The following is a 72,089-nucleotide window of genomic DNA, read 5'->3' as shown; positions in this document are numbered from 1 at the left end:
GGGTGGCTCAGTTGGTTAAGCATCCGACCTTTGATTTCTGCGCAGGTCATGATCTCATGGTTTGTGAGATGTAGCCCCAAATTGGGCTTTGTGCTGACAACACGGAGCCTGCCTGGGATTCTCTCTCTCCCTCTCTCTTAGCCCTCCCTCACTTATGTGCACACTCTTTCACTCTCTCTCTCTCTCTCAAAATAAACTTTAAAAAATGTGATATTTACTATGTTGACACAAAAGCATTTTTTTCCAATTTTCACTATTAAAGGTTGTGCTCTCTGGTAAACATGTACAGCTATTTTTCAAAGCAAATACACATGCACACACACATATACAGATGTTCAAAAATGATATTGGCTATGGACATGAATGAATAACGAGAATCTTTTCATTTTTTTTTTCTTTCTCTCTTGATCAAGGAGTAAGACTTTAAGCCATCTCTTCCAAGCTCTCCTGGGCTCTTATGTCTCTTCTTTGTCACACTGAGGGACTTTGAGTCCTTCCTGTTTTCCATTCCCAGCACTGGCTCTGTCCCAATTTGAGGTGGTAAAAGGTGTGTGCTCAGGGATGACAGAATAGGATGGTAGGTAAAGGAGATTGCAGATTATTAAGAAGTTGTTGGTTAGGATTTGGAAAGCTGTATTAAGGATTTCGCCTGATCTGAGAACTTAATGGCTGTTCAGGAACTTTGCCAAGTTTGATTTTCCCAGGCAATTCTTCCAGAGGTACTTAGAAGTTTTAGAGCGAACCCTATAGATTTGCAATAATCTTTTTCTGCCAAAGGAAAAAGCAAGAGTCAACTATAAATGTTGAAGAGAAATAAAATAAGATGAACACTGAGTGTCGATTGGGTTTGGCAGCATAGAAGCCTTTGATAACTTTTTGGGAGGAGTTTGGGTGTTTGGGCAGAACCTCTAGTAGAGTGGACTAAAGACTGAGCAGGAGGTTAAGAAATATACAGAACTCTGGATCTGAAAGGTAGGAAAGTGACAGAGTCATAGTTAAAGTATTCTTGGGCTTAGTGTTTTTTTTTCTTTCTTTTTTTTAATGGAAGAGATTTGAGCATGTTTAAATACTAATAGAAAATAGACAATAGTGAAGGAGTATTTGAAAATGGAAGGTAAATTTAAAGTCAAATTCCTGAGAAAGCAGAAAGTGGGGGGGGTCCTGTCAGTGGACAAGGATTACCATTAATGACAAGAAGTTCTCTCCTTTTACTCTAAAAGGAGGTGGAAAGTTGCAGATGTAACTGGGGTTGTAGATCTATGAAAAAAAGGTGGGTGATTACTAGTCCAATTGTTTCCTTTTACTCTATGCAGTAAGAAGAGAGAGATTGGTCTGTGGAAAGTGACACAGAAGGGAAGAGGTAAAAGGTTGGAAGCAAAGGGGCAAGTTTTAAAATAAATGTAGAAAGGTGAAGAATAAATATAATAGAGACTTGCTTAATATAGTTAAGGGAAGTGGGTGATGGGCATTGAGGATGGCACCTGTTGGGATGAGCATTGGGTGTTGTAGGGAAACCAATTTGACAGTAAATTTCATTAAAAAAAGAAAGCTAAGGTTCCAATACATTTATTCCTCTATTAATTTGCTTTGCAATCAATAGTTCACGCTTATACTTATGAAATGTCACAAAAGCTGACATCTAGACATTGAAAAAAAAAACGTTTAAAGCTCAATTTTCTGATTATATGAGTCAAAATAAGTTAAGATACCAGTATATTTCTAGAACATTTTTACTGCGTTCCTTGTTCTGTTAAAAAGTATTCATTATCTTGGGGCACCCGGGTGGCTCAGTCGGTTTAGTGTCCAAACTCTTGATTTCTGCTCAGGTCATGATCTCATGGTTTGTGAGATAAAGCCTGGCATTGCTTCTTGCTATTAGCACAGAGCCTAATTAGGATGCTTTCTCTCCCTTTCTCTCTCTGCCCCTGCCCTGGCACTCTCTCTCTCTCCCTCTCTCTCTCAAAATAAATAAATATTTAAAAGTATTCATTATCTTAAAATGCATTTTTAAAAATTACTTATTTGCCTCTAAGAAAAAAAAAAAGGGACATGAAACATACTTATTTCATCTCCTGAAAGTATCTCCTTATGTATCTCCTGAAAGGACTAATCAGGGTACTTTCCACATAATCAGTTTTTCTTTCTTTCACACCTTGACCTACTCTTTCTGATAGTAATTTTATATCAGTCATAGGCCTGCAGTTCCTTTTCTCTGTCTTTCTTACCGAACAGCTTTTCTGTATCACCTTTTGCTTGACACAAGACCTTATGGTGGGATGGAAATGAGACATTACATGCACTTCTCAAAGATACTGTGGGTTTGGTCCAGACCACCACAATAAAGCAAATATTGCAATAAAGTGAGTCATATGGACTTCTTGGTTTTCCAGTGTATGTAAAATTATGTCTAAACTATACTATAGTTTATTAAGTGTGCAGCAGCATTATATCTGAAAAAGCAATTTGTGTACCTTAATTTAAAAAATAAACACTTTAGGGGCACCTGGGTGGCTTGGTCACTTAAGAGTCTGACTTCAGCTCAGGTAATGATCTCACGGTTTGTGAGTTTGAGCCCCACGCCGGGCTCTGTGCTGACAGCTCACAGCCTGGAGCCTGCTTCGGATTCTGTGTCTCCCTCTTTCTCTACCTCTTGCCCACTCGTACTCTGTCTCTCAATCTCTCTCTCAAAACTAAACATTTAAAAAATTTTTAAAAATTAAACAATTAAAAATACTTTATTGTTAAAAAAGCTAAGTATCACCTGAGCTTTCAGCAAATTGTTATTTTTTTTTGCAGGTAGAGGGTCTTGCCTCAGTGTTGATGGCTGCTGACTAATCAGGGTGGTGGCTGCCGAAGGGTTGGGTGATGGCGGCAATTTCTTAAAATAAGACAAGAATGAAGTTTGCCACATCAACTGATTCTTCCTTTCACAATTTCTCTGTCACGTGCGATGCTGTGTGATAGCATTTGACACACAGAACTCCTTCAAAATTGGAGTCAGTCCTCTCAAACCCTGCTGCTTATCTATCCACTAAGTTTATGGAATATTCTAAATTCTTTGTCAGCTCAACAATCTTCATAGCATCTTAACCAAGAATAGGTTCCAAGAAACCATACTTTCTTTGCTCAACTATAAGAACCAACACCTCATCCATGAAAGTTTTCAGTCACATCTCCAGTCTCTACTTCTAATTCTACTTCTCTTGCTATTTCTGTCACATATGTAGTTACTTCCTCTACTAAATTCTTGAACCCCTCGAAGTCACCCACGAGGGTTGGAATCAACTTCTTCCAAACTCCTGCTCTTGTTGATATTTTGGCTTCTTCCCTGAATCACAAACATTTGTAATTGCATCTAAACTGGTGAGTCTTTTCCAGAATATTTTCAATTTACTTTGCCCAAAACCATCAGAGGAATCACTATCTATGGCAGCTACAGCCTTACGAAATGTATTTCTTAAATAATAACACATGGAAGTCAAAATTACTCCTCAATCCACGGACTGCAGAATGGATGTTGTGTTGGCAGGCATAAGAACAGCATTAATCTTGTACCTCCATCCCCATCAGAGCTCTTGGGTGACAAGGTTCATCATCAATGAGCAGTCATATTTTCAAAGGGATATGTTTTCTGAGCAGTAGTTCTCAACAGTGGACTTCAGTGTTCAGTAAATCATGTTGTAAACAGATGGGCTGTCATCCAGACTTTGTTGTTCCATTGATGCAGCAGAGGCAGAGTAGATTTAGCATAATTCTTAAGGGCCCTAGGATTTTCAGGTCAGTGTGCACTGTCTTCAACATAAAATTACCAGCTGCATTATTCCTTGATGAGAGTCAGCCTGACTTTCAAAGCTTTGAAGCCTGGCATTGACTTTTCCTCTCTAGCTACTTAAGTCTTAGATGACATCTCCTTCTACAGAAGGCTGTTTGGGATACATTGCAGATCTGTTTTTTAGCATAGCCACCTTTATTAACTGTCTTAGTTAGATCTTCTGGATAACTTGTAACTTCTACACCAGCACTTATTGCTTCACCTTGCACTTCAATGTTATGGAAATGGCTTGATTCCTTAAACCTCATGAACCAATGTGGGCTAGCTTCCGACTTTCCTTTTGCATCTTCCTCACTTCACTTGGCTCTCATAAAATTGAAGAGAGTTACAGTCTTATTCTGGATTAGGGTCAGGCTTAAGGAAATGTTGGGCTGGTTTTATCTTGTATCTAGACTACTGAAAATTTTGCTATATCAGTAATAGGGCCATTTTGCTATTTTATCATTTGTATCATTTGTGTGGTCACTGAAGTAGCAGTTGTAATTTCCTTCAATAACTTTTCTTGACACTTAAACCTTTGTTAATTGTTTACACGAAAGGGCTAGCTTTCAACCTATCTTGGTTTTTACATGCCTTCCTCACCAAGCTTAATCATTTCTAGCTTTCGATTTAAAGTGAGAGACATGTGACTCTTCCTTTCACCGGAACACTTAAGGGCCATTGTAAGTTACTCATTGCCCTAATTTCAAAATGAATGTGTCTCAGGGAAAAAAGAGGCTAGAGGAGAATGAGAAAGGTGAAGGAAAGCCCAGTTGATGGAACAGTCAGAAAACACACAACATTTGTCAGTTAAGGTCACCATCTTATATGGGTGTGGTGCCCCAAAACAATTACAATCAAAGAAACTGATCACAGACCACCATAACAAATATAATAATAATGAAAAGTTTAAAATATTGTGAGAATTATCAAAATGTGATACAGAAACAATGAGCATATGCTGTTGGAAAAATGATGCCAACAGACTTGCTTGATAGAGGGTTGCCTGAAATGTTCAATTTGTAAAAACTACAGTATCTGCAAAATGCAATGTCTACAAAGCATGATAACATGAAGCACAAACACGGTATGTCTGTATTTGCCAGGATTTGTTGAACTTGTTTCTTTTCCTTTTGAAAAATACTTAAAATTATTATGAAGTTTGGTCATGTTACCTCTTTCTGCTGAGGGAAGCCTTTTGTGTAATCTTATTTCTTCCTTTTTTTTCTATATTGTTTCTGGAGAAAATACTAGGAGACATGCTGCTAGGCAATTACTGCTCACATTATTATTGTATGAGCTTTGCTTACCCCCAAATCTTCTGGTCATTTAGCTTTAAATGTAATTACGTTAGAAAAACAAAGATTTATTAAATTGCATTGGACAACTTGTTAAAATTTAAAGTTATAATAATGTATAAATTTTGTCCACAGATTTATGTAAGAAATAGAAAAATTTTAAATGTCTTGTTACTCAAATTGAGTTAAACTTCATTTCTAACTGATATTCTATGGGCTGTGATAAAACATGTACACACACACACACACACACACACGTGCACACACTGAGAGACACAAAACCACCAAGGAACTAAGAAACAATTCACTGAGTCTTTCCTAGGGTTGCTCCATCCACGCTGTATTGTAATTTGGGTTTTTACCCAAGATCAAAGTTATGGGGCGATGTTAGAAGGTATGTGAGAGTTGGAGGTCAATCAGTTCTCTACAAATGTGTTTCTATAAGAAAGAGTTCCTCCATACGTGGCTCTACCAGTCTAGAAACTGGAGTACAGGAATCTTACAGGTTAACTTCTGGCTCCCCATAGGATAGTCTGTCAGCATATATGTCATGCTTTTTTCCTTTAAGCTCTAGTTGCTGCACTCAATGACAAGAAGTAAGAAAAGGCACTATTCACCGATAGGAAAGACGGCAGGAAGCCAATGGAAAGGCGAAAATACAAAAATAAGAAAAAAAAAAAAATAGAGATCTTAAAATATTATCCTGGCCCTACCATCCATCTAAAATTAGTATTGTTATGGGGTGCCTGGGTGGCGCAGTCGGTTAAGCGTCCGACTTCAGCCAGGTCACGATCTCGCGGTCCGTGAGTTCGAGCCCCACGTCGGGCTCTGGGCTGATGGCTCAGAGCCTGGAGCCTGTTTCCGATTCTGTGTCTCCCTCTCTCTCTGCCCCTCCCCCGTTCATGCTCTGTCTCTCTCTGTCCCAAAAATAAATAAACGTTGAAAAAAAAAATTTAAAATTAGTATTGTTCTGTTTTTATCATACAAAGAGCTAATAAAATCATAGTATACTTTACTTTTTATACATGTTGATTTCTGTTTCACATCTACCTCAGAAATAGATGAGGCTTATCCATTATTTCAGTCCATTTATAGAGTGACAGTCACAGATGAGGACTTCAAATGGCGATAGACTGATAGTAGGTGATGATCATTGTGTGAGATGCAAAATCGCTCTGGCATACAGGGCTATGCTTCAATTTTCAAGAGTAGTTAATATATTTAATTTCATAATTAAAGAGAGTATAATTAAGTTGAGAACCACTATAATGCCAGATTTATGTTAATGTTGGAAATAGCATTTTTAAAAGACATTTTCTTGAGGTGTACAAGAAAATTATATGACTTCTAGGGGAAGTGGACAGCTGAGAGGAAGATGTCAATGCTGATCTGAAACTGGGACTTTGCCTTCTTGATTCCATTCAGATCTGTTTCACTTTTCTAGCTATTTCAATGACACATGTGAATTTAATTATATTTTTTGATGTTTCAGTATTCTAATTACTAGATATCTAACTGTAAGAGGATTGCTTTTCTCATAATTGATTCATGGTTGTAAAGTCTTTAGAGATTTGGCAAAATAAAAAAGAACCTATAAAGTTCTTTAGGAGTATTTAGTGGTACATTGGACTAAGCCAACATGCTTGCTCTGCAGCTGTTCTTTTCAAACATGTATTGAAAGAGTTTACTAGTTCTAATTTAGTAACTCACGATATGGAGTAATGGAGCACTAAATGGGGGTGAAGTAACAGAGCTATCACGTGACTTGGGTCAATTTATGGCTTTAACACAAACTAGGGGCGTAATCATGGGGAAGCTATTTAATCCCTCTTGCCCTTGATTTACACAGTTAACCTTCAGTGATATATAGGGCATTGTCAAAGTATTCAAAATTCCTACTTAAAAAATTTGTTGCACACAACCCAATATAAAATACAAAATTGTTAAGAAATATGAGACCTTTCCCTTAGATGGTAAGTCTTTCTAGTAGATTAAAAAAATAACCTATGATCCAGTTGAGAATAGTTATTACCAGTTTGTCATTTGCAAGAAAAGGATAGAGATCCAGAAACTGATTGTTTTAAAATTCAGTGTTTTGAGAAATAGTTCTATTGTCAGAAGACAGATCCTTATTAGATTTTTAAAAATACACAGATATAACTGCACTTTTCTTTGCTAAGATTCAACCTCATTTCAAACTAAATTTTTTTTTCAGATGCTTTTGAGAATAGATTTTTCTATTTTCATCTCTTCTCAGAGGTGGTGGCACATAAATAAAAAGTAGAATCAAGGATCTACTTGATTAAAAACTGCATATTCAACTGTATTAATATTTCAAATTGGCTTCTATCATAATTTTTGTTTTGTTTCTTAAAATGTAAATCTAGTGACAATGAGTTAATTCTGTACATTGTTTCAGAGTTGTATTAATTTGAAGAATCAGAATTAAGTTTTTTTTTTTATTCTTTGAAAACAATCTGTGGAATAATGTGTAGCTCTGTAAAAATAGAGAAAATCTTTTGGTTGTGTTGATAGCCTAAACAAGTCTTATTTTTCCTGGATTCTGCATCTGTATATGCTGGTGGTTTTTAATACAAGCTAGATTGTAAAGAAACTGAAATTAATCAGTGTGAAAATAGGGAGCTTTCTATATATTCATTCTATTATTATATCTTAAAAAGCTTCCAAATACCTTTTCAATTCATTTTGGTATGGGCAATGTATATTTTATTTTTCTAGTACCCCATTAAGATACAGTTATCCAAACCAAAGAAAGAAGAAAATTCTTTTGGAGTGAGTTCAATAAGTGACATTGTTAGCTTGAGAGGCAAAGATCCCTTGGACTTTGATGCTGGATATCATGTAATTAATATATTTATTTATTATGCTACACAGAGTGATATAAGTTTTCAAAATTTAGAACACTTCCTGAAAAAAATTAAACACATTATCATTTTTAAAAAAGAGTAGTATTTTGTGTGATTCATTTATGAGAATTTGTGCAGTCAACCAAAAGTCTAGATTCAGTATTTGTGGTAACTCAAAGCAAAGAGATCACATCTTAACTTTTTAGCTTTATCCAAAGAAGCGTAAGGGGGGAAAAAGACTTTAAATTGTTTGCTAATTAGGGAAAATTAATCAGTAAATCATTAAAATTTAAATCTTTCTGAACATCAAAGAAATGGAAGCAACTTAAAATAATCAAATTTTCATATTGAAACTCTTTCAGTGTTCATACCCTACCCCACTCAGAAAGGCAAAACACATAGATAACCAAGGTAAGATTGGGTATATACCTTATAAGTGAATTTGAAACTAATATGGTAGGACAGAAGAATCATTTCTGATATTTCCATGAGAAAGATAATTTAAGGAAACCATTGTCGGGAAGATTTTTCTGAGTGGAAAATGAAGGATCATAAGTAGGAACAGCTGACTGGAAAGAAAACAGCTGGAGGCCTATTGAGATTATCTGTCTACATTGAAATAAGGGGTGAGATTTGAGAAATAAAGGGATAATTATTATTATTATTATTATTATTATTATTATTAAAGCATTTCCATTTTCAGAAATCCTCCACATCGATTATTTCAATAAGGTAATTAAGAAAATAGCCGGGGGGGGGAATAGTCAAGCAGGAAAATGCATGAATTTATTAAAAAATAGAGAATTTGCTGCTTATAGATATACAGTAGAAAAAGCATTAATAATTAAAGATGATATCAACTTTCTAACCTAAAAGAACATAAATGTTGGAAGGAAGCCAATGACTTCTATTTAAGTTTGGAATTGTCGAATGTTACATGATGATGGCAAAGCTAATGATACAGATGTTTTAAGCAATTTGAATATTAGGATCACAAGATAAAGTTAAAATTAGGTGGGAAAAAACAGAGACTATGTGTATGAGCTATATATTTTGCAGTTCAGCTCCATAAGTTTGACTCTCCCCATCTCACTTTTCCAGACTGCCTCGGCTCACACATTCAACCAAACCTCTCCTAGTCATTTAAGACCTAGTTCATCTTTCCACTACATCATTAGCCAATTTATTTTTATTATATTTGATATATTAGTGCCCATCCAACAGCTTTAAGTACAATCACTGTCAACCCCTCACTTGCCATGGGCTCTTGTACATTGTTGCAAAGGCTTATTGAATATTGGCTGAAGAAAGGGTTTTAATGGATATTTTATGGCCTCAGGGTATTTTCTTTTTTCTTTTCAAAAGGACACTTGCTGATATGTGTGAATAAATTATAGCTAAAGAGTAAAATGTGTGACAGGATGATGAGGAAAATATTTGAGATATAATGACAATTCTTAACTTTTCAGAAATTACCTCCAGTTCTTGATCACAAAGAATAACTCATGGCCTTGTTTGTATAAGTTAGCATCAAACAGTCTGCATTGTGAATAGTTTTGGTGCATTGTACTTTGAGTTTATGATTGAATCTGGAATTCATCCACTATCTTTTTTGTAGTTTTTCAATTTAATCTACATATAGTTATACAGTCAAGCTACACAGACTGCTGAGTGAAATTTAATGCTATATAAAATGAAGATATTTTGAAATATACAACTAATCTAGTTAACTAAGAAGGCACTTTTATGTCTTTTAATTGTCTTTAAAAAAATTAAGGCTATATCTAATTTGAGAAAACAAAGAAAAACAGGATATGTATCATAAAGATATATATGTATTACCAATTAGTATACTGTAAAGTTTTTTTATATATGAAATTTATTGTCCAATTAGTTTCCATACAACACCCAGTGCTCACCCCAAATGTATATATATTATATAAAGTTTTTAAAACTTTATATATACCCCAAATGTAGTTTCCATACATGGAATATACATATATACATGTATATATATTATATAAAGTTTTTAAAACTTTATATACACCCCAAATGTAGTTTCCATACAACACCCAGTGCTCACCCCAAATGTACATATATTATATAAAGTTAATAAAAACATTTTCAGCTTTTCTAGCTTGCACTGAGAAGCAAGAGATAAAACAGGTTTGTTCTGTCAAGGGACAATAACTGTCGCAGTTAGAAACACAGATGATGAGAAGCCTCAATTTGAGTAAGTATATTTATTTTAAGGTGTAAAAAAAGGAGAACGTAACTAAACTTTTCACATATATTATGAAAAATAATAACAAAGATTATGTAGCTACATCAAAAATATTTTATGGTGTTATATTAAAATCTATGATTAGATATCCATAACTGATATATATATATATATATATATATATATATATATGCTAATATAAAGTAAATATATTTTAGAAAATAGTAGAAGACAGATGCAGAAGTGACCGACACTGAATATGATGAAAGGATTTTTATGTATTTTTCCCTTTTGTTTTCTTTCCCAAAGGCTTTGTAAAGCTGTTGCATTACTTTTTAATAAATATATAAATTTTAAATAATAGGAAAAGTAGACCCTACAACATAGTTTAAAATATTTCATTTAACCTATTTCCCTTCCATACTCTGAAGTACAAATGTAGCAACTGCAGATTATGAATGTCTGTTAGATGTTTTTTCATGCTTCAAAGAGCAGTAATCAAATATATCACTAAAATGTAAGATGAATGAAATACTTTTTAGATGAGTGAAGAGAAAAATAGGTATTCAAATTACTTCTATCACTAAGTTCTATCTGTACACATGACTAAGGAGAGTAATTCATTGTTTGAGTCCCCAAATTCACTTTAACTTATATTAACTGAACAACAGAAGTAAATGTGTAGCTTAGCTTATCTCATTTCTGGTAGACAGTTACCCGTCTGCCTACATTTGCAGTAGAGGTACCACCAATTTTTTGGAACAAGTTTCTGCTGCTTTCATGCCTTCAATAGGCATGAATTTACTGATTTTTACTGATTTAGTAGAATTTAATGCTAGATATAAGCAATACAAAATTACTGTAGTATTGCCAAAAAATATTGCTTTCATGTATGTTAAATTAAAATTAATGAAACATAAAAGGAAATGATTTAAAGGGGTCCAGAATGCAAATATTGTGAGTTACATTATATTATGGTATAAAGGAGACACCACACAGTAAAGGAGAAACTACACTGGACTGTGGTGATCAGGAGGTTTGCTCAGAGGAACGTGACACCAACTCACTTCCCATTTCCTTTTACTTTACATTCCTTTGAGAGCTTCTTTGAATCTCTCGCCTAACCCAAAAGTTAGTCTTCCATTCCCTTTAAATCTATGGCAAAGTTACGATGTCTATCACCTAGCATTACAGTTACCTATATCTGTGCTCTCCACTAGTAGTGACCTAAAGACCAGGAACAGGTTTATTTATATGTGTACAGACTAGAATGACACATTGTAGATTATTGATAAGTGTCTAATACTTGACTGAAAGGCTGAATAAGAAAGAAAGTTTCAGAAATGTTCTGGAAGTTCATCTGAGACTTGAAATATGATTTAAAGATATAAGCAATAAATTTACAAGCCATATTCTGATAGTTTGCTTTAACAAGCAATGATCTTGGACAGCATTTCATCACACCACATAATAAGAAGAAAATGAATATATTAAGTCCCTTATGTTCAATTGCCAACTATTTCATATATTTGATATTTGGAATAATAGAAGTGCCCTATTTCGGTCTGCTTTTCAGTTTTTCTCTCTTTGATGTCATATCTTTGATGTCTGGCATGATGCCAGAGACTAAAGGATTAAAATTACTGCTTGTGCAAAAAATTACGTAACCTTATGCCAAAAATGGCGGTCTCAACATTTGGATACTATTGGAACTTTTAAATTCTTGACAAGATGAGGGTGGAATCATCATAAATCCAAAATACTTTTTGCAGGTTATCATTCGTCAGCAGACATGCCTAAATATTTGCATTTTCAACATTTTTTATCATCACATTTTTTTTCTATAGGCCATTTCCTATAAATTCTATTAATGTGACTGGGAAAAAAAAAACATTGGAGAAAATACAGCAAGAGTAAAAAAGCAACAGGTCAAGATGAAGATAGCACCATCACTTACTCCTTTAAAACTCAGCAGGAAATGTTTGGTTTACACCCTTGTAAGTTTAAAACGTACTTATAACAAATTTGGTTGATCATTCGCTATCTTTTCCCTGCATTTCCTTTAAAACTTGGGTGAGTAAAACTACTACTTCAAAACTAAATTAAATATGGAAAAGGAAACAGTAAAAATATGTGGGATTTGACACTTGGCTATTTTCCTATTTGTTAAAATGACATTCTTGTGAAATAATGAATTTCATTAGATCTTATTTTCACAACTGGCCATCATTTTTCATAGGCAATCAATACAAATGTTTCTGTGGAGTCCTTGTAGACTATAGGACGCAGAAGTCATATCTGTATCTTTAATTTCATGTATGGAAATTGGGACTTTTCCTTTATAATAATATTTTGGATATTTGGTTAAGGATAGGTTTCTGCCTGTGTGGACAGGATTACTACTCTGAAATATTATTTCCTTTTGGCCTGTCACAGTACTTTATTTAGTTGGTCAAGCATTCAACCTGGGGCGGGGGGATATTAGGAGTATAACCATGAGAGCTGGCTAAACAGTCTCTGTAAGGCTACTGTCTGTGTGTCTAATGCTGGAGCATGAAGCCCACCAAGGCCAGAAGTCAGAAAGGAGACTCTTCCAATAAAGAGGGGAGTTTAAGGGTAGACTTGAACACACATGTAGGTGTTGGACTCCATGAAGATGGACAAAACCACTGTCCATTCTTTTTGCCTTTGATCTTGGTACTGTGGGCATCCTGAAAAGTTTGGGTCTTTGATCACAAGGCTTAGTAAATGTATCTATTCTAGGAGTCAGAGAAGCTGACAGAAGATCCAAGGTTGGTAGAGCAGTTGCAGACTCAGCTGCTACCCCATGCCCATGGTGAGAATGTGGGCTGTCAAAAAAACTCTAAGAAAATAAATTGTTGCTGTTATCCCCCTGCCCTCCTCAGGGGAGAATCTTTCATGGTGGTACAAAGGATGAATAATCATCCCCACTGTCATGATTTTTCCTAAGTTTGACCCTTGAACTCATTTCCATCTTTCTATACAATAGGATTGAATTAAATTGGATGGCAGAAGGGCATCTGAATGGCTCAGTCAGTTGAGTGGCCAGCTCTTGATTCTGACTCAGGGCATGATCTCCTGGTCCTGGGAATGAGCCCCAGATCAGGCTCCACACTTAGTATGAAGCCTGCTTGGGATTCTCTCTCTCCGTCTTTCCTTCCCTCTGCCCTTCTCTTTCTCTCTCTCTCAAAATAAATAAACTTTAAATAAATAAACAAATAAACAGATAAATAAATAGGATGGAAGAAACAATATATGATTAGGATTTTAATATGGGTTGGCTGTTTTTTTTTTTTTCAGGCTCAAATATACTAATAATTCTTTATTACTATAATTAAAATAAAATACAGTGGTTTGTTTCTGTTATTTTAAAAGTGGAGATGCTCTGTGCTTGCTAAATCTATAAATGGAAAATTAGAGACTTGGAGGAAAATACGATGAAACCTTTTTAAATAATTATTTTTTTAAAATAAGCATAAAATGGGCAATTTTAAAGAAATATTTTCAGTGATGTAGAATTGTTAAACATCAAATTTTCTCATTCATTAAAAACATATATCATTAAGTGAAGTTAAATACATCAATATGAATAAATTAGTATATGCTCAATTATTTGAGTTTGGTAATTTTTCTTCACTTTTTTCTTGTTATTAGACCCAGTCCTAATCACTCTTCTTTAGCCTTTGAATCTTGACAACCCAAATAACCTTAAAACCTACTCTTTGGAAACTGAAGTCAGAGATAATGGAAATAATATGAGAACTTACATATTTACAGTTTTTGTGAAGAATGTAGATGATCTAGTTTCTGTGACTCAAGTTTTTCAACAGAAACAGGCATATTATAAGTCAATTTTATTTATAACACTCATGAAACAAAAGTAGAATAAAACATATTGAAGTAAAATTTGAAATTATAAGGTTTCTTCTAGTTTTATAAAAGTATACAGAATAACTGAATAAAGTGAGAGATATACTCCTAAAAAGAAAAAAAAAAAATCAATGAGTAATTTAAATTAACACTCAAAAAATTATTTCTTTGTGTGGCAGATTGGGTATAGGAGTAATTACAAAATTATTTTAAGTTCATCTGTAACATATGAATTAACAGATAACCACAGAAATTGTTAAATACATGAAAATAAAAAAAATATACATAATTTTCCCCTATGAAATTGGCCAAGATTTAAAATAATATGGGGAGGGGCATGTGTCTGACTCTTGGTTTCTGCTTAGGTCATGATCTTGTGGTTCATAAGTTCCAGCCTCGTGTCAGGCTCTGAGCTGTCAGCACAGAGCCCGCTTGGGATTTGGGATCTTTCTCTCCCTTTCTCTCTGCCTTTCTCTCTCTCTCCCTTTATCTTTCTCTCTCTCTCTCTCTCAAAATAAACTTAAAAAAATTGACTAATGGGAAAAAATAAGTGTTGACTAAAGTAGACATAAATTAATTTTCATAACATGAGATTTTGAATAAGCACCCCCCAAAATACTTGTAAACATTTATAAAGAGTATTAAAATGATTATAATCTGTTTTTTCAGTATTTCTGCTTTTTTGAGTTCATCTTTACAGAATTATCAGAGATATGGTCAAGATTTATGTGCTAAATTTGTAGAAGTGTATTTGAAATAATCAAAAGGGCTAACAACAGGAAATTGCTTACAGGATGGTGTACACCTTTGACTAAATGCTATGTACCCATTAAAAATTATCTTTACAAAAAATAAAAACATGAAGAGATACAATCTGTAAACACAGCTTCCTTAATTTTGTTGTATATAATGAAAAGTGATCTTAAATATAATTATAAACACACACTATTATATACATAAAAGCATTGTTATCTCTTTTTTTATGGTTATAAGGAATCATACTTTGTTTCTCACCATTTTTAGTAAACATTTTCTACTGCTGTTTTTTAATGTTTCTCAAATTAAAACTCTAGTTTTTGTTACAAAAATTCAACTTATTGAATTATGTGCTTATTTCATCTGATATTCTTGCTTCCAAAACAATACTTGCTTATAATAGGTTTCCAATTATATAAATCATAATAGAATGTAGGAAGTAATAATGTGGATGTAGCCTTCAGTGTGAGTAAAATAGATATTCCTGAAAAGTTAGGCATAAAATAAAATTTGGTCAATTGTATTTAATTTTTAAAATTCTAGTAAAAAAACAGTCATAATAAATTCATTGGAATCAGTATACTCATGCATATAAGATAATAAAGTATGTTCTTCTTATAAGTGCCATTCAAATCACAACCAAGTATACTCTTCCTGGACTTCACTTGTTATTTGTTGTATTTTTCATGAGGACGTCCTGAAAATAAAACTTAAAAAAATTTTTTTAATGTTTATTTGTTTTTGAGAGAGAGAGAGAGAGACAGAGAGAGAGAGACAGAGAGAGAACACATGAGCAGGGGAGGGAGAGAGAGAGGGAGACAAAGAACCAAAGCAGACTCCAGGCTCTGAGCTGTCAGCACAGAGCCCAATGTGAGGTTCGAACCCATGAACAGTGAGATCATGACCTGAACCAAAGTCAGACATTCAACCGACTGAGCCATGAGGTGCCCCATGAAAACAAAACTTGTAAAAATTTGATTGGACTTGAAATTCTACATGTAGTAGGATTTCAGAAAATAAAACTTGGCTTGATGTGGATTTTGTTGTGCCAACTGGAGGTCATCAATTTATATGTTCTGCTAGTTAGTCTCTCCATTCTTCTCCCTCCATTTATTTCTGACCTTACTTACTTACTTATCTTTCATATTAAAACCCCTTATAGGGTGCCTGGTTGGCTTAGTCCATTAAGCATCTGACTTCAGCTCAGGTCATGAACTCACCATTCCTGAGTTCGAGTCCTGAGTGGGGCTCTATGTTAACAGCTCAGAGTCTGGAGCCTGCTTGGGATATTCTGTGTCCCTCTCTCTCTCTGCCCCTCCCCTGCTCGTGCTCTGTCTGTCTCTCTCTATCAAAAATAAACAAACATGAAAAAAATTAAAAAAACACATAAATTATTGAGAATTATTAATCATTATAGACAAAATTACCCAGTCCTCAAAAATAAACATAAAAAAATTTTTAAACCCCCTTCTACTCTTTCTGTCTTTTTTGTTTTTTAACTTTTTTTTTCTTTCACTATTTCTATTAGGAAAAATTACTCAGGGGCGACTGGGTGTCTCAGTCAGTTAAGTATCCGACTGTAAATTTCTGCTCAGGTCATTATCTCATGGTTTATGAGTTTGAGCCCCATGTTGGGTTCTGGGCTGACAGTGCAGAGCCTGCTTGGGATTCTCTGTCTCCACCCCCCCACCCCCCGTCCCTCTTTTTTCCCCCCTCCCTATCATTCTCTTTCTCTCTCTCTTTCAAAGTAAATAAATACCTTTAAAAAAAAGGAAAAACTACTCAGCTAACTGGGAGAGGAAAGAAAAACAAAACGGAGGGCAAATGGAATAAAGGTAAATTTCATTAAGCTTTTTTTCCCTTTTTTTTTCTGCATTCCTGTTCATTACAGCTTTCTATCCATTTCTCACCACTAGCATTATCTCTTCTCCATTTTTAAGAAACATTACTCTTTTGGGAACTCAAATTTCTAAAACACATACACACATGCTCACACACACACGCATACACACACACACACTGATTTCTTACCTTAAAGTCTCTTACCTTCTTACCTTCTGGTATAAGAAATAAAAACATTCTATAAAATAAGATTTGTGTTGGAGGGACCTACTCACAGAGTCCAAACTTAAGAAAGAACAGTCTCCTAGGAAGGTCTTGGCAGTGTGCCAGCGTATAGGTCTGGTGTTTATGAAAACATTATCTTTTGGATCACTGTGAGACGATTTAACTGATAGTCTTTGTAATTTCCTTTTGGTCTCCCCCAAATTATAGCCAGTTTTAAAAAGATACACGTGGGTCCTAAGGAGGTCATTCTGACCTGATTTCTACCACAGAGTTGGCTCAACCAGCATAAACTGCTTAGACAGCATCAAGATCAACATGCCCTTTTCTTCCATTATGTGATTTTATGATCCTTGCAACACAGGAATAGCAGAAAAGAGAATAGGGAATTCTGTGAGTCTCTGTGAGGTTGCCCAAAACAGAGTATTGACACAATTTTCAGGAGGCTGATGTGACACATACATATTCAACAGTTACTGTGTTAAATTATCTAGTTACCTTAATCAACTACAGCAAACCACTAAATTAGGGAATATGTTTACACAAGTTCATTTTGAAGCAAAGGTTCAAAATAAGCAAGATTCAGTCACACAAAAAGTGTTTCATTACATTCTTAGAAATAGTCAAACTATACGGTGCTTTTGTAGGACTACCTACTCTAGATTATAGTCTCTAGACTTGATATCCAATATTCAAGTATACAGAAAGCAGGAAGCAGGAATACTCTTTTTTTTTTTGTAAAGAATATTTGTAAAATCACCTCAAAGGTGAAGTAACTACCTGTGGTTTAAATATATTCCCATTTGGGGTGTGTGGGTGGCTCAGTCGGTTAAGTACCTGACTTTGGCTGAGGTCATGATCTTGCAGTTTGTGAGTTCAAGCCCCACATCGGGCTCTGTGCTGACAGCTCAGAGCCTGGATCCCGCTTTGGATTCTGTCTGTCCCTCTCCCACCTGCGCTCTGTCTGTCTGTCTCTCTCTCAAAAATACATAAGCATTAAAAAAAAAAAAAAAGTTAAATAAATAAATAATATATTCCCATTTATGTTGTTCAGTTTTGAGATGAAATAGAATCACAACTGGGAACACTAGAAGGAAAATAAGGAACAGTGGTTGAAGAAAGGAAAGTAACATTTAGTGAGCGCTTGGGAAATATGTTATGTTTAATATGTTATTAAATACTCAGAACTACTCTAAGGTTGAAGATGTACTTTGTCACCATTGTCTAAATAAGAATACTGATGGAACAGAAATTCAAATGGATTTCTTCCTGACTTCACAGCCTGTGCTCTATTTTTTGCACATTATTGTGAAAAGAGATAAAAAGCTTAAATCATCTAACATAAATTAATCAGAGTTGAAACATCTTAATGACCATTGACTCCGCCCTAAATACTTGGCAATTATATTCCATTCTACACACTAGCCCAAAATTTGAATGTAAATATATGAAACTGATTTGTAACGTTGGCTCTCATAAAATGGATATCAATAAGAATAATTGTGTTTTTTTTTTCTCTTTCTGAAATAAGTATCATTAAGAAAACTGCTAAAGAGAGAATGTGACAACTTATGGCACCATTAAGAAGCAAGAGGTAGTGAAAGAGTGGTTGAATTTAAATTATTCTTCATGGTATATATAATTGTGCTGGTGTTTTAGTGTCTGTTCTTGAAAACGTTCCTCCATCTACTTTAACATATATGATTCTTGCAAGAGATCCAGACCAAGAAGCTGAAGTGTCTTATTATCAACTATTTGTTTATTTTTCAAACTTTAACTAACAAACAAAAAACACTCAAATTTTCAACAAGTAAAAAATTATTTAATTAGGCTATGAATTAAAGTGTTCTTTATATCTTACCAGAGTCACTAGTGGAAGAAGGAATTTAAAGCTTTGGATACAGTAACACTGGCTAAAAATGATATGACTTGAAAATTAAAGCAACAGACACATTAGTCTGAAAGAACTTCGAAAAACTAGAGCTTACATTTATTTCCATTTATCTGATGACACTTACATAGCTGAGAGAATGACTTTTCATGTTTCCTTGCCTTTTATTCAGCTCAGATCAGGCATATTTTCTTTATTATACATATAATTTGAATAAAGAGTTATATCTTCATATTATTTCTGGTTTTATCAATAATTAATAAAGTGAATGAATACATATTAAATGACAAAATAGTTACAGATTAAGCGGTGGTAAATAAGAAAAAATACAAGATAATTTATCACTCTAGATTTTTTTAGAGGGTGTTATGGTATCCATATAATCTCTATTCTAATCGGTAAGACAAATTTTGGTTTCCTGATTAAACATTATATTATAAATCATTAAGTCACTAGAATATTCTGCCCTATATGTTGTAATTCTTCCTTTAATTCTCACTAGAGCAGACTAAGGTTTTTTCCATTTATTCATACTTACTCTAACAACTGGCTCATAGACATCCCTTAGAGAGGAGAATATGGTTGAAACAAAAGTTTAAGGGGAAGCTTGCTGGAATAGCTAATCTGTATATATTTTTTCTGGGGACCTGATTTGAAAAAGGAATTGATAAGCTCTCCCAGTTTCAGGTTTTTTGCTCATGTGAATCTTAGACTGAAGAAAAATATAAGTTCCAGTTTACCAAGTTCAGAAGCTCCATGTATGTGAGAGTGTGAATGTGTGCGGGGAGATAGCGTTAGGGAATGTGTATATGTGTGTTTAGGGTGTATGGGTATACGTGTGGGTTTAGGCCAGGGTATATGCATGCAAGTGGAGGATTGGTGTCTATGTAAATAACTGTAATTATATGCTTACATGTATATTTTCCATAACTAAAACATAATACCTGAATTTTATTGCAAAACTCATTGGGAAAGAAAAAAAAACTTGGAAAATGATATTTTTTAACAAATCCAAAACTATAATAAAAAGAGGAGAAACAAAGAAAAGGAGGTTTTCTTCATGAGAACATTTAATGGATTTTAGTCAAACATAATCCAACTTTGGTTGTTCACTTATAGACAAGTAAAAAATCAGTTAATACGCCCATCAAAATAACTGTGATGTCTTTTGGAAGTGTCATTGGATACCACATATCCTAGGTTTTATTGTTTTCCTTTGGGCCAGAAACTGGATGTAAATGTTTAAAAATATAATGTCTTTACTGAATCCTTTTCAAAATCTTTAATATTTGTCTTGAAACTGAGCCCATTTATAAGCATGGGTGATAACACTGGAGAGGAACATGATGATGACCATAATTTTTTTAAAATAAAGCAGTATTTTATTGTGCCATACAGAAAATCATTACAAAGATGATATCAAATGGCTACTTCCAAATAATTCAGTACATGTGCCTCCTTTAGATACATTCTGAATATACAAGAAGGAATTACTTTTTTATATATTAGAAAAATCTATAAATGCAACACTAGACAGTAAGCTAATTATAAAATCAAAAATAGCTACTTACCAAAAAAAGCTTTAATACTTAAGTATAAAAATCTTTGGAGGGCGCCTGGGTGGCTCAGTCAGTTAGGCCTCCAACTGCGGCTCAGGTCATGATCTTCTGGTTCATGTCGGGCTTGGGCTGACAGCTCAGAGCCTGGAGCCTGCCTAGGATTCTGTGTCTCCCTCTCTCTTTCTGCCCCTCTCCTGCTCACACTCTCTCTCTGTCTCTGTCTCTGTGTGTCTCAAAAATAAATAAACATTAAAAAAAAAATAAAAAATAAATCTTTGGAAAGGGGTGCCTGGGTGCTCGGTTGGGCAACCAACTCTTGATTTCAGCTCAGGTCATGATCTCATGATTTGTAAGACTGAGTCTTGCAATGGGCTCTGTGCTGACAGGTGTGGAACCTGCTTGGGATTCTTTCTCCCTCTTTCTGCCTGTCTCTCTCTTGTGTTTGCATACACTCTCTCACCCCACACCCCTTGAAAATAAATAAATAAAACTTTAAAAAATGCTTGCGAAAAACAAATAAAAATGTGAAAGTATTTTCAGATTGCTTTTGAAGTCTGCAACTGAAAGAAAGCTTAGCTTTCATTTTATGGGCACTATATTTACAGAATTAATTTTGATTTAGTTAGGACTTGGCAAATAATGACATCAAAACCATCAGTTCAGAATGCATGCATTTTCAATAATGTATTAACCATTTTTGTGTATGTTTTAAAAAAATACTAAATTCTTCAGTTAGTTCCACTGCCTACTTTGCTTTGGATTTGCATAATGGTATTATTTTTAAAACCACAGAACTAATTTTAGACTCTGAAACAAATCATAATGTGAGAAGTAAGATAAACTCTAACATTAAAATAATGAAGATCTTTAATTACCCTTTAATAATAATTTTCAGTATTTTTAATAAGAATGAATTTTAAAAACTTACATAAATTGAAATTTTAAAATATCAAATGCATATAATTGCCTTTTCATATTCACATAGATAAGCAGAAATTCAGTTTAAAAGAATAAATTAAGAAGCTTAGCTGATTCATTTCACTTTTTCCATGAGATTTTATTTAAGTTTAATTTTTGAATTTTTAAAAATTCAATTTTTGTGTTTGCTTCTTCAGGTATGTATAAAAGTTGGAGAAGGAATTGTCTCCATATTCGAAAGCACAGAACTGAGGCAATGTTCTCAGTAATTAAATAAAATTACACTTTTTACAGTTGTGAATTATCTGGAAAACTGCCTCCATTCTTGGCTTTCCTTGACTGTAGAGGTCTGGCCTAAGTCTCTTTTTCCTCTATGTTCTGGTCAAAATTCAAATTTGCAAATACTTGGAAAGAAGAGAGAGGTATAAGGGGATAGAAAAACATAAATCACTTTTACTACCAAATCATTCTGGGAAATGGGACCACTTGAATTTCAAATGTTTTCCAGTTTCTTTAAACATTTCTTCATGTTTCCAGTAGTCACTTACTGGGCACTTTTAAAAATATCTTACCTAGAACATACCGTTATAAACTGCAAATATTTTTTTAATGTTATTTTTGAGGGAGAGATTGAGAGAGAGAGAGAGAGAGAGAGAGAGAGAGAGAGAGAGAGAGAATTCACACAAGTGGGGAGGAGACAGAGAGAAAGGGGGACAGAGGATCTGGAGCAGGCTGTGTGCTGACAGCAGAGAGCCCAATGTGAGGCTCAAACTCACGAACCAAGAGAGATCATGACCTGAGCCGAAATCAAGAGTTGGACACTTAACCGTCTGAGACACCCAGGTGCCCTAAATTACAAATATTTTGACCAGGACTTTTTCACTGTGTGAGAGTTAGAAGAAAAAAAAAATAGCAATAACTGTTTCTCCATGACCACTGGCTAAAAGCTTATCATACTACATTCACTTTGGTATTGTAGAGTCCTCTCTCATGTTATCAACTTTACTTGCTGTTTTTCACTTACTCTCAAAGTGCCTTTGTTCTTTTTCTTTCTTTACTTTCATATAACGTTCAGGATTAACTTTATGAAATAAGTTAACTTTTTTTTAAAAAAATAACATTTTTATTTTAATTGCATTGAATGTTTCAATTAGATTAAAGAGAATTAGTATCTTTATCATCTATAAACCTGGGAGATTTATTCATTTACTGAGAAACTCACTAAGTACTTCAATAACATTTTGTGCTTTTCTCTATAAAATTTTGTATGTGTACACATTGCATGTATGATATCCCTAGATTACTTGGATTTTATGGCTAACTATTCATTTCTAATTGTTCTTTAAGGTTATAGAGGAAATGATTAATTTTTCTAGATAATCCTTCATTTTCTGTGTTAACATTAATAACCTATCTATGAAAAATGACTGCTGCTTCTACTTATAAGTTTTTATTTGTATTATATGCCTTATTTTTCTGATGAGGACCTCCACATCAATGTTTCCTACAAGTGTTAACTTTTAAGAAAGTGGTAACAAAGGAGGCATCTTTGTCTTGTCAGGATTTTAAAAGTTTTTGTTTAAATGTTTCAAATGAGGATGGTATTTGTTGCAGGGTTATGGTAGACAATCTATATTGAGTGGCAAACATTTCCTTTATTCTTAGTTTGTTAAAAGTTTTTATCAGGAATCCGATGTTGAGTTTTATAATATTTTTCTTCATTTGCTTAGAAAATTACACAATTTTTAAAAATCTATTAAAGTTCTAAGTGACTTTAATGTTTTTCCTATTCTTATACCATTCTGATGTTTCTGTCATGTAAAGTACTCCATATAAGGTAGTTTTCAATATGGATTGCTATATGCAGTTTGCTAATATCTTAATTCTGGGATTCTAATTTGATCCTCACTGTCTTTGCTGACTAAAGCTCAGGAAGGTTTGTTCACGCAGGCTTTTCTTTGTGTGTGTTTGCTTGCTTGTTTGTTTTCCCACACATGAGCTCATCTTCAAAGGGGCTTTACATGTTTACATATTTGGACAGTGTTGAGCAAATGTCTCCCCAAAGCAGTTTTTATCTTTTGACTGTGCCAGGTATCCTTAGGGCATCACTGACTTCAGGAAAGTTGATCTGTTAATTTCATGGTTTAGCTATTCTTGGACCACATGTTAGTATTCTCTCTCGTGTCCTCTCTCAATCTCTCTTTCTCTCCCATAATTTTATTTCCATGATATTCTGGAAGGATTATGGCAAATTATTTTACTCTGTTGACCAATCCAATCTAAAAGCACACTTTCATTTGATACACTTTCACCCTTCTTTGGTTTACATGTCAGTGTTCCCATCAGAATTTGATTTCCTCCATGATAAGATTACTTCTTACTTAGTTCTTGTCTTAGTGTACTGCACCATACATTATATGGGCAGTTCTCAGGAATTATTCTTGAGTGAAAGCATGAACTCTACCAATTTCAAGGGTCTATGTTTTCTTAAAGCCTAGAACAGCTAGAAACAAGAAATTCATTGGTTTGAAACATTTTCTTCAATCTCTATTGTATGCCTAGTACTGTGTTGGCACCCTTACCTTGACGTCTAAGACATCAAATATTTAATTTTCTTTTACCTGTTTTCTAAAGAAACAAAATACTTAGATTATGCTGAGTATGCCTTAGGCACCAGTAAAGTGCTTTACAAATAATAAATTACTTCATTCTTATGAAAACCCTGTGAGGTAGATACCTATTACGGATGAAGACACTAAGTCCAGATAAATGAGTAACTTACTCTAGATCCTCTTGCTGGTAAATGAATGGATCATGATTCGGCCACAAGCAGCTGGACTTCACGATGGGTTCTTCACCACTACCTGCCTTGCCAACTGTGTTGTCATCCCTTCTGCGAAGCTGTTACTATCCTCCCTTGTGCTTTTAATGCTCTTCTCGGAGCTCCCGAAAGGCAAAAACTATGTGCTGCTCATTTTAAGTGTCAGTGTTTGATACTTAGTTGATTTACTGAGAATGAATAAATAAATGAACACTTAATTCAGAACAGCTATGCTGCCATAGGAAAACCCATTTTTTTAAATAAAGTGTCAAAGAAAGGGAAACTTGATGTATTTGAAGATAAACTTTTCATTTTAAATCACTCTTTCTCCCTTGACTTTTAGGCAGTTTGTACATTTTTCCCCCTAGGTTAACAATTTACTTTAGTGGTAATATGGTTTTGGTCACACCGCGTTTTGGTTCAGTATTCCTTGTAATCTTAGTTTCTTCTCACTTATGTGAAATATTACTAAAATGAAGGTCAATAAGACATAATTCAATAGAATTAAAAGCACTTTAAAGTACTTTTTTGGTCATACACACAATTTACTTATTAATTATAGAATTACATTTAATAAAAGGAAAATTAAAAACATTCTTTGACTTCATCAAATTTATTAGTTATTATTTTATTAAACTTGCACTTTTTAATTATATGGGCATTGGAATATCACTTTTTTAAGATTTATTTTATTATTTTAGAGAGACAGAGCATGAGCAGGGAAGAGGAGCAGAGGGAGAGAGAGGATCTTCAACAGGCTCCATGCTAAGCATGGAGCCTGAAGTGGGGCTCAATCCCACGAGGATTGACCTGGGATCATGACATGAGCCAAAATCAAGAGTCAGATGTTCACCTGACTGAGCCACCCAGGTGCTCCTGGAATATCAACTTTTTAAATTACATTTTATAACTTTTTTTGAGCTTTCTAATGTCTCCATGATTTTTCAAATTTTTCTAAAAGTAAAACAGTTGTTTAATTTCACATATTTTTTTCCTAAACAATGAAACTTAATATACTCTCTTAGTTTGGTATTTCAACAAACTTAAATTGGTTATATTGCCTTAAATGTAGCATACTCAAACCAATGTTTAAAAATGCAGTCAAAGTTCTGTAACAGTTGGTAGGTAACACTGATCACCGAAATCTGTATGAGGGTACAAAAGATATTGCCTTTGACAAATGGCCTTAAGCTGTTTGGGAAATGGATCTACATTTTTATGCTAACAACTTTTTAAAGTGTTTTTCAATTTCATTTTTAAAGCATTCTTTATGTAAAGGGACATCGCATATTTTGAGTACTCAAATATCCCCCCATTTATTCTGTCTTCTCTTAACGTATTTTAGTATTTTAGCATTTCCAGGGAGTGGTTGCTGTGAGAAATAGAGACAACCTGTCTCTGGAGTCCTGTGCTAGCCCCATCACTAAATATCGGGAATGTTAATGATGAGAGTCCTGTTCTTATGTAAGCAACAGTTAATTTAAATATTTAAATGTTACGGTTTGACCTCTAAAACCATTTTTATAAAGGGGTAAATATCAATACTTTGCTATTATTTCTATTGTCAATTTTCTTACAGATATTCAAAGCGACTTAGAAGGCAAACGTCTATGAACTTCATATGATTTCTCTTTTTACATACAGTGGAAGTCAACCTCATTTAAGTTTTGTTCTTGATGCCACTAAAAAGAGTTAATTTTACTTGGTGGGGTAAGAATTCAAAGCTTTCTATTTTCCTGCTGTTTGTCTTTAATAAGTAAATATTCTAGAAAATGAATACTGAAACATCCATATTGCAAAACTGATGTAGCTATTAAAGAGAAGTTGGGCAATAAGTACTTGCTAATATGGAAATATTTCCAAATATATATGGAACGAAAAAATGATTGCAGAAGTGTTTGTAGTATTCTGTTGTCTGGAATAAAGTATAACGTACCAGTCAGTAGAAGGTCTAGGGATAGGGTACAGGTAGGAGGAAACTTTTAACTTTGTTTTCTAATACACAAACATTCCCATATATATATGTGTGTGTGTGTGTGTGTGTGTGTGTGTGTATATATATATATATACACATATATATATATACATATATATATGTGTATATATATATGTATATATATACTTGTAAAGAAATTTTTTAAGGCCAAGGGCTTGAAACTGTTACAAAATATGTATCACATAAAATTTTAAATATTTGTTGTGTGACATAGATGAAAAGAGACATTTGTTTACACTAAGTGATAAAAAAAAATCTCTTTTGTCCCACAGATACATACCAGATGCACCTATAAATATTTATGAAAATCTGCCTGTTGGAACAAAGCTGGTCAAGTTGACAGCAACTGATAGAGACATAGGGGACTTGGTGCATTATGAATTTATAGGTACACAAAAAGAATTTTCAATAAATGAAGGTATAGTATATTTTCGTGCCAATCATTTCATGAAGTATAATATAAAGTATGTTTTCGCTAGTTAAAGATAAGCCTGATCATCTTCCATTAGGATAAATGAATTTTTAAATATTCAACAGCATATTTAACATATTTTATTATGAGGTAAAAAGTGATTATTCCTTCTTTGTCAAAAATATGGAAACAGTCTGCATAGTGTGCCTGTTCCAGGGGACTCCTAAACAATTCAGACCCACAGCAGGGTTCCCTGGGATTTTATTGTACGATTTCTCTCTGAGAAGTGGATTTTCCCATGGAACCCATGATACTGAATTGAATATTTATTCTCCATCATACATTCTCATAAGCACTTTGCATACATAACAACTTCTTTGGGTTTTTACTTTCCTAATCCTCATCTAACATATGATGCCTGGACAGGAATCTTAATTTACCCAAGCTCATGCAGCTAATTTGCATGGTAGAACTTGCACTGAATTCACTCTGCTTGGTTATGACACTTGCAACTATAAGTAAACTCTATCTGACCAAAGACTTAGGAGTACATGCCTCTAACAACCAAGGCATGAAGCAGATGGAGAGGAGAAAAGGTTTCTCCTTTTCTTAAGGGGTTACGTACATTTTCACACACGAAAAGAACAGGGTTAAACATCCACCGTCTATCAAATCAGTAGAAAGAGCCCCATGTAGGAAGTAGAATCTGAGAGAAATAAGGAAGATGATCTATGGAAAATGGGACTTATGGTAAGTCAGAGATTAAGCAAAGAGAGAAAGCGGAGCAAGCCTGTAGTGAGGACAACCAAGTGGCAGCAGAAATAGGAGATTACTTACATATAGGAAGATTGATAAAATAATTCTGTTAAATATTAACAGAGGCTGGTTTCTCCTGGCAACAAGGGGGTTACAAAGGTACAAAATGAAAAAAATAAAATAAAATGAACATGAGGATGAATTTAAATCAAAGGTTTCAAGAGTAAACTTAAGTTTTTCTTAAGTGTGTGTGTAGTTACATAAATAAATATTGATGTAATTATCTGTGCGCACATGTGCACACACACACGTGCATTTCTATAGTTATATCTCCTAAAAGAGTAAAAGAGCTTAGGAGATTGATACCACGATAGCAACGAACACACTTAGTACACAGATACTGACTCCTAAATACCAGTTTATCCTATATATTAGAGAAATAGCTTTTTTTGAGGTGACAGGAGTTAAAATACAAGAGGAGCTTGAAATATCTTCTTGTGACAGAAAGCAAGAATATGTTCAAAGGATGATGAGAGTATATTAAAAAGAAACAGAAATCACCTTGAATTGGCTCCCCCTGGTCAATTCAAGAGCAATTTGAACATCAAAATAAATAATAGTTGCAGATTATAACCCATTATATAAAATAAAATACCATGAACCCATAGAGATATAAATACATAAATAAACTGACAGTGTGATGGTGAACAGAGTGTTTACATATTTTCAAAATGTCTCACCAGAAAATATTTATTAAGTGCAAAGGATAAAATAGAACTTTGGAGTGGAGAAAACTGGCAGACACCATCCTAGTCAAGTAATTAAAGTGGACTTCATCAGTAATGAGACAAACTAATAGCATGCAATAAGAATGTAGTATAACCTCTGTGACATTTAATCCAAAACTACATAACCCAAATCTTATTTTCATGAGCATATATCAGACAAATCCAATTTGAGGAAAATTCTCCAAAACTATCAGCCTTAAATCTTCAAAATGATCATAAAACTTCAGGGAAGATTTAGGAACTTTCCAGATTGAAGGAGACTCAAGTGACTTGGCAATGTGTGATTCTGAACTGGATATTTTTGCTATAAAAAATATTATTGAGATGGGGTACCTGGGTGGCTCAGTTGGTTAAGCATCTTAAAGCAACTTAAATCCCAATGCCCTAGTACAAATATTTTTATTATTGTTTTCTCTTCTAAACTTCCTAAAGAAGTATACATTTTGGTTATAGTTGAAGTTATCACACTTCTAAAACTTTCTGTGGGGTGCTTGGGTGGGTCAGTCGGTTAAGTATTTGACTCTGGCTCAGGTGATGATCTCATGGTTCCTGAGTTCAAGCCCCACGTTGGGCTCTGTGCTGACAACAGGGAGCCTGGGGCCTGCCTGGGATTATGTGTCTTTCTCTCTCTCTCTGCCCCTCCCCAACTCGTGCTCTGTCCTCTCTCACTAAAAAATAAAAAAACAAAACAGTAAAAAAAATTTTTTTAATGCTAGAACTGATCCATGAATTTAACAAAGTTGCATGATATAAAATCAATGCACAGAAATAAGTTGCATTCCTACATACCAATAATGAAGCAACAGAAAGAGAAATCAAGAAATCAATCCCATTTATAATTGCACCAAAAACCATAAAATACCTAGGAATAAATCTAACCAAAGAGGTTTTGAAACATCTATACACTGAAAACTACAGAAAGCTTATGAAAGAAGTTGAAGAAGACACACACACAAAAAATGGAAAAATATTCCATGCTCCTGGATAGGAAGAACAAATATTGTTAAAATGTCAATACTACCCAAAGCAATCTACATATTCAATGCAATCCGTAACAAAATAACACCAGCATTCTTCACACAGCTAGAACAAGCAGTCCTAAAATGTGTATGAAACCAGAAAATGCCCTGAATAACGAAAGCAGTCTTGAAAAAGAAAACCAAAGCAGGAAGCATCACAATCCTGGACTTCAAGCTGCATTACAAAACTGTAATCATCAAGACAGTATGGTACTGGCACAAAAACAGACACTCAGATCAATGGGACAGAATAGAGAACCCAGAAATGGACCCACAAACGTATGGCCAAATAATTTTTGACAAAGCAGGAAAGAATATCCAATAGAATAAAGACAGTCTCTTCAGCTCTGGTGCTGGGAGACACCCAAACAATGGAATAAAGACAGTTTCTTCAGCTCTTCCCAGTCTCTGGTGCTGGGAAAACTGGACAGTGACATGCCAAAAAATGAACCTGGACCTCTTTCTTACACCATACACAAAAATAAACTCAAAATGGATAAAAGACCTAAATTTAAGACAAGAAACCATCATAATCCTCAAGAAGAAAGCAGGCAAAAACCTCTGTGACTTTGGTCTCAGCAACTTCTTACTCAACACAGCTCCAGAAGCAAGGGAAACAAAAGCAAAAATGAACTATTGGGACCTCATCAAAATAAAAAGCTTCTGCACAGCAAATGAAAGAATCAGCAAAACTATAAGGCAACTGACGGAATGGGAGAAGACATCTGAAATGACACATCAGATAAAGGGTTAGTATCCAAAATCTATGAGGAACTTTTCAAACTCAACACCCAAAAAAACAAATAATCCAATGAAGAAATGGGCAAAAGACATGAACAGACACTTCTCCAAAGAAGACATCCAGATGGCCAACCGACACATGAAAAAATGCTCAACATCATTAATCATCAGGGAAATACAATTCAAAACCACAATAAGATACCACCTGACACCAATCAGAATGGCTAACATTAACAACTCAGGCAACAAGAGATGTTGGGGAGGATGCGGAGAAAGAGGATCTCATTTGCACTGCTGGTGGGAATGCAAACTGGTACAGCCACTCTGGAAAACAGCATGGAAGTTCCGCAAAAACTTAAAAATAGAACTACCCTATGACCCAGCAATTGCACTACTAGGTATTTATCCAAGGGATATAGGTGTGCTGTTTCAAATGGGCACATGCACCACGATGTTTATAACAACACTATTAACAATAATCAAAGCATGGAAAGAGCCCAAATGGCCATCAACAGATGAATGGATAAAGAAGATGTGGTATAAATATACAATGGAGTATTACTGGGCAATCAAAAAGAAATCTTGCGATTTGCAACTATGTTGATGTAACCAAGGGTATTATGGTAAGTGAAATTTGTCAGAGAAGGACAAGTATCATCATATGACTTCACTCATATGAGTGAAGGACTTTAAGATACAAAGCAGGGGCGCCTGGGTGGCTCAGTCGGTTAAGCGGCCGACTTCACCTCAGGTCATGATCTTGAGGTCCGTGAGTTCGAGCCCCACGTCGGGCTCTGTGCTGACAGCTCAGAGCCTGGAGCCTGTTTCAGATTCTGTGTCTCCCTCTCTCTGACCCTTCCCCGTTCATGCTCTGTCTCTCTCTGTCTCAAAAATAAATAAATGGTAAAAAAAATTTTTTTAAAAAGATACAAAGCAGATGAACATAAGGGAAGAGAAGCAAAAATAATATAAAAACAGGGAGGGGGACAAAACATAAGAGACTCTTAAATATGGAGAACAAACAGAGGGTTACTGGAGGGGTTTTGGGAGGAGGGATGGGCTAAATGGATAAGGGGCATGAAGGAATCTACTTTTGAAATCATTGTTGCAGTATATGTTAACCAATTTGGATGTAAATTAAAAAAAATAAATAAAATGGCAAAAAAATAAAATGCACAACTACTAAGTAAAATTTTTTTTAAATATAAAATATTATTGAGACAATTGATCAAACTTGAAAGGGAAGGGGATCAGTATTAAATGTATTGATGTTAATTTCAGGACTTTATTATTTTTGACATATTCTAGTAAATTATTAGACATTAAAAAATTATTTGAGTCTCTAGGAAGAAAGACTAAGTCACTTAAAAGAGAGTGATAATCAAATTGTAAACAGACTTTCCTACAACATTCTTTTTGCAAGTTAATGGTATAAAATATTTAGGATTCAAAGACATGAAAAGAGACTTAAGAAAAATGTATACATAAGAACATGACATCATAGATAAAGAAAGCAGATAAAATTGTAGGAATAGGAAAGCATTAAGGAAATAGTGTTCCTATGAATTCTTCCTGAGGAATTTACTGGAGAATGTACTCCAGACAACCAAAATAGCTGGAAAGATATCAGCAAAAGAAATGGTGAGAATTAAATATGTAGTTACTTATAGAACTAAAAACAAATAACGTTTATAAAGGACAGAGTGTATTACACATGGAGGGTATATGTTCTGCAAAGATAGATAGAATAAAATTATTTAAAAAGCAACTCAGAAGCAAAATATTATTAGTTGCAATTTTTATTGATTTTTGTTATTTTTTATTTTTATCTCTGCATATTGCTCCCTACCCAAACCCCACTCCATCTGGAGCTGGAAGAACAAAGAGCATGTATAGGAAAAAAAAAAAGAAGGGAGCAAAAAAGCAATGAGGGGAAGTTGGCCTTAGTAAATATTAAAATGTAATGCCTCCGAATTGAAAACAGTATGATACTGACAACTTATTGGGTAGAACAGAATATAAAATGTTGATAAGAGTTCCAAAAGATCATGAAAATACAGTATTCAGTAAAACTTAAAAAACATAGACATTTTAATAGATGATATAATAAATGGATAGCATTAGGAAAAATACAACATTTTTATACTGTGTACCAGAAAAACATCAAATAAATTAGCTAATTTTCAAAAAAAAAATGCAACCATATACATTATAGAAGAAATATGAATGAATTTCTTTATAGTCTGGGAGTAGGGAAAACTTTTATAACTATTATGCAAAATCCAGACAGCACCTAAGAATAAACTGATGCCTGTAACATAATCATCATGTCATCATCACAATAACAACATTTTTCAAGGCAAAACACACACACACACACACACACACACACAAATCACCATAAGTAAAGTAAAAATACAAATAAGACATTTGGAAAATATTGGCATATTAGAAGAAATAAAAGTAGCAACCATGTCTGAAAATGGACTAAAGATAAGAATCAACAGTTTAGAGGAGTTGCAAATGACTCAAACATATGAAAAATACTCAATCTTGCTCATAATAAAATCAAAAATTAAAATTATACTACATTATTGATTCTAATCTATCAGATTAGCAAAACTTCATGTTTCATCTTCTATTGGTGAAGCTGTAGGAAAATAGACCTCATATGCTGCTGGTGAAAATGAAAAATACTACAACCCTTATTGAGGAAATTTGGCAGAATCTAAGGAAATTGCATATCCATTTACATTTGAATCTGTAATCCCACCTCTAGACATTATCTCAAAGTACCCTGGAAAATATACAAAAAGACCTATGCACATACTAGTCATTGCAGCATTATTTAATAGCTGATTAAAATGAAAATATACATAGGGTACTGGTTGTATAAACTGTGATACATCTAGACAATGAAATAATCTGTACTTAGAAAAAAATGTGAGAAACTTCTTCTATTACTACGTAATAATCTCCAAGATATAGTGGCGGAGAGGAAGGTAGAGAAAAGTATGCACAGTTTGTTACCATTTAATTTATCAAGGAAAGAACAGAATTATGTAACAAAAATTTTTAAATTTTGGAGAACCTTAAAGAATTAAGAGAGGGCGCCTAGGTGGCTCAGTCAGTTAAGAGTCCGACCTCAGCTCAGGTCATGATCTCGTGGTTCACGAGTTCAAGCCCCACATCGGGCTCTGTGCCAAGAACTCAGAGCCTGGAGCTTGCTTTGGATTCTGTCTCCCTCTCTCTGTACCTCCCCCATTCGCACTCTGTCTCTCTCTCAAAAATGAATAAACATTAAAAAGTTTTAAAAAAGAAGAGATATATCAATTACAAAGTACTAACTTTACTCAGATGATAATTTGAAAAGCAACAAAACTTCCTAAAACAATCCAATAAATTTGAGCATCACTGGATGTATGACAATGCTAGGAAATTAATGTCATGTTTTTAGGTATGCTAATTATATCATAGTCGTATTTTAAAAGAGTCCTTTGCCTTTAAGAGTGGGTACAAAAATGTTTACAAATGAAATACTATGTTTGGGACTTTCTTCAAAATAATCCATCTAGAAGATAAAGTAGATGATGCTAAAGATGAAAAAAACTAGTCATGTATTGTAATTATTGAAGCTAGTCATATGTACATGGGGGTTTATTGTATTATTTTCCTGGATTTGGTATATGTGAAATTTTTAAATAAAAAAAGTTTTATTCAGGAATATATATGCCCCATCATAACAGAAGTATATAATTGATATTTTCAATTGCAATAAGCTATATTTTTTAAATTACAGAATTTGAAAAATTGATAGAATATTGTAAAGATACTAAGAATTTCTTTCATTGTACTCTACTTCTGTTGTCTCCCCAGATACACATGTCCAATCAGTTAGAATATGTTTATCAATTCCATCTGCTAAATACAAGTTAACATAATTTCTTTCCATCATTACTGTAATTCAACATCTCTCACCTAGTCTTCAGCAGTGTATTGAACTCTTCTCAGAATGCTCTATTCTTGCATGTATTTTGCCCTTCTATCATGCGATATTCCACCTGTCTGGAGTATTCATACTATTTCTTCCTCTTCTTTGCTGTCCTTTTGCCCTAAATTCTTCCTGGCAACCTTCATTCCACCCCAGTTTTTCCTGCCTAGATGTCCTGTGTTCATTTCTCAACACTCAGCCTAGGCTTCACTCTGCATTCCTCACCTCCCCTCACCATGGCTCTCCTATGAAATATTTTCTGAGCTGTGAAGTTGAGGAGGGTCTCTTTTCCCTGTCATTAATCATTCCCCGCAGACCCTCAATGGTGACTGGGTTGTGAGATTTACCAGGTCAGCAACTGTGATCTGTCCTTAATTTATTCCTAGAACTATTTTATCCACATCCTTATTTTTATTCTTAATATATTCACCTTGTGAATGTTAAACAAAGTTGTATTTGTCTGTCTTTTAGAGACAGGAGAGGTCACAATTGCCTATCCTTTGGATTATGAAGATGTATCCACCTCATATTCTTGGGTATTATATTTAAAAAAAATTAATGTTTATATTTATTTTTGAGGGAGAGAGAGAGAGAGAGAGAGACAGAGTGTGAGGAGGGAAGGAGCATAGAGAGAGGGAGACACAGAATCCGAAGCAGGGCTCAGGCTCCTAGCTGTTAGTACAGAGCATGATGTGGGGCTCAAACTCACGGACCGCGAGATCATGACTTGCGCCAAAGTCAGACGCTTAACCAACTGAGCCACCTAGGCGCCCCTTGGGTATTATATTTTAGAGCTCATGACGATGGACCAGTACATTCCAAAACTGGAACACTCACAGTGATTCTTCAAGATGCTAATGACAACCCACCTCAATGCACTCAGGATATTTACATGTAAGTTGTTACAGCAAATTGGGCCTTTAGATCTTAGCAGAGAGAGAAAAAGAAAAATTAATGGATAACCAGCATACATTCCTGGAATGAAGAATCCCTTCATGCCTTCCTTATTATATTGTCAAACAATGCCTCTCTTTTTTCTCCCTTGGAACAACTGAACCTGTTTTAGTTTGTCTCACAAATTATAAAATTTAAAGCCAGAAAGGACCCCAGAGATTTTTGTTTAGCTTCTTGCTTTGAGGGATATAAAACAACTTCCACATTAAAAAAAAAAAAAATTGTATATTGTATATATAGTAAAGTTACAAATCATTTTTTAAAATATTTTCACATTAATTTGTTTTTAATTTTTTTTAACATTTATCTATTTTTGAGGCAGAGAGAGACAGAGCATGAATGGGGAAGGGTCAGAGAGAGAGGGAGACACAGAATCCGAAACAGGCTCCAGGCTCTGAGCTGTCAGCACAGAGCCAGATGCGGGGCTTGAACTCACCGACAGCGAGATCATGACCTGAGCTGAAGTCGGATGCTTAACCAGCTGAGCCACCCAGGCGCTCCGACATTAATTTGAAGATAGTTCTAAAGCCACAGGCAAACCTGCCTTTCCTGGTATATTTAAAATTACATAGAGGGGTGCCTGGGTGGCTCAGTCTGATGAGCGTCCGACTTCAGCTCGGGTCATGATTTCACGGTTCATGGGTTCGAGCCCTGTGTAGGGCTCTGTGCTGATGGCTCAGAGCCTGGGGACTGCTTCGGATTCTATGTCTCCCTCTTCTCTCTGCCCCTCCCCCACTCGTGCTCTGTCTCTCTGTCTCTCAAAAGTGAATCAACATTAAAAAAAATAAAAAAAATAAATAAAATTACGTAGAGAGGTGACTGGGTGGATCAGTCAGTTAAGCATCCAACTTCCGCTCAGATCATGATCTCAGTGTTCATGGGTTCGAGCCCTATGTAGGGCTCTGTGCTGAGAGCTCAGAGCCTAGAGCCTACTTCAGATTCTGTGTCACACTCTGTCTCTGCCTCTCCCCTGCTTGCACTTTCTCTCTCTCTCTCAAAAATAAATAAACATTAAAGAAAATTTAAAAAAAATAGTAAAATTACATAGAGATTTAAAAATACAGGTGTGATATGTTATTCCCCTTATATGAATGGAGTACCAAATATGTAAGATTTGATTTACTTACAAAGTTTATACAACTACTTAGTAAGGAACTAGATCCTGAAACCCAGATTTACTGATTCTTGGCACATTTTTCTTTACAGGATACCTGATTGCTTAGAACTCTTAACCCAGTCTGGGAGTATTCTGATACCCTCTTCTTTGGCATTCTAGTTATGTTATCTCATTCCAACAGTGTGTGTAATAATCCACCCTTGAGGAAAACCAAAGAAATGTGTGCTTGGTATTACCAAGCAACTAAATGCAGTCTAGATGGAGCTAAAATCATCTATATAGACCAGAACTTCAATAGTCCCATAAGCTGAGGAATGACAGCTCCTGTTTAATCAGAATTTTCACGTACATAGCAGAAACAAAGTTTTATACAGTGCTGTAAAAGTGTTTGGTGGTTTGCTCTTGAATAACTTATCTTCCACTTAAAACAATATTTTACAATATTTTTGCAGGCATGTATTTTATCACTTTACAGTAACAAAACACCAGCCAAAATCCACACATAGAAGCAACACCATTACTCTATCATACTTCAAAAATCAACTGTTAGTTTATAAACCTTTTGCCAGAGATACATTTTACTAAAAAAAAAACAGGGGGCAGAAATAGTAAACAATAATTCTGTAGCCACTCTCATTGTAGTTTGCTTTAAATTTCTATTCCAGCTAGTAGTCTACAGATTGTTACTAGAAGATTAGAATTTTTGGTTTCAAGAACATTGTTTTTATTAACAAATTAGCTCACTTTTTATTCCATTTTTTTCAAATCTAAAGTATTTTAAGTGGTTAAAATTAGAAATATTCTTTTAAAACAACAAAAAACAATCATAATTATAACTGTCTTTATTAATCAGATTACTTAACACTAGTTGCTGTAACAAAAAAATAAAATGAAATAAAAAATCAGTGGCTAAACCCATTAAGCATTTCTTCATCTCTTATGCAAAGAGCAATGAAGGAAGGTTGGTTGGCTTGAGTGACTGGCACTCCAGGCTGTCACTCGGGAGTCCTGGTTTATTGTATCCTCTGACTTTGCCATGTCATTGCCTTTTGTTTCCAGCCACCTGAAGAAGCTAAAGAGAGGGAGACCATGTGGAAAGTACCCCAAATATTTAATGGCTCAGGCTCTAATCACCTTCCCTAGATTGACACATAGCCTTTCCACTTCCATTTCATTTGCTAGCATATCCTCCTTACCCCGCCACCCCCAGAGCCAAATGTAGAAGTTGTAAGGGAAACTAGGACATATAGAGAGGTATATAAACACTGGCATTTATGTTTAATGTTTATTCATTTTTGACAGAGAGAGAGTGAGAGAGAGAATGTGAGCAGGGGAAGGACAGAGAGAGAGAGGGAGACACAGAATCTGAAGCAGGCTCCAGGCTCTGAGCTGTAAGTCAGCACAGAGCCTGATGCAGGGCTTGAACCCAAGAACCATGAGATTATGACCTGAGCTGAAGTCAGACGTTTAACCAATTGAGCCACTCAGGTGCCCCTAAACACTGGCAAAATTTAACAGTGCCTGCTAACTCTTAAGTAGATTTAAGAGAAAGTCAGTAGTAGAACTACCATACCTTGAGCTATGCTTGGACCAGATCAACACATTAATTCAAGTCTGATATTAGTTTAAGAAACTTCTGATAACAACAACATGGTTTTAAATTATAAAAACAAAAACAAAACAAAACAAAAAACAAAGAAAATTATGCTGCATAGGGAGGCAAGAGGTCAAGGGTTTATTCATTTTTCCAGCCTGTATGTTTTTAAGTTTAGAAAATTTATTTATTTTTTGAGAGAGACAGAGAGAGACAGAGAGAGAAAGAGAGAGAGAATGCATATGGGGAGTAGGGACAGAAAGAGGAGAGAAAGAATCCCAAGCAGGCTCCCCACTGTCAGTGCAGGGCCCAACATGGGGCTCAACCAGGAACCATGAGATCACAACCTCAGCTGAAATCAAGAGTTAGATGCTTAAATGATTGTGCCACCCAGGCACCCCTAGCCTGTGTCTTTTTCATAGTCACTTAACTTTTAGAGTTCTCAGTTTCCTTATTTTTTTTTATGTTTTATTTTATATTTGAGAGAGAGAGAGAGAGAGAGAGAGAGAGAGAGAATGCACACGAGCAGGGGAGGGGCAGAGAGACAGAGACGGAATCTGAAGTAGGCTCCAGGCTCCTAACTGTCAGCACAGAGCCCAACATGGGGATCGAACTCACCAGCAGTGAGATCATGACCTGAGCCACAGCCTGACACTAAACCGACTGAGCCACCCAGGCGCCCCTCAGTTTCCTTATTTCTAAGTGCTAACAATAATAATTTATATTACTAATGTCAAATGTATGGAGTAAATGATTTCATATCATTTTCAGATCTAGGATTGATAAAGAAAAAACTATGAATCTGAGATACAACCTGTCATTTTTCCAATGATAATATATGTGTGTGTCTTACCAAATTTGCCACTTATTAATCCAACATAAAAGCTGCTCATTTTCCCTAGTCCTTAGCAAGGGTGTCAAATAATTTCTTTATCTTTCACGATTTTTCACCATTGTATTATTGGCAAAAGTGGTTACTTAAAATACGAACACACTTTAAAACATTTTAAATATTATCATCTGCATAAATCTACATTAACATGTTACACCACATTTTTTCTCATATTTTACTCATTACAGAATTGAACTTCATGAAAATATCTCAGTTAGTTAAAGTCTCTCTAACTTGTACAGATAAGGATGGAACTGTTTCCAATAACAGTTTCACTTATCATTTGATTATGGACACTTTTTCAAATAAAACATCTACCCTCACACAATATGAACTGAAAGCAAATATTTTAAAGCTGCTCTGTAATCATGGCCCTGTGATTGACCTTAGATTAAAAACAAAACTATATTTATTATTATAAAATTCTTTCTGAACTACATTAGTTCAAATAGCAGATGGCAGAATTTGTTCCTGTATTTTTAACTGAAACTTAAATTGCCAACAAAATAGCTTAGCTTAGGGTGAATACTGGAATGCAATTTTGATCCTGGGAATTGAACTGGGAAGGTTATAAATTTCCTAGAACAAATTGTTCTATGATAAAGTACTGACTATGCCTTTGGAATGTGTTGAAATCACCGTAATTGTCATTAATAAGTATATTAAATAACTACTGAGCCTTATAAAAATAGAATAAATATACATACCTTATTACTGCAACTTGGAATATGCAATAGGCTAAATATTTTACCAATAAAGTAAAGCTAAATTTTATTTTTTAATAGTTTTTGAGACCAACATCTATATATGTTGCTATATTCACTTATTTTTAAACTGAATAGGGAGGGTTGGATTAGGCATTGTGTTCAAGCAGGATTCATGGGTAATATCTGGATATTATGATGAAAAATTGCCCATCTAGTCAATTGACTAAGACACCAGACATGATCTGAGTAAGTAAGCCATAAGTAGGTAATAAACAGGCTTTTGGGCCTTGGTTTGACACAGTCCCTGCAATTGAACCACTACCCAAGCTCTGGGTTGCATTTCATACAAACCCCTAACATCCTTACCATTTTCTGCCTCAGTGTCTGTGACTGGCATACACAGAATCACTTTCACAGCCTTAGGACACTGTGCCTTTAGCTCCGGCTTCTGGTCCTGCTGTTCACACTGTTTCTATTGCTAGGAAATGTTCCCCACCTATTTCGTGCCTCCATCACCCACACGCTTTTGCACAGCCTTCAGAACTTTGTTGATACGTCACTTCTTTTAGGAAGCCATTCTTGATATTTCTTCTCCCTTTTCCCTGGGTCAGGTGCTTCTCTTTGGGTTGTCACAGAATTCAGTTCTCTCCTACCATAGAACTTATCACATTTCTGTCTCCTCAGTTAGACAGAGAAAGAAAAAAACATCTGTCATTAAACTAGTGCCTGGCACATATTCAGTACTTGTTGGATGTATGTTAATCAATTACTAAATTACTAAATAAATGAGTAGTAAATGAACAAAATTTGGTTGTGCAATATTTTTTAAGACATTGACAGCATTTAGTAACAAATGACTCCCAAAGGCATCAATATCACATTTTCACACCTCTTTGCAGTTAGAAGATATTGTTAATATGACCAGAACGTTAAAACAGATCCCCATAAACTATATGTATTAATTTATTTATTATAATTATGGAAAATAATATGATATTAACATATTCTTAATTAAGAATATGAAGATCCTGGGGACTATGTAACATTACTTTAAATTCTCCCTATTCAAACAACTTTCAACAAGAATAAAAAAAAAAACAAACAAACACAGAATATATATGAACAAACCACAACAAATTACTGTATCAGACCTTCTTTAATTTTGATAAAGACCATACAACCTGCCACACAAATTTCCTAGAAGCAAAACCACTGAATCAGGGTACCCCACAATGACTTTTCCTATCTTTTCTTGCAAAATATGTAATATTTACATATGAACTCCATATGATCTCATATTTACAATGAGATCAGTGAGTTCAATGTAATCCATTGCTTAATTAGTGTGTTATTTTTCTATGAATGATTATATTGTGGTTAATATGTTAGCATGGCAATATTTTCAAATAGCTTTTGGTTTGTTGACAGTTTGCGGGGTTTTGGGGGGTGGTTGGGGGGATTTTTTTTTTGGAGTTTTTGCATGAAATATCTTACTTTATAATGATGGAATTGCTTTTTCTTTTGTCTTGTGATTTTTTTTGGGCGGGGGGGAGTGAGAATTAACTTTTTGTGTGGGTAGTACGATTATATCCATCTTGGGTGTCTTACTTGTACTGTATCACATTCCATACCTTCGTTTAATTCTTAATAAAGTGTTCATTTGTTTTTCTGGGAAAAAAAAAAAAAAGGCCCACTGAACTCATTGATCTATGGTATAACCCCCTTTTCTATCATGTTATTGGAATGAGAGCAATCATATTTTTCTCAAAAGATGATTAAATTCGGAAAGGGTTATTAAAATAGCAACATTCTTATCTTTCTACTGCAGTCAAGCAAGAGAAGCCAGTTTACAGAAAAACAAGAAACTGACACAACTTTAATGCTTAGTGAATAAAACCTAATTATGAGAACATAGAAAGCACACCTATCTGGCTTTCCAACAATGCTTGAGTTTTAAACCCACAAAAGGGCATAATTATGATACAAATATTTTAAAAATTTTGTTTTTAGATGGACATACATTTACATGTGTATTATATTAAAATGTGAAAAAGAGAGTCTTAACAGTCACTTAAAACTATAATTTACAATAAGTACCAAGAGTTTTATGTTAAAATAATGAATAAAACACTAATAGTCAAGTGGATATCATTAACTCTAAATTTATCTTAATTCATTGAAGAGTGATATTCATGAGGATATCAATGATAGTCATATAATTTTAACATTAAACATGAATTAATATAAAATGAAACATTTCATATGTAATACATGTATTAATAAAATAATAACAAATGAATTTTTTTTATATTGGTATTGCTAATCATGTATTTTATTAGGTCATTTCTCTTTAATGAGCATTGACCTGAAAAATCACCCCAATATATTTTTACTAGTCAAATCATTTTTAAATGCTGTTTTATGATGTAATATTTGATATTTATAGGATAACATAACTGACATAATTTGCAAGCTATGACACATAGTAACAAAATAAACCCCCAACCCATCACTCCCTTCAGAATGAGAACCTTACTAAGAGCTGTGTTAATACTCTTTCTCATCCTTCTGCTTATCCTTCACAGATAGCCAATATCTTCAATTTTGTATTTGTTATGTTTGGGGGAGGTTTATAGCTTTATCATCTATACATATATCTTTGAACAACAGTGTTGATTAGTTTATTTCTAGAGCTGTATACAAGTGGCATCATATTCTATTCAGTCTCCTGTGACTTAATTTTTTCATTTATGTTATGTCTTGAGGAGTAAGTCATCCATCTATGGTATCTATATATCTCTGTATCTATGTATCTATCTACTTACCTACCTACCTACCTATCAATCATCTATCTATCCATCTCTATCATCACCTACCTACCTAGTTGCTGTTATGTTCCATTATATTCCTTAATATTCCATTGTGTGATTATAACCATTCTCCCATTGATAGGATTTGGATTTCATCCTGAGTTTTACTTAAGATTGCAATAGACATTCTTGGGTGTTTTTCTTGGTGCCTACGTGCAACGCCTTCTCTAAGGTACATACTTAAAAACAGCTCACATGTCATAGTGTATGGAAATGGTCAACTACAAGATGTGGTGCCAAGTTGTTTTCCAAAGTAGTTGCATCACATCATACTCTCACCATCAATGTGTAAGCATTATTCCTGATTAATATCCTTACTGTAATGTCTAGTATTCCCACACAGTTTAGCAAGCACTAGCCTGATTAGTAACAAAGTTGCACACCTTTTCATACATTAACCAACTGTGTGAAAAAATATGAAATATTTGTATTTCCTTTATGTGGCAAGTGTAAATTACATTCACCCATTCCTGCTTTGTTTTCCTTATTGATTTATATGGTATGTTCATATATTCTGGAAAATATCCTCTATTTTCCTGTAAATATTTTAGCAAGTAGTCCTTCATATTTAAGTTTTCTAAATCCAAGGGAAACCATTTTGTGGTTTAAAGTGAAGTATGAATTCAATTGATTTTTCCCTTTTGTAATACCAAATTACACAGTGATATTTCTACAGTGGCCTGCAATATCATCTCTGACATATGTATAGTTTTTATGTATGTTTGTGTCTGCCTCTGATATATTCTTATTGTTGTTTTTCAGTGATCAATACATTTCCAGTTTTTCCATATCATTTAGATATAAACAGGATGAGAAAAGACATGCAGTAAATTAACAGGAGCCCTACCAATGTGAATTACTTACTTCTTGACCGACATCTGGTTCAGTCCTGTCAGTGTTCTGTGTATCACTCTCTGTACTCACTTAGAATACAGATGTTTAGGACTGAAAAGTACTTTAGAGATCACCTAATACTCTATTTATGCAGAAACTATTTTTTCCCATTTGGCAATTCATTTACAGTCCCCGATTTCTGCAATTCTTGGAATGTTGCAGAATCTTAAGAAAACAACGTTATTTGCCTATGCTTTTCTGCACAAACTCATCACCTAGTTGCTACAAGTAACATATCTCCCTAATATGTGTTGGATGTTTGTTGAGAAAAATAGTTAATGGGAGTGTGGCTAAGGCTTGGAAAGGACCTCAGAAGAACTGTAAACACAGCACAGAATCCATATTCCTTCTACTTTTCCTGGATGGCCTCAGACCTTCTATTGCTATGGCCACACTGAGGACTGTCATTATACATGAGCTGTGAAGGGGGAGATTCTTACCATCACCCTTTTCATTTAAAATTATGAAATGAAAGATCTTGAATGCATTCTGCCTGCCCTGCACATCCTTCCCTAGAGAGTAAAGTGAAAGAGCAAAACTATGAGATGCTTTGACCTTTCTCACAGAGTGGATCTCAAGTTCTGTTTTTGTATGACTTCAAAATTTGCAATTTAAAGCTTGCTTCTGAGAGATTATGCCTGCTAATAATAATCCATACCTCTTTCTAAAAGTGCAAATAAATTCATGGCAACTACTTTTTATAAATCTTATATACATATAGCAGCTATTTATGAAGATGCATATGTAGAGAATTGGAAAAAGACAAACTATGGCAAGTCAGTGTGAACGAATGCACATCGATACATAACCCTACTTTGGCTATTAGTATTCTTTTACAATGTAAGGTAATAATTATGAAGTTTGTTCTCCAGTATGGAAGCCACTAACTACATGTATTTTTGAGCACCTGTACTGTGACCTGTCTGAATGGGTTTATGCTGCAAGTGTGAAATAGGCAACAGATTTATCACAATTAGCATGAACAAACAAATGTAAACATCTCACCAATATTTTTATGGTGTTGATTACATGTTCAAATGATAGTGTTTTGAACACATTAAATAAAATGCTTTATTAAAGTCAATATTACTTGTTTCTTTTTTGTTTTTAAAAACTGTGACTACTAGAATTTCTACTACTATGTTGTAAAGAGGAGGTGGGAGGGGGAATTTCTACTGTCTACCTGATCTTTGTGGGAAAGCTTTGAGCTTGTCACCATTAACTTTGATATTAGCTGAAGGTTTTTATAGATTTCCTCTATCAAGTTGAAGAGAAATCTTAGTTTACTGACTAAACTTAGTTTACTGACTGTTTTTGTCATGAATGGATATTGGGTTTTACCAGATACTTTTTCTGCATCTATTAATATAATCCTGGATTTTATTTTTTAGCTTGTTGATGCAATGGTAATGACGCTATTAGAGGAATTAAAGTTATTTGTGCTTTATATATGTGACTCATTCATATTGAACAGTATTGTTGTAGAATACTGTATAGAATATCATATGAAATATCAATGTAGAATGCGATTTTCACTTTTTATCAACTTTTTATTTAAATTCCACTTAGTTAACACACAGTGCAGTATTAGTTTCAGGTGTAGAATTTAGTGATTCTACACTTACATACAACACCCAGTGCTCATCACTAGCGTTCCCATCCTTCCACTGATCTCCCCTCTGGTAAACCATCAAGAGTCTGTATTTTTCACCACAGGTTTCACAAGTCCTAGTTTCAGATTCATGCAAATGATAAAATAGTTTGATCAAGGGAAATAATAATCATCAATGTAAATTCTTCATCTACAGACTGGACCTACACAACTAGATTATGATAATGCTATTTTTGCAGGGATGCACTTCAAGTATACATTGTTTGTGAGAGTGTCTGATGAAGGAACTCCTGTACTGTCAAGTAGGAGTTATTAATTTGAAGTATTAAAATATTTTGAGTCATATAAAATAAAAAGTAATTAAAAATTAGTTCTTAGAAGTTTATATTTGTAAATATTCTGATTATCTGTTATAGTAAAATATATGAGATTACTCATATTTAGTGCATATATACTTCTAATAAAAAAATAAAATTCACATGCAACCCAAAACATGAATGAGAGAATGATGCCCAAATGTTATTACAGGACATTGAAACTATTTAAAGGCAATGTCAAAGTTGACCTTTTCTGAAATCTTCGTTCAAAAGATTTCTCATGGAATTAATTTATTTTTCATTAGAGAAAAAAAAAACTAATATTCAAATTCTCATAAACTGCATTTCCCTCATATTTTTTATATATGCATCTTTCTTTATTGTAATGCTGAAGTAATTTAGTCATATTCAACTAGCAAACTATGTCCCTTCTTGGAAACTTTAATCTTTAAGTCAGAACAGTAGCATTTGTGTATAAATATTATAAAAGGTAATTTTTTACAAGCATCAAAAATAAGTTAATAAAGTATTTTATTAATCTTCAACTTATTTCCAAGCACTCTATAATTAAATAGGTAACAATTTAATTACAGAACTTAACAAATTAGATGTATTTGTATAATTTACACACTTAGAATTTTATATACAGTTGACCTTTGAACATGGATTAATGGCTTGGTCCACTTATCTGTGGATTTTTTTACAGTACTATAAATGTATTTTCTCTTCCTTATGATTTTCTTAATAAAATTTCCTTTCTCTAGCTTATTTTGTTTGTTGTAAGAATGCAGTCTATAATACATATAAAATACAAAATATGTGTTAATCAATGGTTTATGTTATTGGTAAGGCTTCCAGTCAACAGTAGGCTATAAGTCATTAAATTCAGGGGGCAGTCAAAAGTTATACACGGATTCTTGACTGCATGGGGGTTGGTGCCCCAACCCCCATGTTGTTCAAGGGTCAACTATATAATATTAGAGGGTGATTAAAAAGAAAGGAGAAAATAATAATACAGAAGACACATGATTACCTTAGCTACATTTTTGTGTACTTTTTTCTTCACAGCAATTATTACAATCATCATTAGGGTGAGTTGCATTAATAAATTGACTCCAATTGGAAGTATATTGCCATTTATCTTTAGTATATTTGAAAACGGTACAGCTGATACTCCAGTTGGGAAAATTACATTGAACCAGACACAGATATTACAAAAACACCAATATAAATTAATAATACAAATAAAGAGCTCCTATACTTATTTGAAATTTACTTTATTGAGTAATTGTGGATATAAGAATGTCTTAAAAAATAACTCTCTTGAACTATTTAATGTTCACCTTGGTTGGTAAGTAGTAACTAAATTCTTAGTTACTACAGGAAGAATCACAAAAGATTTGATCTTTTCTATATAGGCCTTCAGAAAATCTATGCATATGTATTTGCTTCCTTATATCTAAGAATGTGAAACAGGTGGCTAAAATGGTGCAAATGATTTTGTTGATGAATAATACTCTGGGAATATTACTATTTGTATTAGTTCATTTCTATTTGTTATTTTGTGATTATTTCATTTATATGGTTTATGATTTGGCATAAATTAAAGATATTTAGTGATCCAGGGATAACAGTTCTCCCTTCATTTTTGTGTCAGTATGATAAAACTATTGGATTTCCTGGACAGGGAAACTGAATCACAGTACACGATAGCAGTAAGAATAACAGACATGGCTAGTGATGCTGTCCCCAATCCCCTCAGACAGAGAAGTGATTCTGCTCAGGTGGCTGTCAATGTTCTGGTGAGAATGAGTTACTGCTTATAATGCTGTTATCCCTTAGGAGGCTTATTCTTAGGGAAAAAAAAAAACAAGGAAAAACTGTGAATGGATAATGTCTTCAGCATGGGCTTAAATAGACTTGAGAAAGTAACATTTGAGGTTAAAAAAGTGATAATATTGCCATTAAATATATGATATATGGTATCAAATGTATTATTATAGATATATTATCATATATATTTCCATATATTATCATATATATAAATTTTCCAGTTTTCTTCTTGTAATTAGTTTCTGGTTTCATAACACTGTGGTGGAAAAAGATGCTTAATATGGTTTCAGTCTTCTTAAATTTATTGGGGTTGTTTTGTTGCCTAACATATGATCTGTCTTTGAGAATGTTTTACATACACTTGAATGGAATCCATATTCTGTGTTTTTGGATGGAATGTTCTGTATACATGTGTTAAGTTCATCTGGTCTAATGTGTCATTTGAGGCCAGTTTCCTTATTGATTTTTCTGTCTGGATGATCTATCCATTGATGTAAGTGAGATATTAAAGTCCTGTACTACTATTGTATTTCCATTTCTCCCTTCAGGTCTGTTAATATTTACTTTATATATGTAGGTGCTTCTATTTATGTTGGGTGCATAAATATGTGCAAATGTTATACCCTCTTATTGGATTGACCTGTTATCATTATATAATGCCCCCTCTTGTCTTTTACTATAGTGTCTGTTTTAAAGTCTATTTTGTTTGATATAAGATTTCCCAGTTTTCTTTCAGCTTTCATTTGCATGAAATATATTTTCCATCCCTTTACTTTCAGTCTGTGTGTGCCTTTTTTTTTTTTTTTTTTTTTTGAAATAAGTCTCTTCTGAGCAGCATATAGATGGGTCTTGGTTTTTTAATCCATTTAACCACTCTATGTCTTTTGATTGGAGACTTTAGTCCATTTATATTTAAAGTAATTATTGATAGGTATGCACTTATCGGCATTTTGTTTTCTGGATGTTTTGTAGTTTCTGTTCCTTTTTTCTGCTCTTGTGGTTTAATGACTTTCTTTAGTGTTATGCTTACATTCCTTTTTTACTATCTTTTGTGTATCAATTAGAGGTTTTTGCTTTGTTGTTACCATGAGGTTCACCTGTAACTGCTGATATAAAAGTCTATTTTAAGTTGACAGTAACTTAAGTTTGAACACATTTTAAAACTCTAAATTTTTATGCCACCTCAAAATTTTGTTTTTGAGATCACATTTTACATATTTTTATTCTGTGTATCCTTTAACTATTAGAGTTATATTTATTTTTACTGCTTTTGTGTTTTAATATTCATACTAGTTTTATAAATGATTAATCTGCTGCCTTTACTATATATTTATTGTCGCTAGTGAAAGTGATACTTTCATGTTCTCTTCTTAACAATTAATGCCCTTTCCTTTCAGTTTAAAGTTGTCTCTTTAACAATTCTTATAAGACTGCTTTAGTGTTGATGAACTCCTTTAGCTTTTGCTTGTCTAGAAAACTTTGTCTCTTCTTCAATTCTCAATGATGAACTTGCTGGTAGACTATTCTTGGTTGGAAGATTTTTTTTTTCCTTTCAGTATTTAGAATATATTATGTTCCTCCCTTCTGGCCTACAAAGTTTCTGCTGAATAATCTGCTGATAGGCTTATGTTATTTTTCCTCTTATGTGTAATAAGTTGTTTCTCTCTTTCTACTTTAAGGTTCTCTCTTTAACTTTTGACATTTAAAATATAATGTAACTTGATGTGGATCTCTTTGAGTTCATCTTATTTGGAACTTTCTTGACTTCCTGGACCTGGATGTCTATTTACTTCCTCAGTTTAGAATAATTTTCAACCATCATTTCTTTAAATATTTTGTTTCCCTTTTATCTCTCTTCTTCTTCTGGAGCCGTTATAATACAAATGTTATTCCACTTGATGTTTTCCTTAAAGTATCTATTTTTTTTAAATTCTTTTTTCTTTTTGCTGCTGTTTGGGTTATTTCTTCTGCCTTGTCTTGTAGATCACTGGTCTCTTCTTCTGCTTTAACCAGTCTTCTGTATTTTTCTGTTCAATTATTATATTCTTCATTTCTATAACTTCTGTGTGACACCTTCTTGCATTTTTATCACTTTGTGAAGTTCTCACTATGTTCATCCACTCTCTGAAGTTCTGTGAGCATCTTTATAACCATTATTTTGAGCTGTTTATCATCAGATCATATCTTCATTTTATTGAGGTTTTATTTCTGAGTTATCTTATTGTTTCATTTGGAACATATTTCTGTATTTCCTGATTTTTCTTGACTCTCTGTGTTGTTTTTGTGTATTAGATGAAACAACTATCTCCTACAGTCTTGAAGGAGTGTCAGGCTTTTGTAGAAGATGAACCTTATCTTTCAATCTTGCCCTAGATTTTGGTTGTTGTCAAACCTTGATGATTATCTAAAAAGCCTAATTTATTCTTGATAGATCCCAGTTGTTGCTAAGACTCATCAGCATTTCAAAAAAGGGATCTCATTCATCATCTAGTTTCAGGCTGATAAGAAGCCAGATCCTCAGATATTAGCTTTTAAAGTATGCAACATATGCTGTCATATGAGTCCACAATCCTAAACCCTTCTGGCCTCCCAATCAGGCAATCTGGAGGTGTTCCCTGTGTGACGGCTGCAAAAATCAATGCTTCAGTAAGTGTATAAGTTCCTTTCTGAGAGGTACTGGTAAGCTGTAGTGAGGCTGAGGGAGAGTGCAAAGATGGTGTCTCCTGGCCCACACTGCCTGAGAGCTTCTCCATAGCTTCTAGATATGTGGAAAATCTCACTCTGAAGCTCCAGGACTACTAAATAGACCTTTTTTCAAAGAAAGAATGGGGATGTATTTCCGTCTCCTTTGGAGTGCCCTGGAGGTGGTAGCTTGCCATGATCTGTCTCTTTAATGTCCTATGGGATCCAGGAACATTAGCCGCCCTGGCCACCAGAACCAGTTATTAACAGAATATGACCTGTGTGGACTACACATGGCTGCCAATTTTCTTGAAATAATGGAAGAACACAGGACTGGCTTTCACAGAGCTGTGGAAGTGAGCAGAGCCAGGAGCACCTACTGGTTCTCATGGGGTCACGGGAGAGTGTGGTACTGATCTGCACTGCCTAGGTTATCAAGGTGGAAGGAGAGTGCAATAATGGCACCTGCCAGTGTCTCTGTCCCAGAAGAGAGTCCCGACAGGTCTTTGCCCCTCTAGAAGATGCTTTAAGATTAGCAAATGAATTTCCTTTACATATAGTCCAGGTGCTTTTCAAACTGCTGCTTTTGGGTAGGTCCCCAGGGCAAGTGATTCTTCATGTGAGCCTCTTAAGAGAATTACCTCAGTTCCCTACAGCCCTTAGGGTCTCCCGGATGTGAGCCACATTGGTTTTCAAAGACAGGTGTTTTGGTAGTTTGTCCCTCTATGCAGGTCCCAGGGGTTGAGGTACCTAATGCAGCACAGGAACTCCTCACTCTTCAGGGTGAAGTTATAGATTTATAAGATCCCTCCCAACTGTGGTCACTGAGCTAACTGTGAGGTTTCTTTGTGAGACCACATCTCTGCCACTCTTACTTGTCTTCATGTGGCCCTTTTACCATTTATTGTAAAGAAGCCATTCAGCTAGTTTCCATGTCTTTTTCAACGAAAATTATTCCACATCAAGCTGTAGATTCTGTGTGTCTGTGAGAGGAGGTGAGTTCAGAATCTTTCTACATCACCATCGTAGAACACCAGAGAGAAGCTTTTTTAAAAATTTGGTTTTTTTTCTGCTCATTGAGCTATTCTCTCCCTTTCAAGTTTTCACTTAAGGAATAATTGATGTTTTCACTAGTAAAGATTCTGAGAGATCAGCTACAGACTATCCAAACATGAAGTATATAGGCAAGAACCTCTAACTTATAAATACTTTTTAAAATATTCTAGGCAAAAATATATTTGACTTGGCTTGTTCAAGACTTACATTAATACAGTCCTGTACATTGCTTTTACTGGCAGAACTATACAAAAGGAGACTTTTTTTCTTTAAAGATAGTGCCAAATTTGCTTTATCTTATGACTTTGTGTTTTATCTTGCTACTTGAGAACAGTATGAATTCCAACAATTGGTCCCTCAAAGCAGGCACTGACTTCTAATAAAAATGATTTAAAACCACAAACATTGTTTACAGTCTGTGTATACTCCTACATGATGAACACTTTCATATGTGTTCTTGGTGAGCTAACCTCAGTGGTGCCCGTGACTCAGTGTTACAATCCCCACTATAGGCTCATTATGTCTGGAAAACATAATAAACCAGGCCAATTTTTTTGTGTGGAGAGAAATTTAATAAAGTGATTTGAATGGTTTCAATCATGACTCAGAGGATGTCATAAGTTAATGAACCTGCTGTCCTTATGCAAGTTTTCAATAATACACCCCAAGTGCACTCTAAATTACATTATAACTTTCAGTAGATGTCCTTTGCGTTTGCACTTCTATAACTGATTGTTTCTACTTTCATTTTGTTTGTGAATTACTATACTCAGATAGGTATATAAGATCTTTGCTATTCAGACTTTTAAGTATTCACCTTTCTTCTTTGAGGTGAGAAGGATTTATTTAAGAATGGATACTTGTTTTCTTGTGGCTAGGTAAAAAGATATGCATTTTCCACCATTGGACAGGTGGGCTTAACTTTTATGTAAGACAATGATACTAAATTCAAATACTTTCCCTCTAAAAATACTTCCAACTAAGCTTTGGGTGGACTATATCAATATATGTTATTTAGGAAAATAAACTGAGGCCAAAATTTCCAAGTAAAATACATTTTTTTTTCATATTACACTTTGTTCCAAGAAATATTGAGGATCATATAAAAGATAAACACTACAGAAATGCTACTTAAATTAGAAGTAGATGGATGAATAAATTTCACCAGGAAGAATGAATGAACAACAACAAAAAAACTCATATATTGTATAAAATGAGGCTGAATGATGTAATGGACTAAATGTTTGTGTCCCACCAAAATTCATATGTTAAACTCTTAATGCTCAGTGTGATGTTAGTCAGAAATGGGGGCTTTTGGAGGTAGCCAGCGTTAGAGGAGTTCATGAGGGTGAGGAGCTTTTTGGATGGAATTAGTTTATTTATAAGAAGTGGCACCTGAGAGCTTGTTCTCTCTTAGACATAGAAGGACATAGCAAAGAGGAAGCTATCTGCAAGCCAGGAAGAGAGGCCTCACCAGAAACCAAAACTTGCTCAACTTTGATTTTGGAATTTCCAGCTTCCAAACTTTGAAAAAATAAATTTTTATTTTTTTAAGTAACCCAGTCTAAAGTATTTTGTTATGGAAGCCCTATCAGACTAAGACAAATAGCAATTCCACTCAATAAACATAAAAATGTTATAAACTATATTCAAAAATATATATTCCTAATAAATGATACATAGCTAGACCAATAAAACATACTAGGAAGTCTAGGATCCAAGATATAAGATAGTATCTTTATGATAAATTATACATAAATGGGGTTAGAATAATTAATACATGATTTTGTCATAAAATAAATGTTTCCTACTTTAAAAAGTTAAAGATTTAAAGATAAAATAATAACCTCTAAATATAAATGAAGAACTATAAGTAAATGTTTATGAAATCTTGAATTTGGGGAGAGTCCTTTCAGCATCATAACAAGGCAGGAATCATATAGGACAACATGGCTAAATCTAACTACAAAGATATTTAAAGCATTTGTATTTCAAAAACTAACATAAACTGAAAGTCAAACAAAAAATTGACAAAAACATATTTACAGCTTTTTCAAATAATATCTTCAATAAATAAAGAGTTCTTCGTAATCAGAAGGAAAAAAAAATCTCAGTATGAACTGCAAGGTAATACAAAACCTTAGTGACTTTAATAGTAAGCAAAGTAATGAAAATGAAAACAAACGGATTTATTTTTATGTGTTAAATTAGAAAAAAAAAGATGATATTTAGTGTTAGAAATGGCATAAGGAATGGAAAATTCACCCCTCTAGAAATTTAAATTAAATTGGCACAATTTTTCTGAAGAGTTTTTGACAATCTATACAAATTAATCTTCACATTTTATGTGTGAAGCTGATAATTACAGAGGTTATTAACTAGCCTAGCATGATTACCAAAAACATAGCCAACTCTTAGTCCCACACCTTTAATCACTCTACTCTTCAAGTATTCTTTCAAAAGCATAACCACACACACTCTACGCCTAATTCCTATGATGGAAAATTATCTTAAATCATAGGAAACATATTATTTTCTAAATTATATTTTTATTTGAAAATATATCATGGATATATTTCCGGGTCATTACATATTCCTCTTGACATATATCTATGTCTTTTGAAAATTTTATTTAAAATGACAATAGTATAAAATGTTTATCTTTGTTTCTAAAACAGCAGCAGGACAAAAAGACAATGAAAAACACCCCAGCACAATACCTAAAAAGCATGTGTGCATTCTCCTGATATATCCTCCAAGATCAACTAGTTTTGAAATGTATGTCAAAATGCCTTATTGAAATTAATTATGAACATCATTAGCTATTATCAAGTTAAAGTTTGTTATTATCTATTGATTAGTTGACCTGCAGTCCTTCTTTCTGGATTAATTATCTTCTTTAGTCAAATGTTTTAAGACAATCATTAGGTCATGATAATAAACTTTGTCATGATGCAAAACTGGTTTGTTAGAAAATATATTTTCCACAGAAGCAGAAGTTGGGGGGGGGGAGTATACATTTTGATAAAACTGGGCATCAAACTTTCAGAGAACATTTTTTTAAAAAAGAGAATAACACATCCCATTTTCATCCTACAGGGAATTATTATCTATTTTATAAAAAGATGATTGCTAATGGCCTTGACTCAGAAGAAAATTAGAAAATCTTTTTTCTTGCTTGCTGTCATTATCGAATTATGTTTACTCATTGGCTGATATCCTGGTATACAACATGTGCTTTCAGACTTTTGATTTTGTTTTCATTTTATCTGTCCTTTACCCTCTTCTGCATCTATTACTGTTTGATGTATATCTCAAGGTCCATTGTACTCTTTCTATGATAAGTCTTTTTTTTTTTTTAATTTTTTTCAACGTTTATTTATTCCTGGGACAGAGAGAGACAGAGCATGAACGGGGGAGAGGCAGAGAGAGAGGGAGACACAGGACACAGAATCGGAAACAGGCTCCAGGCTCTGAGCCATCAGCTCAGAGCCGGACGCGGGGCTCGAACTCCCGGACCGCGAGATCGTGACCTGGCTGAAGTCGGACGCTCAACCGACTGCGCCACCCAGGCGCCCCAAGTCTTATTTTTTAAATAAAATGCAAGTATTGAGTGAAATTGTGTGGCAGGGCCTGTGCTCATACCATGAACTAATCTTTCTGTTCTCCAAACATTTACAACGTGGTACAGTTAATCTCATCCAGGGTTTATATCATTAACTAAGGCATAGTATCAGAGAGGCTATGAGGCATACAAATTCTTCTGGGATTATGAGACATACAAATTCTTTCAGAATATAAATGACAGAAAACACAAGGTAAGTCACAAAAAAGTACAAATCAATGCTACCTCCTGTTGTCACTCAGCTGAGGAGTTTCTAAGACAGCAGAATTATAATTACATAATTTAAAATTTATTTTCATTTTCACCTATAAGGTAAAGTGAATATCCCAAAGAATCTCTTGACACAAAACACCTTGAAATGTATGATAAAATATAACAAGTAAGTCTTTAAGATAGAAAATTGACATCTAAAAAAATTAAGAAAAATTTCCAGGACCAAAATTACAGAAACCACTCAAAGTTGTCAGTTGTCCAGGAGCATGATTCTTTTTTTTTTTTTTTTTTTCTGTAAAGTAGTTGTTTGCATTTTCACTCCTATTTGAATACAATGGGAAAAAAATGGGCAGCAAGAAAAGCACAGAGTTGGAACCTTTTATAAGAAGGGGGGGCCTTCACAGTAATTTAAAAATAAAAAACTGACCAAGAAAGGCAACAAGCAACTTGCCCAGGTAGGCCTTAACTTTGAATTAAAGAGAACAATGCAAGGGAGGGAGGCAAACCATAACAAACTCTCAAATACAGAGAACTGTGAGGGCTGATGCAAGGGGAGCAGGGGGAAAGGGGAAAATGGGTGATGGGCATTGAGGAGGGCACTTGTTGGGATGAGCACTGGGTGTTGTCTGTAAGTGATGAACCACGGAAATCTACCCCCAAAACAAAGGGCACACTTTACACACTGTATGTTAGCCAATTTGACAATAAATTATATTATAAATAAATAAATAAATAAATAAATAAGAGAACAATGTATCCCCTAAAATTCAAAGCAAATATATTGGGTTTGCATTATATATACTGCAAGATATTGGAAAACCCAAGATAAGACATTAGAAGAAAGTAGTTCAGGTGTTTTGTATTGAGGAGTTTCTGGAAGAAATATTATCAAAACTTCTCTGGGGAGGCCTAACTCTAATTAGACTGTAGAAGATTCTTATAGAATAAAAATGGTTGAATATGAGCTCAGAATCTAAAATCACAAACTCTTCAAGCAAGTTCACAGTACACAGAATACTAAATTCTCCAATGAACAGTTATTTCATGCCTAGTTCACTGGCTGTAAGCTGAAATAACTGGCGAGATGGTCTGGGGCCTGGGTGTAATGTTAAGGCAAGCATACTTTTGTGCAGTGACTCTATGACCAGAAATGGTTTGCTTCCTTCTGTCACGGAGTATGTTTCTGACTCATGTATAGAAGATGATATGACAATACTAGAGTTTTATTTTATATTACTTAGCTGATAATTGTTATATCATTTTGCTGCTAATTATTTATTTTTTTTAATTTTTTTTGCTGCTAATTATTAACATACTGTATGTTTACTTAATATTAAAGCTGTGTAAGAATTCTAGTTAATTTTGGCATATTTGAGGATACCTTTTGGAGAGGGAACATATATAGAAAAGTGACTATACTGTTAATAAATCATATGTACAATGGGAATGGTTAGAATTTAATGACTATAATGTTTACATGACACCCAGTCTCAAATCATCAAAGCATTCTGAACATTTTAACAATGTGCACAGTAGTGGAAATTAGGTGTGGCCCTGATATTTAGAAGGACAATATTTTATTGTAATGAAAGAAGCTGGAGGTCATTTATTAATGTGTTGGTTGAAAAGTTATTACAAGCATCCAACCCAGTTGCATTTTTATGTGACAAGGAGCTTCATGTAGGACCTAAAAAGCTAGAGAAACATATTCATATTCATTAGAAAACTGAAAAGTGGTGCTGAGACCAGATGCACTAAATTAGTTTCAAAAGGTTTTCTTACCAAATGATAACTTATGAATTATATCATGATATCTTAAACACATTTTTTAAAAGATGGACAAATTTGCACTTTTATGTAGATATGAGTGACTTCAGTCAGTTCTTAGTGTTGTGCCTGATATCAATTAGAAATTAAACAAAGAAATAGCCCTGTGCCATAACAAAGCAAATTACTGAAAAAAAAATTGCTTTTATCTAGTTAGAGACAAAACTTTTGCACCTGGAACACTCAAGTAAATCAGTATTCACTAATAGTGTTCCTGCCTAGATTGGAAGAAAAGTGAGGAATTTCTTTAGTGATGTCAAATAATAAAAAGAAGAAGAATAGTGATAAAACCAATTTCCTAGCATGATCATACATTGTCTATTATACCACTGTGTACTTGCTGACAAGAATTTGCATACAAAATTGAAGGCTTTTTGTCTCCTGCAAAGAGTATGATAAATTTCCTCAGAGGATAGTTTCTAAATCATCACCGTCTTTTCAGGGGTACTTTTGAAGAAATGATTACCAAACACATTTCCTTTGTTTCCAAACCACAGTATAGTGGCTCTCCCATAGCCAGATGCTTACTTCATTTCTAGAATATGTAAAAATATGAGCCATTTTCTATCTTCTACATTATTAATAGAATCAGTAACTTGTAAATTCCTGTTTGCCCTACCTTGAATATGGCCAACTCTTAGAACTCATTCCTGTCCTAAAGGAACTAGATCCACAAGCATGGTAATGGCCACACTAATACTATCCAGTTTCATAAATAAACTGCCTATTTAGGTAAGTAAATTTTACTAGCTTGGCTTTCTAACAGGAGTTAGGAAGAACATAAATAACCATTTGAAATGACAAGACATCACAAGATGCATGTCTCCCTGTGGCTATTTTCTCTTGAAAAGCTTTTTGTGCCAAAGAAATGGAAAATGGATACTGGATCTCTCTCCCTCTCTTCATATATATGTATGTATACATATATATGCACATATACATATATATGTGTGTATATGTATACATACATACATACATACATACATATGTGTATATGTACATATGTACATATGTATATATACATACACAAATACCATATACACACATATGCATATACATATAATTTTTCAATTTTTTAACCTGGATGCCTATTAACCACAAGAGCCAGTAACTACATCCACATGTATTTAGAGATGATGGTGTTGTCAAGTATCTTTTATGCCACTGCATGGTGTTTAAGAGCACAAATTCTTTAGCCAGATGGCTTTAAGATGAATCTCAGCTTTACCACTTACTGTTGGGGGGACATGGACAAGTTATTCAACCTCTCTTGCCTTGTTTCCACATTATAGAATGACATTAATAATAGTATCTACCCCAGAAGGTAGATATAGGTTTTATAAAATGAGTATTTGTAAAGCGTTAACTTGCTAATAGTAAGCACCACACAAGTGTTTGGTAAATAAACTAGAACCACTTCTACAATGGAGAAGAAAATTATGGTAATTGTTCTGTCGAGTAAACATACTTGATTAAGATTGGATTTTCATCATTTACACATCAAAACAAGGCCAGAAATCACTGAAGTGTAACTGATAAGCACTTCAAAATGTTCTTATTTTTTACAGGTAGTGGAAAAAAAATAAAGGTACAGAATAAAAGTCACTTCGCTGGCATATTTTTAAAAGAATAATAATGTTTTTTGAATACTTATATTATTATGAAACAGAAACTGTAACCCAATTACTTTCATACACTAGATATGGCACAGCTTAAATATTTTTAGGATATAACAAAAAGAACTAACCTACTGCACGTTTTATTTATAAAATATGTGAGATCACATTTTGGGGAAAAAATTAAATAATGCATGCAGAAAAAAACAAGCAAGCAAACAAAAAATACCAAAAATACTGCATTAGAGTTTTCCAGAGAAATATCTATCTATATCTATCTTGTTTGCTAGCTAGTCAGCCAGCCATCAATCTAAGAAATTTATTATAAGAAGTTGACTCACATGACTATGCAGGCTGGGAAATCCCATGACCTGACCTGCTGTCTGCAAGCTAGAGAGTACCAATGGTGTAAATCCCAGTTTGAGGGCAAGAGAGAATCAGTCTCAGTCATGCAAAAAGCACAAATTCTCTCTTTTCCTACCTTTCAACTCTACTTAAGACCTCAATACATTGGATGCGGCCCACCTACACTGAGGAGAGCAATGTACTTTATTCCACCTACCTATTCAAATGCTAATCTCATAAAGATTCCCTGTGAGACACTACCAGAGGTGATGTTTAACCAAATATCTGGGCATCCCATAATCCAGTTAAATTGACACTTAAAATTAACAATCTCACTCGCCACAGTGCTAGCAGTTCTCTGAATTGGAAATCAACTATTCTTAGTCTTCTGATGATTTTATATCTATATTTTGTCACTTTAAATCTTTGTGGCTTACATTACAAAAAACTTTTTACCCTATTAAATTGTTAAGCCCTTGATAGCAGAATTCTTTCTTAAGTAACTTTTATTTTTGTATATGACACACAGGATTTCCTTAATTATAAATTTGTTAGGAACTATCAGTTGGAAGAAGTACATTAGTGCCTGAGTACCTACTGTCACTGAATATGAGAATTTGGGGGCTGGAGAAAACCTAAGAGAACTGTGCATCTCTCTTTCTCTCATTTTACACAAAAGAGATTTGTCTTATTGAAGTTAAAAAGCAATGTGATTATTAATGATTCCCCCAATATGTAGCTTTGAAGTTTGAGGTCACGGCAGACATATTTGTGCTCACCAGATTTATTTTCTGGGTACACAGGAAGACTATATCCTCCAGCTAATTTTCAGTGAGATTGGGGCCACTAACTGTACGTAGGCTGAAGCCTCTTCTCGTTTGGCCATAAAAACTTCAGTGCAATCATCCACCTTCTTTTTTTGCAAGCTGAGTTTCAAGAGCCATCTTTTAAAAATGGAAACATTACAAAACGGAAGTCACTACCTGAAAGAGTCTCCAAGAAGATCCACTTAACATGTCTGATTGTGATATAGGCAAGAATTAATTTTGTTCCATGTTGTCAATCAGATTTCAGGTTTAAATTGTTACTACAACATAGTCTGGCCTGTTGTGCATAATGCAGAATTTTTCTGCATGACAGTTGGATTTTCCCAAATAGTTGGATTTCTTACAAATTTCTTTCCATAGCTGTGAGAATAACCAACAATCTTTTAAAAAATATCAAGACACATTTCTTGTATGCTCTTATGGTTTTATTTAGATTCTAAGAGTATGTAAACATTTATGTGAGGAACTTTTTCTTGGAAAAATCATCCATATAAAATTTTACCAGCTAATGTTCTTTACAACTATGTGCTTTTCTAATTCCTTGATAATTTTTGCAGTATCACTGAATGATAAAATAAACTCAGGAACTTTGTTAATAAAATTTAATAATTACTTATTTTAGCAAACATTTCAACTTCAACAGTAATAAAGATAATAAATAATGTACTTTGAAAAATCACAAAAATTGAGATATCTGTATAATATTAAATAATATTCTATATTGGCATTTTTATTCCAATATTAAGTGATTTATAGGATCAACTTCTTGAGATGAACATCATCTCTAATTTGTCCTCATCTTTTATTTTTACTGGAATATGACTGTCCTGAGGGTAATGACTCAATGTTATACAAGATTGTTATATATGATTACAAGAAACCAGTACATTCCTGGGAAAATGCAGTTTTTTGAGCAGGAGGGAGATTTGATGATTATTTTAAACAAAAACCATAGAAGACATAAAAATGAACATAAAATGATATTTCCTGTCTTGACAATTTAAAATTCTTCTCTAAGTAATTCTGTTGGCAAGTGGGGATGGAGGGATAAGTAACAGAATTCATTCCCTGCAATATGTTGTTAACCATAAATGCAAAATTTTTAATTTCAATTTGAGAAAAATTGATAACAAGTAGGCATATATAACACACTTTCAAATGAAAATATGTATACATATTTCCTAATTGAGAATTCATGTATTTATTATGTTGTTGTTGCTGTTGTTGTTGTTGTTGTTGTTATTATTTCAGATGCATTACTTTGAAAATTTAGTTTTAATTATTTTAAAATATATTGCGAGTATGGGGGGTGAGACATATTCTGTATCAACCATTTCTTCGTAACCTATAAACATTTCTACAACTATGAGAAATATGGGTATCCTACTAGTTTTAAATACTAAATTTAATTTTTCACTGTTTTTAGTTTCCTAGGACTACCATCACAGAGTACCACAAAATGGGTGCCTTAAAGCAACAGAAATATATTCTCTAATAATCTGGAGTCTCAGAGCCTGAAATCAAGGTGTCACCAGAGTCATGTTCTCTCTGAACACTCTGGTGGATAAGCAATTCTTTACCTTTCTCTTAGCTTCTGCTGTTGACAGCAATTCTTGCCTTTCCTTAGCCTGTAGATACATCACTACAATCCTTGCTTTCGTTGTCATATGGTGTTCTTTCTAGGTGTCTCTTCTCTTCTTATAAGGATACCATATTAAAATAAGGGCCCACTCTACTCCATCATGACTTCATCTTAACTTGATTAGATCTAAAAGACTCCATTTCCCCCCCAAAATATTAGATTTATAGATACCAGGGGATAGGACTTGAACACATCTTTTTGGAAGAGTTCACAATTCAACCCATAATATCACATACGTTTTCTTGGTCAACTTCTATTTTGAAAAGGAAGTATGGATTCTTCCATATTAATCAATCAGTCAATTAATTAAAATTAATTAACTAATTAATTAAAATTAATTAACTTTGTGGGCCTCAGTTCCCTCACAAGTAACATAAATGCAGATCCAACAGAATGGCAGAGACATGTTAGCGTTTATAATTGTTTTTGCTATTACTACAACTACTTGAGTTTTACTCAATTCTCATGGAGCAGTTCCATAGAGAAACTGAAATGCTCTGTAACTCAGAATAGTATCAGCATTTACCTAGGTAACATGATATACATTCTTTTGGTGAAAGTTATTTGGAAAACTTGCCTATAACTCAATAATATCAATATCAATCAATCACCATAGTAAGGTAAATATCAAACCAAAATGTAGTAGAGATAGATGTACAGATAGACATACATAAAGTATAGAATCAATGATATCAACATTTTTTTAATCCTCTGCTCAAATTCTTAGTGCATTTCATAGGCTACTATGCAATAGCATCTCTGAAGGGTTGGGAGTAATAGTTTATAATACTTCCCAAACTCAGTGCCCACTGACAAAATTTTAATTGTATATCTTGGGAAAATTATATTCCTTAGAACATGTATTGAGAAATGATGTACAAAAAATAATAGATAATTGAAATTAATAGTTAAAAAAATAAATTTAAGTGTAACGATGTACCTTAAATTATATTAGTAAAAATTGAATCTCTTAGACATACACTTTTACTGATAATACCTTTTAAAAATATATATCAGGGCACCTGTGTGGCTCAGTCGGTTAAGTGTCCGACTTCAGCTCAGGTCATGATCTCACAGTCTGTGAGTTCAAGCCCCGCGTTGGGCTCTGTGCTGAAAGCTTGGAGCCTGGCACCTGCTTCGAATTCTGTGTCTCCCTCTCTCTCTGCTCCTCCTCTGCTCATGCTCTGTCTCTCTGTGTCTCAAAAATAAATAAAAACATTTAAAAAATTAAAAAAATATATGTATCTATTACAGTATTCTGGATGACAAATTTAGAGATTAGTTTGAGGAATTTTGCTGCTGAAATTACTGAACTAAAACCTACAAACAAAATGTGTTGTTTGGAAGACTCAATATTGTCAAGAGACCAGTTCTTCCTAATTTGATCTACAGATTCAGTGCAATCTCAGTCAAAATCCCAACAAGTTATTTTATGGATATCAACAAAGTGATCTTAAAGTTTATATGGAGAGACAAAAGACACAGAATAGCCTACACAATGCTGAAGGAGGAGAATAAAGTTAAAGGTTTGACGCTACCTAATTTCAAGACTTACTGTAAAGCTGTAGTAGACAAAACAATTTGCATTGGTGAAAAAAGGCGAAATAGATCAACAGAACAGAACAGAGAGCTCAGAAACAGACCTATGTAAGTACAGTGAACTTATCTTTGACAAGAGAGCAAAGGCAATGTAATGGAGCAAACATAGTTCTTTCAAAAGATGCTGCTGGAATAACTGGGTATCTAATGCAATAAGTAAATAAATAAAATCTAGATACAGACCTTACACCTTTCATGAAAATTAACTCAATGGATCATCGATCTAAATGTAAAACCCTAAACTATAAAACTCCTAGTAGATAACATAGGTGAAATCCCAGAAGACTTTGAGTATGATGATGACAAAAAAGGCAGGATCTTTAAAAGAAATGTAAATAGGGTGGACTTCATTAAAACAAAAAACGAAACCAAACCAAAACAAAAAACTACTGGTCTACAAAAGACTCTACCAAAAAACAAACAGAAAACAAGACACCAACAAACAAAACAAAAACTACTAGAACTGATCAATGAATGTAGTAAGGTCTCAGGATACAAAATCATCATACAGAAATTTCTTGCATTCCATACACTAACAATGAAGTACCAGCAAGAGACATTAAGAAAACAATCCTATTTACAATTGCATCAAAAATAATAAAATATCTAGCAATAAACAAGAAGATGAAAGACCTATTCTCTTAAAACTATAAAACATTGATGTGAGAAACTGAAGACAACACAAAGAAATGGAAAGACATTCCATGTTCATGGATTGATGGAATATTGTTAAAATGTCTATACTACCCAAAGCAATCTACAGATTTAATGTAATCTCTATTAAAATACCAACAGCATTTTTCACAGAACTAGAACAAACAATGCTAAAATCTGTATGGAACCACAAAAGACCCTGAATAGCCAATCTTGAAAAGAAAAACAAAACTGGAAGTATCACAATTCCAGACTTCAAGTTATATTACAAACCTGTAGTAATCAAAACAATATGGCACTGGCACAAAAACAGACACATGGATTAATGGAACAGAAAATCCACAAATACACCCACGATGATATGATTAGCTAATCTTCAACAAAGTGGGGCAAGAATATCCAATGGGAAAAAGACAGTCCTTTGAACAAGCGCTGTTGGGAAAACTGGGCAGCCACATGCAAAAGAATGATATTGGACCACTTTCTTACACTATACACAAAGATAAACTAAAAATGGATTAAAGACCTAAATGTGAGACCTGAAACCACAAAATAATGCATTTTAAAAGGAGAATTAAAAAAAATAAATAAATGGAGAATTAAAATATGAAACTCACTGTTGTGCATTATATTGGAAGGCATAGATATAAAAGGAAATTGAGAGTATTACATGCTGAAAAGAGTGAGCCCAAGTCTTCATTTTTAGACATGTACAGCCAAAATCCCTAAGGCAAGAACTTGATAAGTAAGTTGGGATGCAGAAGTGGGGGCAGAAAGAGTATGGGAGTGTGAAAGAGCACTGGTCCTTTGCAGTGACCTGACCAGGTTTCAGGGCTTTGTTCTGCTCCTCTATGTTGGTGACTTATTTCTCTTTGCACAAAGCACTAGATTTTCTGGGCTCTATATGCCTAACCTGTGAAACAAGAGTGATAAACTAGAAGGTCATTTTCAGCTGGAGAGTCAAATAATGTGTGACTTTTGGGGGAAAAAGATGGGGGGTAAGGGTGAGGGAGAAGAAGATGATACTTGAAGGATTAACAATGATGGTTTTGTCATACATGACAGAGTCCTGATCATGGTGGTAGACAGAAAGAAAAAGTTCCAAGGTAGAGCGTGGTTGAGTATTTAAATATGGGAGGATATGTATAGACTAGAATGGGGAAAGGAATACAAGTAAGATACTAAGGCTACACATAAGTGAAAAAAATCCTTCTTTCTTTGGAAATAATAATAGTTAATGCTCATTAAGGATGTACTACACAGGTGCTGTCAAGTGCTTTGCATACATATTTTTTAACTCTCACAAAAATCTAAAAGACAGGAATTTTTTATTCTAATTTTACCATTAAGGAACAGAGAGGTTCCTTGCCTGGGAAGCTGTGAGAGGGACAGAATTGTGACTCAAAATCCTGACTCCAGATTGTGGAGGCTGGAAGGCAGAATCCTGTGACTTGATTACTTACTAAGACTGGTTACTTAGCCAAATGATTTAATACTCTGCACCTTTGTTTCCTTATTCATAAGGCAGAATATTTTCCTTCCTATCTTTCAGAGGTACTCTGACATACTTGAGAAATTGTACTTTGTAAAGGGTAAATTATGATAGGTATGTAACATATTTTTATTAAAAATGGACAAAATGGCATCTAAGGCTTTAATTTAAAGAAAAGAAATTAAAGGTCTTAAACTTAAATGCCCTTCATTACTTCATTAATGTAGACAGGGTCATATAATTAAAATAAAAAGAGAAATAGTATTGTAAGCTTAAAGGGCAAGGGAAAATTGGACAAGTTAATACTGGATAATCCTCGGTAGGACTACTATATTTACTCTAGTTTGATAATGGGCAATTTGCCAGACCATAACAAAGGAAATTCCAGATTATGATTTAGTAGATACTCTTATGTTGGCTTCAATGCCTTTTTGGTTTCTATATAGTCTGTCAACATTCATACCATCTTACATTAGTGCAGTGTGTCAGACATACAATTGCACTCACTATGGAAACCAAGATTTCTCATGAGATTCTGAACATTAGCATGACAGCAACATTGGATACATATACCCACACAAGAGCTTTTCTTTCTGAGTTTTCTCTTTTTCTTCTTTGGCTAAGACTAGAAAATGCAGAAATAAAGCCTGAAGCGTTTTGGTTTTTGTTATTTCTTTGAACCTGAATATGAATTTCCTTCTATTTTCAATGCTGTTGTTGTGTAATCCAAACTACTTTACTTTTCTTTTTGCAATGCAGCAAATCTTAACAGCATGATGAAAGCATGGGTGGGAAGCATTATTCTTACTATTTTTGTTATTTTGGCTCAATAAAAAAATCTGTGTGGAAAAAAAGACAAAGGGGAAATTATGTCTATGCCCACCCACAACTGGAAAGCCCTCTTTAGTTAAAATAATTAAAGCCTAGTCTCTGGCTGGAGTCTGTGTGTGTATAAACCTCAGAGATAACATAAAAACGGCCTTCTGGGCATCCTCTGAGACAGAGGATGTTCAATCAGATTCCAAGAACTAAAGAACATGTGTTTTACAAGAAAGCAAGCCAAAATACAAACTTTCCTTTAAGAACTACAAATACCATATGGAAAATTGATCCCATAAACTAAGAAGAAAAACATAATAAAGGCATGGCTTTTGAGTCTCACTATGCCATTTAAGGGATATAATATAGTCTTTTACCTTAATTTCCAAAAAATGATTGAATTAAAGGGGAAGATTTAACTAATAATTCAATACTATTTCTCACTGTATTAGTAAACTTTGTACAGATTCCTATCTTGTCTTGTTATTTTGCAAAATAAACCAATATGAGAGAAAGGGGGCAGAGATGAGGAGACAGACCATTAATTTCATTGGTTTCCTGTATTATATGGTATTGTGGGTGTTTATGTTTCTTTTCAAGTAAAGCTGTAGGATAAGGAGTTTAAGTTCTAAGGAGTTTACCCAATATATAAGGAGAATAGAGAGGTGATAGTCTCTGTATTTGGGAACTTATTTACTTACTGTATTTGCTCATAATTACTAAGGCAGGAAGTTCTAAGTTCTTAAGTTTATCTTAAGTTCTAAGGAGTTACCCAGTATATAAGGAGAATAGAGAGGTGATAGTCTCTGTATTTGGGAACTTATCTACTTACTGTATTTGCTCATAATTACTAAGGCAGACAAAATGTCAGTGATGAGTTTATAAACTACAATTAGCATAAACCATATCCTTACATAAAGTTATATTTGTTACATGATCTTTACTATTATTTCCAAATGATACAGAAATAATGACATTTATCAAGTCTTGTATCTTTCATAGGTCCGTTTGCTTTGCTTGTAGTTTATAATAGTGTATTTAATTTTTTTTTACTTTAGTCAATTTAAGCTTACATATTGTCCCTTTCAGATAATTCTGTCATTTCCTAAAGAATTATTTGTTTATGTTTTGCAATTTTTCATTATGTACTTATCTTTTGAAGGGATTTTTGTTTTTCTTAAATGAAGAAAAGTCCATCAACTGGCTTGTAAAATGATCCCTCCAAAACAGATTTACGTTTATTTTTGTTTTGCACTCTATGAATATCATGGGTTTTGGGTAAAAGTTTACCAATCTTTTCTTCGAGATTCCCATAGTATGAAAAAAGGGTAAATTTGAACTCCATACCAGAACAAACATAGGATTCTGGTCTTTATTTATTCCAAGGAATTTTGTATTTTCCTTTCCAGAACCCTGGGGACAGAAAAGCTTTGTAGCCATGGCCAAAATGTATGTAGTACTACTCCCAGTGAAAGGACCACTTTTGATGAATTCTGACTCTGCACAGACATCAGTTTAACTCCTTGCCTCATGCAGTTTCAAGACCTGTTCTCTAGTCCTCTCTGTGCAGATATTAATGCCAGACTTCTTACTGTTTGGGCCCTGTGAAAACCTGACGACTGACCCTCCCTGGTCTGGGCAAAATGAGTTTGCATCCTTTTGCTCTGCCTTTCAGTTTCCTTACCATTGGTGACATCTATGGATTTCCTTTTCTTTCCTGTAAATTCAATTCAATAAACTCAAATTCATCATTTTAGGCAATTTGTAGTAGAAGATGTTCCTGTCATTTTTCTGGAAATTTAAATCTGAAAGGACCTTTTCATTAATTTTATAAAGTTGACCTCACATGCACAAAATTGAACACTTTCATAATCCTTGGTTCAGAACTCACTCTTATTGCTCTTCCATGGCTTGCTTTTTTACTAGTCATTGTTTTTTAAACTTACTTATTTTTGAGAGAGACAGAGACAGAGAGAGAGAGAGAGACAGGGAGAGAGAGAGAGCAAGCGAGCAGGGGAGGGGTAGAGAGAAAGGGAAAGGAAGCAGGCTTCAGGCTCCAGGCTCTGAGATGTCAACACAGAGACCTGCATGGGGCTCGAACCCATGAACTATGAGATCATGACCTAAGCCGAAGTCAGATGCTTAATCGACTGAGCCACCAAGGTGCCCCTTATTAGTAATTTTTAATAATATTATTAGTATCTTAAAACTCATCATAAAAATAAAACTTAGGATCTTGACGATAAGGTAGAACAGTGGACAAATGATGATATAGCAGTCAGAACGAATAATTCATAGTCACATCAGCCATATGCAATGGATTTTAGCAATATGCTATTAAGTATTAATAAGTTCCAAAAGATTAGAAGCACTATTACACCCATTTCAAAAAGTTATTAAAAAAAAAAAGCAAGAGAATATTGACTACTAGTTTCAAGTTGAAGTTTCTCTCTGGTGATAATACTTGAGGGCAGGTATAAGAGTACAATAATGGGAGCAGGGAGCACTGCATAGTTAGATGTATATTATTTTCAAACCTTTTTATTTTCAACTCGAAACAGTTTTGTGTAAAATTCAGATATTGTCCACACTGCTCTGCCCTCTGACTGTGGAATTTCTTTTTTTTATTTGTATTCCCAAGTAGTGTTATAGTGTCTACCATTTGTAGGATTGCAAACAAAAGTGTCTACTTCAAAGTAGGGAGGTATTCCCATCTTTTTATAGCTGAAATGATGCAATGGTGAGATCAATTCATAGTTCTTTATTTCATTGAGGCAGATTCACTGGATTGGGCAGACATTTCACAGGACTATATGAAAATAAACAGACCCAAGTTTTGGCCAAAGTTGTCTCATAGAAACTTGGTAAGCCCAAGACACACACCATTGTAGAAATAATGTGAATTTACACTTTTTGAGAAAGACGAAGAAAAATATTAATGTGATTTTATAGAGAAAAAATAAATTAACAGAAAAAATTTGTTATTCCCCACTTTTTTTTTTCTAGAGAGAGAAAAAATGATAATCACATGTCTGATGAATTTCTGGTAAATTTATGATTGGGTAAAGAGTACCCTGGAAATAATCACAAATTAAGATACTCTAACTTCCAAAATATTCTCCCAGCCTTCTTCCTGGTCTGAGAGTTTTCAAGAATAGACTATTCTCATAATTTTTTTTAATTTTTAATTTCTTAATTTTCAAAAATTCCAGTGAAATTGGTATAGTCCCCTTTCTTCCTGTCCCTCTCTTCTAAACACAACTGTACACCCATGAAATAACACAAAAGGCAACCAAAGGAGAGCTCCCAAAGATTCTAAGAAGATTATGGACTTGTTTGGAATCCCAGGATTTGAGAAACTGGCAACTTATCTTATGTTTCCCTACTCAACAGAAGAAATTGACCCAGATCTCTCATTTCTCAACCCCCAACCTAACAACATAAGGCAGCTCAGGTAGGCTCATTCTGCCACAGGATGGAACGGGTATATCTGACTACATCAGAAAAGCCCAACACCACTAAGAATGGATCAGAATCTCTGCCAACAATAAGTGGCCATTGGAAATGCCCTCTTGTTGGTTGTATCAACAAATGCTCATTCATTGGGCCTTTTTTTCCTATGTGATCTTTGTTTTTCACTCAGATGTGAATGATCTCACTCTGAGGGAACATTGGAGTGAAAATTAAGGATGTTTTTTTCCAAAGAGATTTACTTTTTCTGCTTTGAGAGGGATTCACTATCCATTAAAAACTACTATAATCTTCTTCATGCAGCCTGGCTTACAATATCTTAGTTTCACCTCTCCTAGTTTCGAGTCTGGGTTTCAGGACCTCATACTGATACGGTCATTGGTCAGCTTTGGCATTTACTTATAAATTTGAATTCCCATTTCTCTTTTTCTCTCTCTTTATCATAAAATATTATGTAGATACCATGAATGCATTAATCATCCTATTTTATATAAAATCAATTTAGTTTTTGCAGCACAGACCGTCACAGCAACTGGTTTGGTTATGGCACAAAGTAAAATTCTCAAACAGACTTTTTGACTGCTTAAAATCAATTAATACATGGTGGTGATTCTGCAACAACTCACTGGCTGGGGAATTACTGGTGTACCCAGTCAAGACATTGAGAAACATTTTAGGATAAAAATTAAGCACTTTGATTACAAATTTTTAAGACTTATTCACACTTATCCCCAACTTTAACTGGGTGAGCATCACCATTTTTTTCTCTAAATTTCCCTTTGAAAATTTGAAAGGTCACTGAAAAATACATCGATATTTAACTTGAAAAGATATTTCAATGTGTGTTCCAGATGATTCTTTTCCATAGCTACCTAATAACTTTACCACATAGACAAAAAAAATATATAGGCTGTATTAAACTTTGTAAGAATTAGAAGCTGAATTTAAGTGCATACATTTATGAGAATAAGTTGTTCACTTTAGAATGCCAAAAATCTTCATTTATCCTAAATGAAAGATGTTTATGAATAGTAGTACTGCTAAGACAGTTACTCTTGATTTTTTAGATTTTAGCATGCAACATTCAATCTTGACTTATATCCACATAATGTGTTATATCATTAATTATAATAGCAATAGAAGAAAATGAATCCATAAAACACTCACTTTATACAAAGTGCATATAAATGATAAATAGAAGAAAGTCTTATACCTAAAATATAATCGAGGAAGTGAAAAACCTTAGGAATCTGTAAGTGTTTTGAATCTACAGCCCTACTGCAATGACTTAGAATTTTCCATCAAATCCTCAGCCATATCTTCTAGGATTTATTTAATAGTGCATTGAATCCATGATTTTATAGATAGTGCACATTACGATCCCACGAGTAGCTTGTTCAAGATAGAGATTCGTGAAACTCATCACAGACCTATAAAATCAGAATCTCTGGAGATGAAAGTTGGGCATTTTTATTTTTTAAGATTTTTCAGTTAATCCCAGAATAAACAATTGAAGATTTTTACTTAATTGCTTAAGTTAACTTAATTCTCACATTCAAATTCTATGATTAATTTGGATCCTGCATTAACCAAAAACTGAACATAAATTTATTTTAATAAAATTGCCAAATCACAATCATAAAGAGGATTACTAACTTGACAATTCACAAAGCCAAAAAAGAAAAAAAAATCACTGTTTTTTCTAGTTTGTGATTAATTTATGTACAATATTCCTTCCCTACTTATAAGAATTATTTTCTAAATACCACCTGCCTGCCTTCTGAAAGTCTATAGTAGTCACTCATAATTTAGCATATTTTTTTTCGGTGGGTAAATATCCAAACATTTTATTTCACAGATAGAATGCTAGTATCTTGGTATTAGGAACTTATGCCATATATTATGTTTTTACACAATTTTTATTTATTTTGAGAGAGAGAGAGAGAGAGAGAGAAAGAGCATGAGCAGGGAAGGGGCAGAGAGAAAGAGAGAGAGAGAGAGAGAGAGAGAAGAGAGAGAGAGAGAATCCAAAGCAGGCTCCAGGTTCAGAGCTGTCAGCACAGAGCCTGACACAGGGCTTGAACTCACAACCGAGAGATCATGACCTGGGCGTAAGTGGCCACACAGATGCCACTGTTTTTCCACAATTTTTAGAACAATATTTTTAAAGTATAAAAATGTGATTTAATGGGTAATCTTATATTATTATTATTACAATTACATACAAACTAATACAGCAATTATATTTAAATTTGAATTTTTCATTTGACGGAAAGCATGCTACATTAAACAAATAAATAACAACGAAATCGCAATATTATTTTCCAGTTTAAGAGCTTGAAAATTCGTTGGTTTGACCTATTGTACACCACTATACAGCTGGTTTCTGGAATCTCCTTTCTTTCCAAATATATTTGGTGTGTAAGTATATAGCAAGTAAAATGAAAACTTGAAGAACTTGCCATTGTCTTGCATGTGATATAATTTGTAGAAAGTATATCTAAAAGGTTTTTGCATTTCTTGAATATTATTATTGTTTATTTCATCAATCTATGAGAAGCAAGATTTTTAAAACATTTTGCACAATATATAAATCTGTTTTTCTCTCCATGAACTCCACAAATATTGGCTACCATTTTATTTTATTTATTTTTTTATTTATTTTTTTTTTCAACGTTTATTTATTTTTGGGACAGAGAGAGACAGAGCATGAACGGGGGAGGGGCAGAGAGAGAGGGAGACACAGAATCGGAAACAGGCTCCAGGCTCTGAGCCATCAGCCCAGAGCCCGATGCGGGGCTCGAACTCACGGACCGCGAGATCGTGACCTGGCTGAAGTCGGGCGCTTAACCGACTGCGCCACCCAGGCGCCCCTATTGGCTACCATTTTAAATTAGATATTAAAGACTTACATCTTCTCTAAACATTTATGTAAGAGAATGTCCTGTCTAAAGACATTAATTTCCTCTTGCAGAGTAAGTTCTTAATTTCTTTCTATTATATTACTACTCTGGATAATTAGAATCAGTGTACTGTACCCATGTTAGCATAGCATGTTGCTATTAGAAAACTTACTTAACTTAGTTAAGTTTCCATTTGAGATTTTTCATATAACTATGATTTATATTAAGGAATATTAAGACTATATTAAGATCTATTCTATCTCCAGAATGTAAAATAAAAATTATAAATATCATTAAGAATTACAATTTCTAGGGGCATCTGTGTACCTCAGTCAGTTAAGCATCTGACTTCGGCTCAGGTCATGATCTCATGGCTCGTGGGTTTGAGCCCCGCATCGGGATCTGTGCTGACAGCTTGGAGCCTGGAGTCTGCTTCAGTTTCTGGGTCTCCCTCTCTCTCTGCGCATCCCCCACTCATGCTCTGTCTTTCTCCATCTCTCAAAAATGAATAAACATTAAAAAAATTAAAAAAAAAGAATTACAATTTCTATATTGAAAATAATAATTTCCTAAATGAAAAATAAAAAAAAAATATAGATAGCTTTGTTTTCCACACTAACAAGAGAGAAATTGAAAATAACTTTGCCTTGTTTCTTTATCAGTTTTATCAGTTTTATTGGTCCTATATCGAAGATTCATTGTATAAATCTTTCAAAGTAACTAGG

The sequence above is a fragment of the Leopardus geoffroyi genome, chromosome A2 (assembly GCF_018350155.1).
Source record: "Leopardus geoffroyi isolate Oge1 chromosome A2, O.geoffroyi_Oge1_pat1.0, whole genome shotgun sequence".
Taxonomy (NCBI): Eukaryota; Metazoa; Chordata; class Mammalia; order Carnivora; family Felidae; genus Leopardus; species Leopardus geoffroyi.
Note: the sequence above shows the minus strand (reverse complement) of the source record.